The sequence below is a fragment of the Microtus pennsylvanicus genome, chromosome 7, assembly GCF_037038515.1.
Source record: "Microtus pennsylvanicus isolate mMicPen1 chromosome 7, mMicPen1.hap1, whole genome shotgun sequence".
NCBI lineage: Eukaryota > Metazoa > Chordata > Mammalia > Rodentia > Cricetidae > Microtus > Microtus pennsylvanicus.
This window is the reverse complement of record NC_134585.1, coordinates 24,916,886-24,988,120: the sequence shown is the minus strand read 5'-3', so window position 1 is coordinate 24,988,120 and position 71,235 is coordinate 24,916,886. Positions and strand designations below refer to the sequence as shown.

Sequence of the window (71,235 nt, the reverse complement as noted above, 5' to 3'; positions counted from 1 at the left end):
AAGAGATGGGAGAATATGAGGATAGTGAGGGGGAGTAAGGGGAGGGGACCTTGCTGGTAAAGAGAGTGAGGATCCAGAGCAGCCTTGGGGTAGCATAGTGCAGTGGGATGGCAAGGGAGAAGGGCCAGGAGACTGGCATGGGGCTTGGCAATGTATAGTGAGTAGTTGTGAACAGGGACTGTTTAAGAGCCTGGAGGCCAGCGTGGGCTTGTCTGCAACCACAGGTATATGTCAATGGAGATACATTAGTCCCTTCTGCCAGAGACAGGGGAAATGATTCCTTTTGGCAGAAGAAAACCATTTCATAAGTTCCTGGGGAATGCTGGTTTTTTTTTCTAACTGCCAGAAATCCCTCTATTGCCGAGTTTGAGTTGGTCCTAGACTCAATTTTGGACCAAGTCAGTGGGCCTGCTCTTTTTGTGGGGGAGGTGTTGGGGTGGGTACCCTTTGGGCCTGATAAGTATATATTCAAATTCACAGATGTCAGTACAAGTGAAATGAAAACCCAGAGGTGAAGTAAGTCAAGCCGGAAGAGGTTTGGGAAATGCCTGGTTAGCTGCCTGGGAGGGGAGGAGGCTGAAGGAATCAGCAAGCCAGACAGAGGTGGTTTGTGTGAGAAATGTCCCTCACAGGTTCATGGTCCTCAGTTGTTAGCACCCTTTAGGAATACTATGGAACCTTTGAGAGGTGTGGCCTTGCTAGAGGATGCATGTCACACAGGGAGGCTTTGAAGGTTTACAGCTTTGCCCCACTTCCTGCTCTCTTTCTGCTTCCTGTATGTGGATAGCAATGTGATCTCTCGACTTCCTGCCCCTGTTGCCAAGCCTTGTCCATCTCCATCCCTGTGACTTCCTCTGTAACTGTAGACCAAATAAACTCTTCCTTCTACAAGTTCCCTATTGTATCACAGCAACAAAAAGTAACCAAACGTCCACCTTGAGCAGCCAGCATTTCGACCTGAAACAGCCTGGCTGTCAGCTTCACTATAAACAGTGTGAACTCAAAACTCTCCTTAAACCAGGTCCTGTTGGCATTTGCCTTTAATCCCAGCAGTTGGTAGGCAGAGGCAGGTGGATCTCTCTGAGTTTGAGGCCAGCCTGATCTAGAGAGCGAGTTCTGGGACAGCCAGGGCTACACAAAGAAACCCTGTCTCAAAAACAAAAACAAAAACAAAAAACAAACAAAAACCAAAAATCAAACAACAGAAACCAACTCTCCCTAGTGTTTGGACCCAACTTGTCTTGCTTGTTAAGCAGAAGCCAGGGAACCCTGATTGTCAATGTTGAGAACAAGGGACAGAAGGCACTTCTGAATGCATAGATGGCCATTGTGATAGAAGTTAGCAATGCAATTCCATGAGGTAGTGTTGCCATGATGCCCTCTCTGATGAGGAACACAAGTGGAGGCAAAACAGAGATGAGAGCAACGGTTCTCGGCCTGCGGGTTGTGACCCTTTGTAGCTGGGGGGCGCCACAAGATGAGGAACTGTATCATTAAAGGGTCGCAACATTAGGAAGAGTTGAGAACCACTGGACTAGAGCATCACCACAAAGAATAAGCCACGAGATCTTTGCTTTCGCGTTGTTTCCTAGGACTAGCCATGGCAGGTTGTCTGGAGGACCTAGTGAGGAAACCCCACCTAAGAAACCTGAGGGGGTCAAGGCCAGACCCATGGTAGGTGAAGGTCTGAGCAGAAGAGTCAAACGTAGTAGGGCTACCAGGGCAGGACCCTTTTCAGGAAGTCTGTGTCCTATCAGATAGAACTCCCTGGTGGCCGCCACTGACATCTCTAAGCCAAGACAGGCCATTATTCTTGTGTTTTCTTTCCAAGACCAGGCAGCTGTGGGTCTGTACATGGCACCCCGGGAGTAGCAGTTGCTCCAACCTGGCATCCAGCCGCCTCCTACTTTGTCCCATTGCTGTTGGCGCTCTCCCATCCGTCAGAAGAACACACGCTCCCTTCTGAGATCCTGGTATTGTTAGTATAGACTTCTACAGGGGACAGAGGCTGGGAGATGCTAAGGGACCACACTGCTCATGGAGTTTACTGATGAGTGTTTTCCCTCCCAGGGAAAGTGGAAGGGAGCCTCTTTCTTTCAATTTGGCCACAAGGATGCACTTGTGCAGGAACAAAGGACACACTAAGGGCCAGCTTATTGTTTGGGAGTCAAGCCAACAAATACAGATTATCATTTAAAAGTCACTCCAGAAAGCATTCCATCTGGTTTAAACAAATAGACTTCGGCTCTCACATAAGCACTACATATGAAAAGACCAAGCATTCTGGAATGCATCAAGCAGTTTTCTCTATTTGGATCTGTTCTGTCTACCAATTTAATAATTAAAAGCCAACTTCTGCCTCCAGGAAGTCCAAATAACTGTCCAGGACATTTGTATATACAGCTATCTTGCTTTCCTGTGGGAACACAGCCCGCACTGCCATCTGCGCATGCTCACCCTGCACCCAGCAGAGTCCTGAGGTCATTCAGGAAGCTTGTGCCCGGTGGGCAGCAACAGAATGCACTCTAGTACTAAAGCACACACGAGACTCCAGGCAGCACACAGTGCCTGTCTGCGCTCTATGCACTACCATACAGTTCCTGAGCTTCAGGCAAGGGGCTGGAGGTTGAAACACACAAAGACACACAGACAGAGAGACATAAACACAGACCTCTAGTCACTGGTAAGAAGAACTTTATTCAATAGCACCATAGAGGTTTATATACCCATCAGTCAGGTGGGCCAACAGGTGAAAACCTTATCCTCTGATCCTCAAGGCCAAGGCAACACGCGCTCGTGAAGCAGAGCTGGTAAACAACTTTGACACAGCTTTCAGTGACTCAAATCAGAAGGAAAGAAAAGATCTCTAGCAGGGAAGAACAGCTGGAGGCCAGGACGCCAAATGGTCCCAACAACTCCAGGAGATTCCTTGGATTGCAGCTGCGGTGATTAGCCATTCGCAGCCCATCAGGGCAAGTTGTATATTGAAGGGGCAATGTGTAAAGATGCGGGTGGGGTCTGGTCCCTTCTAGTCATGGCCCTGTGTCTTCTGATACAGGGAAATAAGCTCTTGTGTTCTGCCAGTGAGCTGGACTTGCTGTGAAGGACCATTCTAAGAGTGGAGGAACATTCCCCAAAGTCCATACCTTCCAGCCTGAATACTGGAACAAACTCAAGATCAAATGACCTGGATCCAAAGAGATAGCTCAGGAGTACAGTGGCATCAGGCTATAACCAGGTAAAAAGCATCCCAAAGCTCCACTGGTCACTCTCCCCAGGGCAAGCTACTCCCTGTGGAGTACTGGTCTACCTCTCTCTCCGTCCAGGCTCACTGCTCACCTTTATACCTGCCTCACGTGGCCTGAGACTCCTGGGATCTGTAGTGATATTTCATTTGTGTTTTAATAAATAAAGCTTGCCTGAAGATCAGAGAGCAAAACAGCGACAATGGTCAGCCTTATAGACCAGGCAGCGGTGGCACACACCTTTAATCCCAGTAGCCACACTAGTTTGCCATAGAAGCCAGGCGGCAGTGGTGCACGCCTTTAATCCCAGCCCTAGAGAAGAATATAAAATGGGAGGACACAGCTCTCACACAGTCTCATTCTGAGATTCCTGGAGCCCAGATCACCATTTCGGTTGGAAGTTGAGGTAAGAACCAGTGGCTGGCTGCTTTGTTTTTCTGATCTTCAGGTTGAACCCCAATATCTGTCTCTGGGTTTTTATTATTCATGCTACAGGGTTCAATTTTTTTCCAAGACAAGAGTTTCTATGTTATATGAGAGCCGCTTGTTTGTTCCTGGCTGCTCAGCCCTAAAATAATCACACAAAAACCATATTATTTGGAATACTATTTGGCCAATAACTTAAGTGTATTTCTGGCTAACTCATATCTTAAACTAACCCATTTCCATTAATCTGGCTGTGGCTTACCGGGTAATGTTCTGGTGTCTGTCTCCAGCAGGGCTACATGGTTTCTTTCTACTCTGCCCTTTTTCTTCCAGCATACAGCCTAGCTTTCCCTGCCTAGTTCTGTTCTGTCCTGCCCTAAGCTCAAAGTAATCACAGAGGGGAATCCCACATCACCTCCCCTTTTCTGTTTAAATAAAAAGGAAGGTTTTAACTTTAACAAGTAAAACTGCATATAACAAAACAGGTATCAAGCAAGAATTACAGTTACAATATTTATATCTACTTTATCTTTTATCATAACTAAGGAAAACTGTAATTATATATTCTTCAACTCCACCAAAGACTCCAGGAGGATATAATATTACCTAAGTAAAGAGGAAGTGTATTGTAAGCAACTTCCAAAACTCTAGAATTGACAGAGACATCTCACTGCCTGAACAGTCACCCAGAGTTCTTCTGTATCATTGGGACATCCATGTTCAGCCTACATGCCCATAGTATCTGGCAGACTTTTCCATAAAGCAAGAAATTTCAAAGACAGTTCTGCAGTTTGTCAGTCACTTTTTTTCTGTGTCCTGCAGAATATCTGGCAGACTCTTTCATGAAGCAGGAACCCTGAAGGACTGTCTCACCTTTAGGCAAGTTCAGCAGTCATTTTTCTATGGGTCCTGCATGTCTAGTTCATACAGCATAACATCAAGCAATCCAGGCAAGAGAAGTTTCTTGCCCAAATGGCTAGCAAACTCCATAAGGAGCATTTTCAATGCCCATCATCCTCTTGAAGTAATTGGTGCTGCCAGGAGCAAATGCCATAAAAGTCCTAAGTTCTTAAAACATTTTAAATGTCATATTCTGTATTTGAATACATATTTGAAAGATTTGAAGAATACCTATCTAACTGAAATATATCTCTATATATTTAGAAAACCTAAGTAATACGACTACACATTTGATGGTTATCTATTAACCTATATTTCTTAATTATACATTATATTTTCAAATGAACTGTACAATTTGTATCAACAGCTCAAGAGCCACACCAATTCAAATCTCTATAGCACTATGCAGTCTTGGCTGTCCTGGAACTCACTGTGTAAACCAGGCTGGATTTTGAACTCTGAGATCTGCCTGCTTCTGCTTTCAGTGTGCTGGGACTAAAGGCATGCGCCACCATGTCCACCTTGACCCCTGGGTTCTTTCAGTGAGAGCCCTAGCCAAGACTGGAGGAAGAAATGATGCAGCGGGTTTCTGAAATCCCTGCTTCCTGCTGTGGGCTTGGAATAAGTGGAGAGATAATGTAACAAAGCTGTGTAAGCCTGTCCCTGCCCCCACTGCCTAGTTAACCCGCAATCCCGGGAAAGGCAAGGAAACCATGCCTCAGCCTAAGAACACCTGACAGATTCAGAGTGGAGACTTGGGTGTTCCACTTTTGCAAAACTGGTTTTAGTGTTTGGCGTACAATGGACCAGGCTAAATGGACCTGGATCTGTGGCAGAATCCTGTCCGCTGCACCCCTGCTGTGGTTGGAATAGGAATTGTCCCTATGCTCAGTTCTCAGCTGGTTGTGCAGTTTTGGGAGGTGACAGAGCTTTAGAAGCTGGGATGTACCTAGGGGAAGTAGGTCACGGAGGGAGATGGGCTGTCCTTAAAGTTGTACCTGGCCTCTGCCCCTGTCTTGCATCCTTCCCAGTCTATCGTAAGGAGAGCAGCCTCTGCCATCCATTCCTGACTCCACGATGCTCTGCTCTTGCATACACAGTTATGCACTGGATCATTTGAAACCCTGAGCCAAAATAAATTCTTCCTCTTAAGTCATTTCTATCGGATACTTTAGCAATGATGAAAGTGACTGAGACAGTCCTCAGAGGGCAGCAGCCTCTCCAGGGACCTCCCCTCTACTCTCAGTCCGGGATCTAGCATCTCCTGCAGCCGCCTGTGAACTCCAGCCACACCCGAGGACCTAGCCTGGACCTGCCTGGCTGTGCTGCTAATGCTCTGAGGGACTGTGACCGATTTAGTATAGCCCCCCTCTGCTCTAGCAACCTCCTCCTGTTCCAGTGACTGCAGGGAGGAGGCCCCTTCTGCACCGTGCACAGCTAGCTGGAACCCCTTTGCTCCCTAAGCACCAGTTTTGCTATGAGATGCAGCTGAGGATTTATCATGATGCGTTGTTGCCCTGAGCTCACTTTGACTTTTTCCTCTTCATGTTTGAGAAGCCGTCCCCATCTGCCCTCCACAGTGTATTTTTGTGTGTTTCTTTGCTGTGCTTTGTTCGGCTGTCAGACATATACTTTTCCCACTCTTTGCTTCCTGTCCCTCTCCTTCCTGGGGCAGACACGCTGCCTGACAGATGCCATAGTTTAACATCGGTTCCAGAAGGAGCCTTTGTGTTTGATTTCTGTCCCCAGCAAGGTGGTACTACTGACTGGTTGAGAAAATGTATAGTCAGCCTAGTGTGCTGGTACACACCTTCGATTCCAATACTCAGGAGGCAGAGGCAGACAGATCTCTGTGAGTTCGAGGCCAACATGGTCCCCATTGTGAGTTGCAGGCCAGCTATGGCTACATAGTGAGACTTTGTCTTAAAAGTAAACAAACCAACAAACAGTACCTTTAGAGTCAAAGGTATCAATATTTAATAGGAGCGAAATGAGAAGAGAAGCAGGAGGGTTAGAAGGATGGAGATAGCAGGGATGGTGTAGATAGAGCTGGTGCACAGAGAACAGGTCACAGAAGTCTGAGAGATACAGAGCCAGCAGCTCAGCAAGCAAAGTGTAAAAATTTCCAATTATGCAGAAAATTAAATGTGCAGTAAGACGGTATTGAGGGCGTGCTGACAGTCAGTACCGCTTCTTTGTTGGGGTGCTGTATTTCCCCCCACCTTCAGTTTTCTTTTTATCATCCCCAGGTGGCACCGATGGCTGCCAGTCCCAGTAAACCAAAGCCAGTTAAGTCCGCTTCCTGCCAGAATGGCCCAGTCCGGGTCCCTTACCCTTAGTTATAGACTCGCCTCTGATATTTTGGGGCTCATAGCTGAAGCTCTCTGTGACTGAGTCTCTGAGGGGGCCAGACCCATCCATTTATGCTTGCCTCTGTCTCTCTGGGAGGTCTCTTCCTGGTCAGCCTTCAGGAGGCCGAACCAAATTTGGCATGGCACGTGTCAGGATCCCTGAGTTTGTCTGGGCCATGGCTGTCATCTCCAGGGCCTCCACCACATCCTTCTCTGCTCCAGCGGTCTCACTCCTGTATCCACCCCCAGTTAGAGTCTCTGCGGCACAGCCTATCTCTCTGCCCGTCGAGGTGACAAGCTGCCCTTAACCTAGCAGGGGCTGGTATAGCTGGACACCGAGAGGAAAATCTCTTCTGTGTTCATTTCTCTTGTCTTTAGCTCTTTGTTTATAGGAATAGAGTCCACTGCTTATTTTGATTCTAACTCCTGTCTTTTATATCACCATCAGCAGAAGCAGATGTCAGTCTGCCATATTACCCAGAAGTGATAAACACTAATGATCACTTCTTAGTTACCCTAAAGGAAGGTCTTATAGGCTACATTTGCCATAGAAATGTAATATGTAAATATAACTGTTAGTTCTCTGGGTTTGGATGGCTCAGACTAAGTAAATAATTTCAAACAAGGAATGCATATTGAATGTATCTGTATTATTTATAGCAATGTAATTTATAGCTATAAAAATTCCCAAGAACCTGCTACATCTCTGAAGCTTAGTAATCCATTTAACAGAGTATGTGAACATTGGCATACTAAAATGGCAATTGTCTGACTATGGAGACAGCTGAATGAAACCGTGTTAAATGAATCTAGGCAAGCCTGCCGTGTTGTACCCTTCCTTAGAATCCAGGAGCTCCTTAAAAGACTGAGCAGAAACTTTCCGGTAAAATATTCTGATTGGGGAATATTAAGGTGTGTTGCTTTTGTTTATGCTGTGGAGCATTTGTTTAATGATGTAAGGATGTGTTGTTCCTGTTTATGCCGCATTTGTGCATCTCTGTGAAGCTGTGGTTCTCTGCCTGGCTAATCAGGAGCTGAACGGCCAGTAGCGAGACAGGAGCACGGACAGGTGGGGCTGGCAGGCAGAGAGGATAATTAGAAGGAGAAGCGAGGAAAGGGTGGAGCAAGAGAACGAGGAGAGGAGGACTTCTGAGGCCAGCCACCCAGTCGCCCAGCCAGCCAGCCAGCCAGCCAGCCACGGAGTAAGAGTGAAGGTAATATATATGGAAGTAAGAAAAGGAAAAAGCCCAGAGGCAAAAGGTAGTCGGGATAATTTAAGGGAAGCTGGCAAGAAATAAGCCAAGCTAAGGCTGGGTGGGTAGAAGAAAGAATAAGACTGCAGGAGTGGTTTGTTTGGGAGCAGGGTGGTGGACCCCTCAGAAAGAGTAAAAGATGGCACCACAGGCTCCTTTACACAGAAGGTGCCAGGCGTAGGGACTGCGCACCGGTTAGTAGCCTGGCAGTCATCTGGGGGCTGGCATCCCACCTAGGGCTTGTTGGGAGCGAAACTGCTAATCTGTTCACTGTCTCTGAGTCTGGGAGCTTGCGTTCACAGGGTTGGGAGTGGGGCAAGCAGAACTGAAGTGTAATTTGCCTCGCTGGAGATTCATACAATCTCTAAGGTGTGCACTCTGACAAAGGGTCAGAACTGGGAGCCCTGTGGACAAAGGCTTCGGGTAGACTGGGGAGCTTCTGAGAATACAACAGGTTTCCCGCAGGTAGCTGGGTAGTGAGGTCTGGCACCATGTACCTGGTCCAGGTCCGCAAAGCTGCGATGCTTAAGACCCCCAAGCTATACAGCCACTGCCCAGGCAAGTTGACCCCACCAGTCCTTACTGACCCCAAAGCCAGACCAAGAAATGACTGTGCTCTAAGACACTGTGTTTGATAGTGACACGGTCATAGCAGCTAACACACTGTTTAAAAGTAAATATGGAAAACGGTGCCCCGTGTTGTCTTACATAGTCCCCACATATGCCTGTCCCTGTTAGTGAACACCTCCCTGCTATATATTTATATACTTTATTTACGGATGGCCACAAGCCCACGGTCTCATCATACGCAGTACAGTGACCACGACAGTCAGTCCTCCATTCACAGAGCGTCACTCTTTCACAGTTCACACGGTACCAGTCTGGAGCCGCCTTTTTATTAACATGTTTATTGGGCTTATAAAAATATAATAAGTTATATAAACAGAATTACATAAAATATTCACAATTATGACTTCACGGGCTAAGGGCCTCAGACCTAGCCTGAGCGTTTACTAAATACCTTTAAGTGTTGAAAAATAATGATAGTCTCCAGACGAAGATGGCAGCATGGAGTTCCAGCCTTGGTCAGTGAGAAACGTGATGGTCTTGCCGATTCTGATCTCTACAGCGTAGGCAAAGCTCATTGAAGCAGACCCTTCCTGGATTTATTGCCAAATAAAGTAAAAGACAAGGGACGAGTTCCTATAAATCAGCAAGCTGGGAGTCAACGAAACAACATGGATGCTGGCTGTCCTCAAGCCTTTGAGATCTAATAGGTGAACTGAGAGGCCAGCCCACGCTGCCCACGGCAGCTGCCCATTCCTCACCAGAAAGACAGTCGGGAGGAGAGGAGCCTGCTGTCGTAGCCTCGCCCACTCATCACAGATGACCTTTACAGACTAATGAAGGGGAAGCTCAACATCATTACTAAAAACCGGGGGTAAAGGGCACGGCAGGATCTCGAAGAGGAATTAAGAGGATAATTACGCAGACTATTTAACTTGAAGGATACAGCAAATACCTTCTTTTAAAAAAAAATCACAAACGGACACAGTAAAATGATCATATTATATTAAATATTCAGGACCTAATTATGGTCCTCTCACAGTATGTTCTGTATTCCGTGGCGGGAAATTGCCGGATGGTTTCAAACGTACAACTGATTCCCACCCCGAAGGCTTCTGTTCAGTCCTATGACTTGTCATTTAAAAACAAAAAAACAAAGCAAACCCACCGCTTTCTCAACCAGAGGCTTTATTGCAACTTAACTATCACTGCAGCCAGCACTTCAGGAGGGAGCCCAGCATTCAGCTGGGCATTAACCCCCTGGCGGGAAAGCTCCCCTGAATTCCTTTTCTTGGCAGTTACCGGTGAAATAAGAGAATCTGCCAAGAACAATGCCCCTTTAGAAGCTTCCTCGCTGTAAATGCTCTGTCCTACAGTTGCCCTTACACGAGAATCCCTGATAGGAGTTCCTCCTTTTCTCTCTTTGTGTGGCTGCCCACGCTGAATCTACCCCACGGAGGCCCCCTCAGCCTTTCCTGTCCTGCCTCCATTTTCTTTTGCTCACCTGAGCCTTAACTTTCCTGACCACAGACATGAAGACCAAGCTCTCATTGGCAGAAGAGAAGCTCGGGCTGGGGGAGGAGATGACAGCCCCCTGGGATGACACCACCAGTCCTTCCGGCCCCAGCTCTGTACTGCACCCCAGGCTCTACCATCCCTCGCTGGCCCAGGATGCTGTCTGGACTCACACAAGCCTCATTTGTGAATTCCAGCTACTCCCGCAGTCTAGAATCGGGCACGGACAAACTCCTATGAAGTCGTCATCTCCTTTTCTAGAGAGAATGCACCCGTTTGAAGGACAACAATCTGACACACTGTTACAGCTCTGTCTGTGAGTGATGCTGGAGGCCAAATCTGCCCACACTTCCGTTGGGCTGGGCAGACATGCCTTGTGCGGCAGTGACATACCCCCAAGTTCTTCCGCTAGTGACTGCAAGGCTTGTATCGTTGTGGGCGACTGCAAACACAGGTCAAGCCACCCCTGAAGCCATAGAGCACCCCAACAGACTGCTCCGTCTGCAGCAATGGAGGAAGTGGGACGTCTGTACTTTGTACGTTTGTCTGTACTAGAACCTTCAAGCTATTCTCTTCATAAGGATGGTCCCATTTCTCAACTTCACGAGACGCTGTTACCATTCTCGGAATTATTGCTACATTTTCTTAGCATCCCTTCATTTAGCCTGTTTGATGTTCTGGTGATATGATTGTAGCATGCCCTCTGTCTCCCACCAAGCGTCCCCTGACAGACAGGATGGGGTTCTTCACCAGCATCATCCCCACATGTCCATCTGAGTGATCAGCAGGCTCCTTAGGTCCACCTAAGGAACACAGTGACCTACCAGGAAAAGCCTTGAGTTTCGGCAGTCCGATGGCATCACTCACAGCTTGCAGTGGCCTCATCAGATCCCCAGCGGGTCCCAGGGAGGACAGTTCAAGGCATACTCCTCAGGAAGCAGCTGGGGGCGGGGAGGCAGGGGCCACGACCCCAGCCCACTCCAGTATGTCTGCACACAAGGACTCCACCGCATCCAGCCGCTCGATCTGTACCAGCTTTGTGAGCAGCTCCGGGATGCTGTAGCCCGCGGTGCTGATGCGGTCAAAGAGCTGCATGCCGTCAGTCATGCCCCCGATCTCGTCCCGCTTCAGTCCAAAGCTCTCCGCAAGGTGGCGCCACGTTTTCACCACCGCTTTCTCAGAGTTGTACGTGGAGCTGAGCATCCGGCTTGTCTTCTCAAGGCAATCAAACGGCAACTCTGTGGGGCTGAGACCTAGGAGAGGGATGGGCACATGTCACAAACCGCAGTCGAGGGGAGCTCGGCATTAAACATCTTCCAAGTGTTGAAAGGAATTAACGTATGCTCTGAGTAGTCTCTTCCAGAAAATAGAAAAGAAGAAACTATTTCCCAATCTGACACCAAAATTTCTAACAAAATATTAACAGAGTTCAACAATAGAACAAAGCATTATGGACTATGAAAAGTAACATTTATTCTCGGGGTGTAAGTCTGGTTCCAGCTTTTAAAAGTGAACATGACTTTCTGGATCTAATCTACATGGGAAGTAGAAAAAGAGAAGATCTCCTGAGTAAATTGGGAGCATGGGGACCATAGGAGAGGGTAGGAGGGGAGGGGAGAAGAAGGGAGGAGAGCAGAGAAAAATATATAGCTCAATAAAAGCAATTTAAAAAAACTCAAGCAAATTAAAAAATACTAAATAAATGTTCTAACACATGCTTCTTGGTAAACACAGTTCATAGGGTTAAAATTTAAATGTGACACCATGCCAAAGCAGTGAAGACAGAGAAGAGAAGAAAGAGTGCACACAGGTTAGAAAGGAAGGAATAAAACCCCTTGTGTGCAGATATGACTGCCTGGGTAGAAATTTCCAAGGATACTCAAAAGCTCCCGTGACACTGACATACACAGCAACCCGGATGACTCTCTACTGAATTATGGAGAGACCAGCTAATCACTGAGTATGTGCTCCATGATTCAACTTACAATAGTATTTTAAAATGTATATCTTACATATATGGGTGTTTTGCCTACCAGTACGGTTGTGTACCATATGCATGCAGTACACACAGAGGCCAGAAGAGGGCGACATATCTTCTGGAAATGGAGTTACAGATGGCTGTAAGCCGCTATGTAGGTGTTGGGAATTGAATCCCAGTTCTCTGGAAGAGCAGCCAGGGTTCTTAACCACTGAGCATCTCTCCGGCCCCCAATTTGACTTTTATAAAAGTCTTAAAGTGACAATTACAGCAATAGAAAACAGAATAGTGGTTGATGGGGCTGCAGGTGTGGGTTTGGGGAGCAGGAGAAGCCCCTGTGGTGGTGGAAGGGGTCGCCATCTATTGGGTCAGCATCAACATGTTGATCATGGCTTTTATGGGGCTGTGAGATGTCAGCATCAGGAGAAGCTCACCCAGGCTTTGCTCTATTACCTCTTAGCACAAAATGTTAAGAACACCACAAGCCAGGTGTGGAGGCATATGCCTTTAATCCCAGCAGCCAGGAAGCAGAAGCAGGCAGATCTCTATGAGTTCTAGGACAGCCAGTGCTGTTACACAGAGAAGCTCTGTCTCGGCGGGAGGTGAGTGGAGGATGGAGAGGAGGAATACCACAATGAAAACCTTTAAAAGAACTGGAGGACTTCGGTGTCTGGGGTTCACCCCATATTAACCACATTGGCATCTTGGGGAATGCGGGGTGGCTCAAGAGGCAGAGGTAGCGAGTATTAAGGTCTTAATGTGATTCCAATGGTCTGGGGAGCCAAGCCATGCTGGCCCGAGGGCCTCAGCCTTGGCTGTGTCTTATTACTGTGGCATTAAGAAGGACTCGTGCCCGGGCTGCCAAGGAGCACCTGAGGGCACAGGCTTGAAGATTCCACCCCACAGGACCCACTGGAGGGCTCTTCTTATGGTTGAAGCTCTAAATCAATCCAAAAGCCACAGTCCCATGGGTTTGGTGTTTCAAAACTAAGACATTCTTTGGAACAGACAAGAGCTTCAAGGGGTGCTGGAATTTAACTCCCGGACCATATTCTTCTGGGCAGCCAACAGCACCCACCATGCCAAGCTTGATTAAGTAGGCTGACCAGGCATGTACTTATGGAGCCTTGCCATGTTTCTGAAGGCAGCCAAGAAGAATTCTTGGCCCTGGAGTTCCTGCTCAGTGGTTACTTCTAACCAGCCTGTCCCAGCTCAGGGCCTGCACTTCTCCCACATGGGACAGGAGTGACAGGCAGTATAGGACCCTCTCCAGGCAAACAGTTCAACCAGATCAGGGTATGCGGAGGGATGCCAGCAAGGCAGGAGGCAGGAAAGTCCCCTGACATCAGCGGTGAGGGGTTTATTTCCAGGCTGAAGAGAAGTTAATTTAGGGCTTGGGTTTTGTAGCATCTAGGAGGATTACAGACTGGACTGTCTATGGTTCTCACTCTCCTGCTTCTCACCTGCCCACTGCAGGCCGTTTGACCTTGTGTGGCTGCTCTGGAAGGAGGGAGGAGCCCTCCAAGGCCAGGCCAGTGTGCCTTGTGAAACAGCTTCTAGGCACAGCCACAGCCTGCATGGCGATGCTGCTGTCAATGACAGAAAACACTGGCTCCATAGTACACCTTCGGATGCCCCGACCATGCTAGCTTGTGACGGTATACTCGATATTGACACAGGGACAAATCTCACGCCCATGTGTTTCTTAGACTGTGTCCTCACTGACATTGACTAAGTGTCATCGGTCACGTCCATGATGACAATACCTATGTGGACATAAGCACAGTGGCGCTGCACCCGCGTGCATGCTGGGAGTCTCCTGTCCTGTGAGGAAAGCATTATGGGGTGCTTTAGCCTAAGCCAGGAACTAAACTCCCCTCCCCCCCCACATCACAGGTCGGTTCACTTGGCCATTCTGATGGGGGCCTGACCACCTCCATCAGATGTGGATGGCTGTCCCCAGTTGTCCACACAGGGGCCTGGCACTGGGGGCTATCATCTCAGGGAAGTGTACCCCGAATGGCTTTTTCGTCTTTTGCTTGTTTAAGATAGAGTCTCACCATATAGCAGGCCTGGAACTGCTATGTAGACCAGGCTGGCCTCAAATTCAGAGATCCGCCTGCCTCTGCCTCTTAAGTGCTGGGATTAAAGAATGGTCCTCTAGCCCTTACCTTCAACAACACCACACACGTTGGCATATACATCCAATATCTTCTTCCTTCGGCTTTGAATCTATAAAGAACAATGGAGAGAATGTTCATCTTTAGAAAGGGGAAAGATGGTAGCAAAGCCTCAAGTCTTCCCTTTGCACTGGCTTGGCCGTGATAACAGGCATATCTGGTGTGCCAAGGTGGAAGCAGCCCAAACATACCAGAAGGAAGAATGTCCCTAGGGTTTCCATGCAGATAGCCTCTGTGCTCAATAGGGTACTACTTGGGTTTAAAGGCACACCAGTGGTAGAGCTATCATCCTTGTGTTGAGAAGGTTGACAATGACGACCCCAGTTGGCCACCAGGGCAGCCATGCATGCAGTGGCTAACAGAACTACGGAATGCTCTCTTCAGGGCAGGGAGCTCAGGGCTAAGAGAGGCAATGAGTGGCCCTGGGTGAAGAGACCAGGCCTGTGGCAGGCAGCATGGTCTCTACTGTGCCTAGAGTGAAGTATCCTGCAGGGCCAGCCAGATCCAGGATCCCTGCAGGACCTTTCTCTATTACCAACAATGTTGCCACATGGTTTGGCTGGGCTGCCCGAGGCACAGACACAAAAAGGAATATATGCCAGGGCCCGAGGGCACACCCTGTGTCACGGGCATTCCAAAGTAGCTTTAGTGATAAAACCCTTGGGACAATTTGTACAAGTGAGTCTATTGCTATATAAGAGCAGTGTCTGTATGTCTATCTCTCTGTGTGTGTGTGCGCGCACGTGCGCTCATGCATATGTGTTTACATACAAAACATCATTTCTTATTTTTAAAACTTTTTAGGATATCAAAATCTGTGGTCGCTCAAGACTACTGTGTAAAAGGTCTATTTGCATAATACTATTCACATCGTCTCATACACTTTAAATCATCTTCAAATTATTTCTAATAACACATGAAGTGTGCAAATAGTTATTGCATTGTATGGTTTAGAGATTAATGACAATAAGAAGTGTGTATGGTTAGAACAGGCCCAGTTTTCTTTTTTATCTATACTTAGTTGACACATGGATTCAGAACCCACAAATACACACAGATTTTGTGTGTGTGTGTAACTACTTAGAAATGGACTGTATATTTTTGGAAAGTTTTTCTTTTCCTATTTTCTGACATTTGCAGTAATTTTTAAAAAACTTATTTGTCTATAAGCAATACAAATAATATTTAAAAATCTGTTGCTTTGGTCTTTGTTCTAGCTGGGACTTTTGGGAGAAATGGCATCCTAAGAAGCTTATTCAACATGAGGGATCCTGTCTGATGGCTGTAAATTACTGCACCGGTGTCCCCTGGAGCAGCCGCCAGAGCCTTACCCCAGCAGACTTGTTACTGGCTGCAGCCTTCTCCCTGGCCAGGTGAACTAGAGACAGCAGGCATAGCTCTGGCGACCCCTGCTTGTCCGGGGCAGGCTCCTCATCGCTGTCCACACTGCGGCTCAGCAACTGTTCATTCTCAGAGGAGGCATCATTCTCACTGCAGAGACAAGCGGGACGCCTGTTAGTGGAGTCTGGGAAACCAAGGCCCAGACAAGCTGCCTTGCACCGACCTTGTTTTCCAGGTATGGAGAGCATTGCACAATGTCTTGTTCCTTAAGCATTTCCTGCGTCTCCTGAGCTCTAGGTAAGGGGGCACGAGGTGAGAAAGGGACATCCTGTTCCCTGACAGACAAGCGATTCTGGTACAGTGTGGCCTTGTAGATGTTTGTGTGGGGTCCCAAGAAGCAGTGGGGTCTGAGAGGCTGTGGACACCATCGAGGGCTGCCCCGACATCTCTCCACGCTGCCTTACACCATGGATGCTTGGTGAAGCTTCACTGAGTGTGTTCTAAGTGCACCTTAATGCCAAGGAAAGCCCTCTTGACCAGTGACCTGGCCTCAGACGTGTGCCTTGTGGGAGCTATCGAGAGCCCAGAGGGTGGGCAGGGTGGGTGACCGCATGCATCCTGCCTCATGTGCTTGCACCCTGCTCACTGCTCAGCTCACACAGGACCTGGCACCTGTGGGCTGGAGCTTAGGCCCCCAAACCGTTCAAAATAAAAGCAAAACCGCATTCTTCCTGCAAAGCAGTTTGCTTACTTCCTTGGTTTAGCTCAAGACCTTTAGGAAAAGGGATTCTATTTGCCACACATTCTATCTGAGTGTTACTGCTAGCAGTAAAAATCACATGCAAACATAGCCCTGGAGTCAGAATAAAGGAAAAAAGGAAAGAAAAGAAAAAATAACAAGCCGCTATGAAACCATCTAATAGAGTCACTTTGTCATTATGCTTGCGGGCCCACGAGGGAGGTGGCTGGCCCATCCCCTTCACAAACTCTGGCAAGCAAATGAAAATGCATGATGGGATCTTCACGGATTACCTCATGGCATTTCCACAGATCACTACATAGCTCCCAAGTCCCACTTCCAAGACCCAAAAGCTGTTCGTAGGGACAAGAAGACTCATGACCTTGTCTTTAAAGCAAAACCTTAATATTTATACAGGCAAAGAGTATATATTTCCCCACGTATAGTCCTGCAAACATTTCCCTTGGAAGAAACTCAAGCCACGGGGCACATCCTTGCTTGTTCACCATGCCCTTTGTGCTACTTTTAGGAACAAAAAGACCTGGAAGGGACAAGCTGGGACCAAATGGGGTCACACCATACTCTGAGCCCTGTCTCAGCCTTGGCACCATGTATAGCACACAGGACAGGGCCTGGACTACAACTTCCCAGAGTCTGAACAATAACCAGTCAGAATGAAGGCACCGTGGGAACTAAGCCCTCTCCAGGGCCTTGAGTAGTTTCACACCTGTGAACTCCATCTACGGTGCAGAGATGCCTGCTTTGGGAGCCTTGAGAGCACTAGAGTTTTTCCAAATGGGTTAACGCACTAGGCTGGGCTTCCTCGGTGCCTGAAGTTTGTCCAGGCCGAGGAGTACTTATTCTCAAGTATGAAAGATAAGCAAGAATTCTTGTGTCATGGAAGATCCTGTCTTAGCTTAGGTCAGGAGGGAGGGTTCGGCATTCTGCTCTTTGGGCGATTGGCTTGGCAATGCTTAGGAACTCTGCGCCCTAGCTGCAAAGATTGGCACTGGGTGGATGGGCTCCTTCCCACACTTGTCTGTAAAGCCACAGAGCAGGGGCCATCAGAAAGGGGTTTTCAGGCTGCCTTGCTGGGAGCCAGTGCTGAAGAATTGCTGGACCAAGTTCAAATGACTATGGGGACAATAGGGAATGACTTCCCTCTTAGTTGATTTTAAGGTGGAGGGTGTTCTATAACCCACTGTTTGGTAAATGTGCTAAAATACCATCAGGTAAATATCTCCCCCAGAGGGTGTATGCACCAGGCCTTAATAGATGGTTGACAGCTTGGACTTTGGTTCCGGTTTTCTTGATCCCTAGTGCGCGATTTTGGTACGGTTATGGAAGTGGGGCTGACATCAACCTGTTTGTCTTAGGGATGCGGCAAGGCTAGTATTGGGCCTGGTGCAGGCGCTGTTGGCTTTAAGGCATTTTAAGCATTGCGGGCAGCTGTGAGAACCTGACCAGGATGTGTGTATCCTGGGATTCATGCCTTTCCTCGGAGAAAGATGGAGGGCCCAGGGCATCTGGGAGATTGGGGGAAGGGAGGGTGGGCAAACGAAGAGCAGATGTTACACCGTTCCCAGCATACACCAGCTGCTGGAGTTAGTGAAGAAACAGAAATTACGTGCTCGTTTAGATTGCCCCCTTCTGTTGGGACCCTCATCTCCCAGGCCAGGCACCAGCGACCCTGCTCCCTCGCTGGAGCTCGCCTGCCTGCTCCAGGATTTAGAAGGACCCAGCTGCTACTTCAGTCCTAGAAACTGGGACTGTTCCATCCAGCAGTGACTGTAGGCAAGTCCCCGTTCTATGTACCTCTTGGGGGTCTTGGTGGGTGTAGCCGTCAACTTCTGGAATTCGCCATTCTCAGGGAAGGTCACCACACTGTCTGTAGGAACGGAAGTTGGGGGTGAATGAGAGTCAGCGTGTGGCCCGGAACTGGAATCTCCCCTCTTATTTCCTTTTCCGTAGACACCCCTGGTGACTGGCTCACTGCCTGGGCACAGAACAGTGGGCACCCCCCCCCCCACACACACACACAACGCGCAAAGAGCACTGAAATCAGAGGTGGGGAGGCTGAGCTGTCAAGCTGGAGGCCAACGGTGGGGATACTCTGCCTTCATGCTCGATGTTGTTTATGGGGCAGCATGGGTCACGGTGTGTACAAACCTGGGGCCTCCTTTTTCTCCTCGTGTGTGCTAGCTGGGGCTTCTGGGCTTTTTCCCGGGGGGCTGCTACAGCAGGCTGCTCGAAGAGAGAGAAAAAAGTCGGCATATGAGCCCCCCTGGTTCTCTCAGGGAAGGCGGAGGAGTGTTGGGATGGGGGAAGGGCGCAGGGTGTCACCTGGAGCTGAAGGCTTAGTCTTCATGATGTAGAACATGATGATTAGAACGATGGCGATGGCCATGATGAAGATGGTCGACATGGCGATAATCAGGGCGGTGGCCAGGTGGCCCTGGCCCGAGAGTTCTGCATCAGGGAGAGGAGGAGAAATGCTTTTGGAGGTCCCTCCCCCATGCCCCAGCACCCACCAGAAGACCTGGTCGTAGGAATGCTTCCAGGGATCACACTTGGCCCAAGGACCTGGCCCTCCAAGTGTGCTTTGGCTGCTAGGCAGCTCCCACATTGTCAAGCAGGCTCACGTGTGTTGGACTGGGAAGACTAGGAGGCAAATCATGAAGCCATCCCTGGGGTGCTTACTCTTGGCTTTCCTACACTGAGATCCTGAGAGAAAGGTAGCAATGGGGATGAGAGGCCCATGAACAAGTGTCTGGAGACAGCATAGTTCAGGTTTAGGCACTCCCAAGCAAAAGGCCACTCCTCGGGCTAGAGATCGGATTCTTGGCTTGGTTTTCCTTGGCACCTTGTCCTCAGAGTCCCAGCAAGAGCCCCAGGGAAGCCAGGGCTGAACTGACCCGACAACTCCTGCTGTTTCCACTTCTGCCTGGCTGCTCCTTACTCCCGGAGCTGTTTGCTTGGCTCCCTAACTGCAGCTTTGGTATGTGGACTATCCAAAACTTTCCTCCAACTCTCCAAAGTAACCAAACAGGACACCTGGTTCCCATGAAGCAGGATCCAAATGACCTGTCACCCAGAAAGGCAGCGGCAGGCATCTGGTACCCTGGACCGTTTGAAGGAGGTACAGAGCTGAGAGCCCACTGAGGGTGTTCAGCCTCCTGATGTCATCGGGTACATCCTGTCACACTGCCAGATGTGGGAGACGGGGGATGCGTGTGTCCTAGTATTTGTGGTTGCCTGCTTTTCTCGGGTGCTGGGAGATGCGAGGTGGCCCTGAGCGGGAACATGCGATTCCATCATATCAGAGAAGCGACAAGACGGGGAGGGCTTCCATGCTCATTGCTGACAGATCCCCTCTCCCTCCTCACCCCTCCTCGTCCCCTCTTAGCTGAGTTCCAAAGAACCCCCAGCTGGGCACCCTCCTCACCTTTGTGAGCATGCTGGAAGGGGGACAAGGTGCTGCCCCCAGACGTGCTGGAGGAGTGAGCAGAAACCCCAGAGGTGGCTCCCACACCTGCAAGGAGAACACAAAACCTCAGAGATCTGACAAAGTACCATGTTCAAAGGCTGGAAAACAAGATACCGCAGTGAAGTGAACCAACCTGGGCTTCTGGGCTGTACTGCAGGGGAGGAGGGGCCAAGAGCACGTATTTTATTTCCTAGTGTGTTTAACGTTCCCAAAGAGTGTTCTGACATCTTAGAAATTCTGTTTTTTTAAAGGTGTGTGTGTGTGTATATGTATATGTATGTGTGTACTTGTGTATGTGTGTGTATGTGTATATTTGTGTGTATAAGTATGTATGTGTATGTATGCATGTGTGTGTACATGCATGTGTGTGTGTTGTGTGTGCAGCACATGTGTGCAGGTGCCTGTGAAGACCAGAAGAGGGCACTGGAACCCCTGGAGCTGGAGTAGCTAGTGCTTGCAATCCAACCAATGTGGGTGCAGTCCTCTGCAAGAGCAGCAAGCACTCTTAGCCATGATTAGCCACGAGCCATCTCTCCATCCATTGGGGTTCTTGTTTTTTTTTTTAATTATATTGCTTGAAGATATTTTATTAAGACTAAAAAACTTTCCATTACATTTATCAATAAATTCATCATAGGCCAAAGGAAAATAAATAAAAATCTGCATCTTTAAGGACACTTTGACTCCACAGTTTTGTAATCTGAATTTACATGTTTGCTCATTTTAAATGACTACGGTTTAGGCACACTCAATGATTATATAGTACCAGGAATGCCAGGCGTATAGATGCCAAGTTTCCACATGACTCAGGGAAACCGTGGTTTTTGTTTCAATTTTATCTCTTTCCATTTGGGCCTCTCTAACTGGGAGGTGGACACGGAGAACAGCATTACACGCGAAGTTCAATTTTAATTGTACAAACACTGAAACACAGGGTGTTTCTTCCCTAACAGCGGCTGCAGTGCCATCCCAGGAGCAGGCTGCCAAGAGCTAAGTACTGAGAGAGCTCTGCCCCATCCACTCAGTTTTCCTGTGACCGAGAGGAAGCCGTGCATGCTGTGAAAGACAGCACATGTCTGTGGAAGCATTTTAGAGGGAATACGGCTTGATTGATTTTGTTTTCATTTAGGGAGAGCAGAAATGTGTTTTCAATATCTTTTCTGGTCATAAAAGCAGCATATTCTTGTTGCTAAAAATCCGGAGAAACAAAACCCAAGGAGGAAGCAGCAGGAGCCCGCAGAGCGGCACACTTGTGTTCGCAGCTCTGACGTGCGTTCCTCTGGGATTTTCTCTAAGGTCCTGAGTGGTGGTGGCTCTGTGGCACTGGCATCATGCGAGCTAGGCAATCACTGCACCTCTGCATTGCACTCTGAACCAGAGATGAGTTTTAAATAGTTCCCACCAACCCATTTAAGAATGGGTGTGCTCTGCTCTCCTCTCTAGCCTAGGCTCATTGCTCTCCCTCCACAGGAAAAAAAAGTGTCACTAAATAAAACAAAATGAAAGGGTGGGTAGAGTAGTGTGTGCCTTTAATCCCAACACTCGGGAGAGGCAGGCAGATCTCTGTAAATTCAAGGTCAACCTGGTCCACAGAGCGCATTCCAGGTCAATCTAGACTACATAGAGAGACCCAGTTTCAATAATCCAAACACTGGGGTTGGGGGCAGTGCAAAGAAAAGAAAAACTGCCACTTAGCATGGAGAAAAATGGAAGCTGATTTGTTACCAGAAAAACCACAAGTCCTTGGTTTTTTTTTTTTTTTTCTGACAAATAACTTTCCTTAGGGCAAACTTGAGTTCTTCAATTGATAAAAAACAATCAGGATTGGACCATAGATAGCTCAGGAGTATTAGAGGCAGGACCCTTGCCCCTCAGCCCTAGAGTGGGGGAGGGAGCTATGTTTTCTTGTCTTTCTCTCTTGTCCTTGCTGCTTCTCAGTTCTGGAGAGGATCATAAAATAATCCCATGATTCTGAAAAGCCACCTACCTCCCTGAAGTCACATCCTTCCACCCACCCACCCCAGCCAGCTGAGAGATTGGCCTGCAGGGTGCCCTGGGGTCAGCCTACAGTGCTGTGGGACTTCTGTAAGGAATAAGCAGGGGCAGCAGTCTAACAGAGGTTCTGGGAGAAACTCAGGCCTGCTGTGTGTGAAGCCTCCTGCCATCCAGCCCGGGAGCAGGAACACAGTCACACAGCATGGAATGCGGCCGCCGAGTATACACCCTGTGGAGAGAGGCCAGGTGCCTCTGTCCTGGGCCTTGTACTTAGTTCAACAAATAGAGAGACGAAAGACGAACAGTGTGGACGTGCCAGAGGGCTTCACGGGCAGAGGGCAGGCTGGAGGTGGATTTCTGTGCATCAGAGAGGTGAAAAGGTATTCAGGGGTAGCTTGGCCCTCAGCATTAGACAGAAATAGAACTGTGGTGTGGGCCAGGAGGATAGTCACTTGATCAGGGAGGGTGAGATGTCTCTTTAACTTTCTGGAGGAAGACTGGAAGCCTTTCTGTAACCTTCAGGTTCCAAACTTAACGTTCTACTATTAAAGTTTATCTTTAGGGATAACTCTTAGGCGAGGGAGTCCCCAGGGGTGGTCTTGTCTACATAGCTACTTTCACCTGCTCACCTATCAAATGACAGACACTCAGGCTGTACCCCTTCCTGCTCACAGACCCCCACCAAGTTTTTTACAGGCTGGCAGCTGCTCCAGCCAGCAGAGGCAAGCTCCAGGGTCTTGCCATTTGTACTATGCTGGGAAACAGCCATCACGTGTCTTCAGGAGGACGGTCTTGACCCAGCTTTGAATAGAACCTAATTGCCTTTCTCTAAAGCAAATAGAACATTGAAAAGAAACTGATCTGATGGTTTGGTTAGGGGCTCAGGTGAGCTTAAGATATATGGGCAGAAGAAGAAAAAAAAAGCCACGGGCTGTATTTGTGGACACGAGCAATCTTTGTCTTTTTTTTTGGTCCCTTCTTTCCCTTCTTGCTAGAACTTGTCGACCAAGGCAGTAACAGGGCTGGGGACAGGGTGCAAACACACCCAGGTCTATGGTCTAGAAAGAAACAATAGAGGTAGCGTGGTTAGTACAGACTTATGAAATGCCCCTGTATCCGAGAGGGCTGGTTCCATGACATCGCCAAACATTGGTACAGGCTGCTACTTGTTACGGACATCTTCCAGAGCCACAGATGCTACCTGCTTGGGCCAGCTATGCCTTGCTGGACAGTCCCCAAACTGAACTCCAGTTGGCGTTAGCAGAGCATCCAGATTGTACAGGCTATAGGAGCTGCCAGGAACTCCCCAGCCAAAGGATGCTGTGCTGAGTGCATCTGAGAAGGGGGAAGTGGGGATGAGGTATGGCAGGAAGGTAGACCTCTTCTCTAAGCCGGGGGGGGGGGACTGGAGCCAAACACCTGCAGCCACCCTTAAAGAGAACCCTTTTGGTCTTCATGGCCTCCGCCCTACCCTTCCTATGTGATGGACCTCAGGGAACTTCCAGACTCTTCAGGGAGGCAGATACTTCCCTCTGGGATCCTGCAGCAGACTCTGGGGCCTATGGGTACAGAAGGAGCAGAATTACACAGATCCAGCCAGGCCCACAGGCCGTGCAGGTCCTGAAGGGCTGCACCCCACGGCCTGATGACAGGCTTCTCAGGGTCAGAACTGGCAAGAGAGTGGAGCTGCTCTTTCAGCAAAGAGAGAGCCGAAGGGACCCAGAGCAACTGAATGCATGGGTGTGTGGTTCGGTTGTTCTGAGTGACGGCTCTGTTTCAGGCAGGCGAAAGAAATGTACTCTGTGGAGAACAGCTGAAATCAGATTCAGTAGGACCTGCTCTGAGCACAGCAGTGACAAAAAAAAAAAAAAAAAAAAAACCCAAAACAACCACCTGCCTCTTATTTGGTCTCTTTTGCCCTCAATTCAGTGCCTTCTGCCTTCTAGGCGAGGGAGGCCTCAGAAAAGCAGAGCAAACCCTAGTCGTGAACATCCCTAGGCTGCCAGGCCGAACTCACACAGGTCTGCTCAAGCCCCTTGGCACCGTCATAGAGAGCGCTGGGGCAGCGCAGGCCCCAAAAGACCCCCTAGAAGCCGCAGTGAGTGTGGTTTGCTAATGGTCAGGAGGGCACCTGCAGGCCTTGCGGGGCAAATACAGGACACTGGCAATCACTTCGGGATGCTGTTCTTTCTTAGAGTGGTTGGAAAAAATCCCCAGAGGAAACAAACACCCGCTCTCTATCATCCCAAATCCTTGAAAAACACATAGCAGAATTATAGACGATAATATTAGGAACACACTGTATCATGTTGAATAAACCGTGTGTGATGTATGTTTGGGCAAGACCCATGGAGAGGGAGAGAGAGAGAGAGCCACAGACCTGGGTTATTGCTGCTCTTCAGGGCATACCATTATCAACATGGCTCTATAAACTATCCCCGCTTACAAGGTACTTGGGGGCGGAGCCTAGAAGATGCCTTAGCATCTGCATTGCCCATCAGGGAGGCATGGCCATGGTGCAAGTCCCCTGAGCAGCATGCTAGGACCCCTGCATGCATATTCTCCCATATCAGGCTGTACTCTGGTCTTATGCGGATTGACTCTGTACTCTCAAAATGTTTTGCAGCTAGGAATATCCCACCCTACCCTGTTCCCCTCGGGGACTTAGGGAGCTGGAAGCGCAAGGCTTAGTGGGGTTGTAGCTCTGTTCAAAGAGATGATGGTATATACGGGCCTTTGAAGTTGTTAATCCACACAATTTATAAAAGTGCCAGTATGCATTAGAATTTGCCTGGCATCCTTTACAGAGTGTAAACAGTTTGGATTTTAACGAGTGATTTGGTTCTTAGGGTTGTCAAGGAGGTGCCCCACAACCCTGGCGGTGGATCCTTGAGCCATGGGTGGGGTCATTGGTTCCTCACCAGCTGCTAAAAGGGAGAGGACTGGTTTGCTGGGAACACTATCTTTGCTTCTACTCAGGCCTCCTTTGGAAGACCCTGCCTCTTACCAGGTCCTCGGTGCTATGTGGCATGTTCTGGTGTGAACAGTGCTACATGGCATGTATGTTCTGGTGTGAACAGTGCTACATGGCATGTATGTTCTGGTGTGAACAGTGCCACGTGGCACGTTTGGGTGTGAACAGTGCCGCGTGGCATGTTCTGGTGTGAACAGTACTGCGTGGCATGTTCTGGTGTGAATAGTGGTATGTGGCATGTTTTGGTGTGAATAGTACTTTACAGAAGTGACTGGGTCCATGCTCCTAGAGGTCAGGGTTTCCTGTTTATGTTCTAAGGCTCACATGAGGAAGTCATGTGTGCCAAACAGAATCCACTACAGTGCTCTAAGCCACAGCCTGGGTGTCCCTCCCGTAAGAGACCACCCTATTCATGACTAAACTCAGGGGACTTAGCCACTGCTAGGTGATTAAACACACACACACACACACACACACACACACACACACACTGAGATGATAGATTGATTGATCGATCGATAGATGAATAGATAGATAGAGGTGACAGGGCTGGTCCTGCCACAACACAGTGCTTCTATTGCATTATGTCCTTGTCCTTCTAACCACTCTGTCCCAGACGAGCTGTTAGAAGTGCAGGGCCACTGTCGTGTGGCTGAGCCTGCTGCCCACTCTGCTGGGTGGGTTATCTCACTAGCCCCCGTGGGGGGTATTTCCCCACACATAGTCCATTCAGTCCCACCTGTCCTCACAGAGATCATGTGACACAGATCTTAGAGGAAATGGATGTAAAGATAATGAGATCACTTTCTTCGGGGTGGGAATTCACATGGAAGTCAAGCGGGACGCACACCTTTCTCCAGCCCTGAGATTCTGCCTCCAAACTCTGACCAATTGTCCTTACAGCACAGGCCCCTCAACTTAGCTGTCCGGGATATCTGCATTCTCAGGACAACGTGGGAGAAAGGAAATTATAGACAGAGCTCCTTGCTCAAGTACATCTTGCTCCTTGGTTTACTGAGAAAACAAACCAAAGGGCTTTCGTGTGCCTTCGGTCTAACTTGGATTTACCAGTGCACCATGGCACCAGGTGGCAAAAGAGGCCAAAGCCTGAAACTCTCCCGGTGGGATATTCCTGGCAAGAGGGCAGGGGGCTTTGCTGCAAGGCCTTGGGAAGAGATTGCTGGGTGCCAGTTTAGGGAAGGCTGCCGGCTGTATCTTGTTTTGTGTTTCCAGATTCAATGCACACATTCTGTCTCCCCAGTGTGTGTGGCTATTGTCTCAATTACACGGCAGAGAAAGCAGAAACTAAAGCAACTCCAAGGATCCCATGGTCTCCACGCTTTGATGGAGACGATGGTCAGCCTGGAGGCAGGACTGACCTGGGACCCAGCATCTTGGCCATCCGGAACAGGAACATTTAATTCTACTTCATAAGTAAATGTGCGTCACTTTCTCATTCCTCCCGAGGGCCTTTGATGGACGCACTCTATGACATGCTTATGGGAGCACTTGGTGAGCCTTAATCCACCCTGGTTTGTGAAAGTCTGTTTGGTGGATGCCTCCACTTAGTATAGCTCGGCAGGGACAGAGACAGCTCCATGAGGCTGGATAAATACTCTAACAAAGGCAGAAAGGGTCTGGAGCCAGAGCCTTTAACCTATGCCCAAATGTCATACTTAATGAAAATGTGTTTGGGGACCACTCAGACCCCTTGCGTCAGAGGCAGACCCAGAAACATGAGCTACTATCTCAAGCAGTTCATACACTAAGAGTCGAACTCCTCTGCCCAGTGCTCAGAGAAGCAGACAGTTCTCTGAGAAGGCCAGAGCAGGCTCATTCATGCGGGGTAAGGAGAGCGGTGGGCACCCTGACCCCCGTCCTTCCCACAGAGGAGACCCTCATGCTGATTCAGGCCTGCAGCTAGGCTGGCTGTCCTGCACCTGGCCATCTGCCCGCTCTCGCTCTCCTGGGCATGTAGCTGCGTCACCAGGTGCCCCAGGGTCCTTGACTCAGAGTACCAAGAATGACAACTTGGTTCAGCAAGGCCGAGCAAATCCACCCTTTAGGAAGGGGTGCAGCCTAGGCCACCAGCCAGGGATGTCAAGATCCCAACAAAGACGAGGTTTGGCCAAGTCCCTGGCTTTCCTGGGGCGGGGCTGTGGACAACAATACCGAGTGTATGGGTCTCCTAATTTTACGGGGGCCATCTTTACTGGTAGTCTTTCCGGTCACAGTGCATCCTGGGTAACACAGTCTCCAGACTGAGGCCAGGATAGAGAAGGGCAGAGTTGGAGCCTGTTCTAGTTCTGAGGAAGAATCCGACCAGTCTACCACATCTGTCATTGACAAGTTCTGGGCTGGGAAACAAATGCCTGGAGATTGGCTTGAAAGGATTCCAGCGGGAGCTGGACCGGGGTATAGAAACCTACAACGAAGCCTTCCTGGGAAATAGCTGTCAGTTAAGCAATTAAAGACTAGAGGGATGGAAGGGAATTCTGTGTGTTTTGTTGCTTAACCCCTAGGAGTCAGGGACTTTGTCTGCTTTCTGCTAGGTTGGATGCACATGGTTAGTTAGCTCTTCTGGCTGGCGAGGCAATTAGGGAAGGCCATCTGTGTGAGGCCCGCAAGGAGAGCTGCTTTCCTCCCAGGTTCCGCAGACTAAGAATCTTTAGTGGTGCGGCCCTGATCTCTCCCATTCAGTTGAGAACCTCCGCGCAGAGTTATCTGGCATTTAATCCACGGAGATGCCCCGACAGAAGACATATTAGCAATGGCAGCTGACTTCACCTCAGGTCAGGCTGGCAGCCAGGAGCCGCGGGGCCTCCTCCAATTTGTAAATGAATTAGCATATGACAGGTAGGAAGTTCAGTTTTAAACACATGCAAATCTATTCCAGTTTCTAAACTACTTGGAATACAGAGAAGGGCCTGGCCCTCTGAGTCCCCCAAAGGCTAGCATCCCTGCCTCTAGGCACCCTCCTGCCCAGTCCACTCCTCTCCTGGCCTCACCAGAAGGGAGGTGACACTCTTCCGTTCCTGTCACCTGACCTTTTAAGGAGGAAGTCCCTATTACACTCTCCAGGAAAGTACTATCGTGACCTGAGGGTTCCAGGCATCGGCTTCCCTTCCTATGGAGCATGGGTAGATGAGGCTAGCCTCCATCCAGCCTTCCTTCATCCAGCCTCCATCCATCCAGTATGACGGGGTCCCCAAACACCTTTTTAGTAGGGTTGATGTTCGGATGCAGGTTAAGGGCCCCAACTTCAGAACATATCAACATTTAATAGACCATGTCTCAAAAATCCAAGAAACCATACATTCCAGTGCTCTGAAACGGGGGGAGGACCCTTCTCCATAAACGGAAGAGCAATTCTTAAGAGACTAGGAAAGCAGCAGCCCATGGAGGATGATAATCTCACGAGGCTGACAGCTGTAATTTTTGGGAGCTATTTCAACTCTTGATCGCTTACGGATATTTCTACATTTCCCATGGCCTCGTGTAATTTTATATATACAGGAAAGCTTAAAATTGTCTAGCACTTTACAGTTCTTTCCAAATACCTTTGTATCTGCAGTCTCTTTAGCTTTTTTAATGGTCACACACATTAGCTCAGTAGACAGGTCTTGGGACCTCTCTCTTCATGACAGAAGGGACAACCAAGTGACTCCTTAGAGGAGCTGCTGACTGACCAGCATGATGGCCTTAATGTCGATTTATACCTTTGTTGTGTTGGTCTTTCAAGAAAAATTTAATTTTTATTAATTTGTGTGTGTGTGTATGTGTGATAGGTACCCATAGAGGCTAGGAGAAGGCATCAGATCCCCTGAGCTGGATGGTTGTTAGCCCCTGAGCTGGGTGGCTGTTAGCCCCTGAGCTGGATGGTTGTTAGCCCCTGAGCTGGATGGTTGTTAGCCCCTGAGCTGGGTGGCTGTTAGCCCCTGAGCTGGATGGTTGTTAGCCCCTGAGCTGGGTGGTTGTTAGCCCCTGAGCTGGGTGGTTGTTAGCCCCTGAGCTGGGTGCTGGGAACTGAACTGCAGTCCTCTGCAAGAGAAACAAATGCTGCTGCTGGCCGAGCTGCCTCCCTGTCCAGCTGCTTCTGTGCTAATCTTATCTAGGTGTTGGGCCTGGCTTCATTCTATACCAGTAGTAAAGGACCTCAGAGCCAGGCAAATGGGGCCCTGTGGTGATGGACTGTGTAATGGTCTGTCCTGTCCCTTTAAGAGACAACCCCCCCCCAAGGCTGGCCTTCCAGTATGAGCCCTTTTCTTTTCCATCTCTCTCCCAAAGAGGTAGCTGCTGCCATGGCTCCTCCCCCCTTTCTGGTTCTCTCTCTCTCTCTCTCTCTCTCTCTCTCTCTCTCTCTCCCTCTCTCCCTCTCTCCCTCTCTCCTCTTCTCCCTTTTTCCCTCTCCCCTTCCCTCACCCACTAAATAAATATCCAACCTCACTCTGCATGGTATGCCTATCTGTCTGTCTGTCTGTCACCTGCCACACGGCTCCCTGCCTGGGACTGGCTGCCTTCAAGGCCCGCTGCAGTCTCAAGACCCACTGCCTGCCGCCACTCGGAGACCTGCAGTATTTTACTTTTACCATTACAGACTGTTAGAATTATTTTTTTAACATTCTTAGAGACAGGAACTTGTGCAGGACCTGACAGTCGGAGTTAATAATATCCCACGAGGGCACTCAGGACCTAAAACTGTGATCCTACTGTGTGCTCAGCCTGTTTCTGCTTTAAAGAGAACAATGGAACAACTTGACATGTCCTTACTATGTCTTGGACTTCCCGTGTAGTCAGCATTTACCACCTAAGACGATGCACAGCGGTAATCTTCAATTTTGTATCCTTTCGTGCTCCTTCCCCAAGAGTAGTGCATGTGTGTGTGTGCTTATGTAGGCTATGGAGAACAACCTTATAAAACATATCCGCCATCAATGCTGGCCACCGCATGGCTATGGGCTGATGAGTCTGTGTGCAGTGACATTTGCAGGAGTGTGTGTTATGTGGGACAGTCGGGGTCACTGGCAGTCAGTGACGTCACCCTTTGTAAAGCCCTGTCAAGGATTTCTGTCCCGTTTCCCTCATCCCATTCCTGTGTGGATTCCTTCCCCTTTTCTGTGCTGTTCAATACAAGAGAGAACAAAGCCCTTTGTTAGGGACACAGACAGTCACGCACATAGGCACGGGACAGACATTCACAAGACGGCCTTTGGGCAGGCACAGACTCAAACTCACACAACAGACCGACCGAAGATGATGGAAGACATAGGGAGAGAAACAGAATTCTGATCCAGGCTTGCTCTTGGTAAGACCGCTCCAAGGGGAAGAACATCAACTTCTTTCATTTTATGATGCAACCACACACATTTGGAACACCGTGAGACCATCGCTAATGCGTTTCAATGAGACAGTGGTTCTATGGAAGGGGAAACACTCACATTCCTTGGTGTTGGGAGGGGCCAAGAGGCAGGAGTAGCACACCATGCCGTAGATGTTCCTCGGTCTGTTTTCCAGCATGTAGTAGCTGAGGAGACAAGATGAGACAGAGTAAAGGTGTTTGCGTGAGAGGAACCGCACAGACACAACCTGGATGTCACCAGGCCATGGCTGAAGCTGGGTATGAAGTAGCTTGGTGGGAACTGAGGGCCCGAGAGGCCAACAGCCCTCCCTGAGTTTCTTGGGGGAATGTTTAGCATGTCCTGAAGTAGAATAGTCTTTTTCCAGTACTGGGATGATTTGGGGCCTGACTTCACATGGCTTCCTCTCTTCGTTTCTTTCTTGAAGGGTCTGTTTAGTGTGTGTGTGTGTGTGTTTGTGTGTGTAATTTGTACCTCCCATAAAAGCTTTCAGCAGCAGTACCTGTGTGCCACCACCTGGGGGCACTGGTGAGCTCCCAGTCCCTCTCCCCTCTCAGAACTCAGAACCTGATGGGGCTGCTGGCAAAATGCCTGCTTGTCCCTGGGGCCCTTGGGACCCCTCAACTGCCTGCGTGGGTGACAGTGCCAGAGACAGGAAACGACTAGAGGGGTCATACAGGTCAATGTCGGTGGCCTTGAAGATGACCCAGAGAGGAACCAGGTCCTGATACCCTTAATGGCCCGGGCTAAAGACACCTGTGTAACTATTGCATTTGTTTGTGGTCGCATTCAGAGTAAAGGGTGACTTACTCAGAGTGATGCTACCTCAAGCCCCTTTTCACCCAAGCAATGCTCCTACTACTACCTATGCCCCACCCTTTAAAGGATCCGGCCCTCAGCAGTACCCAATCCCCTCCCAGTAGCGGCATGGGAGGGGAATGGCCTGGGAGGGGAATTCTTTGACATTTTGGCTCATTTCTTGTGAGCCATTACCATAAATGAACATTGTGTGGTGATCATGAGGCCGTTGACCACACTGTGGGGAGTCTAATGAAATAAAGGGAGCCTGTGTGCGGGCTGCACTGCTTCTCTTTCTGAGAACCCCAAGATGAAAAGCCCTCTCTGCTGGTGGATCCACCTGCAGCTGTTTCCCAACCTCTTTCTTATTAGCCCCCCCTGACGACTGTGGGTGGTGCAGATGGGGCCGGAGGGCGGGCTGGGAGACTCTGGACCCCAGCCCGCCTGAGCTTGGACCATTACCAGTAACACCAGGGTTGTGATTGCTTGCCCTTCCTCAACGCCTTTTATCTTCAGATCCCTGTGTATCTTGTAAACATTAATTAACCAATCTCAAAAACACCCTTCGGAGAAGCCACAACAGTTTAACTGTCAAGCCTTCTGGAAATAGCTCCCCAAAGCGCCCTCTGGTCCCCTTAGAAGCCATCTTTGTCAGTGAAGCAAGGAACCTCATAGGGACCAGTGGTGGAGAGTGGTTATTAATCACTCCGCAGGGGCAGGTGGCCTCAAGGTGCTCCGGTCAGCTCTGTTTTCAGCGGTCTGACATCTGGCTCCCAGGCCACACCGTTTTCTTCTCCTGTCCTGCCAAGACCGGGTGCCGGAGGCCAGTGAGGGCAAACCTCTTGCCAGGGACGAAAGGAGGACAATTGTTGAGGAAGAGCGGCCAGACGGGGTAACAAGTGGCGTTATAGTCCGCTCTGCAGTTCCAAGTACCGAACTGGAGAAAAGCTCCAAAGGTATTTGGGGGTGTCACCCATCCCCCCTTTAAAGTGGCAGAGCCACTTCTGGTTATGTTTGGATGTCGGGCTCCATCCCAGGTAAGGCTCCAAAGTCACACACATAGAAGGGGTAGGGATCACAGGGGCTTTAAGACCTGTTACGTATTGAAGACCTGGGTTTAGCAGGGAGGGGGCTGCTGGCTGGCCTGTCTGGGGTTCCCATCTGTGGTGAGGTAGCCTTTCTTTGGATGTAGGTAGGCACTTCCTGCTGTAGGCTGACACCTCCCATCTGAATTTCTCTCTCTGTTTCTCCCAGGGGCTCCTGTTTCCAGCTCCACACTCCCGCCCGGGGCCCTGACTGTACGCTTGACTAAGCCTTACAAAGTAACTTAATGAAGGGACAGGCCTGAAAAACTGTAAAAGAAAAAAAATTACTGTTTGTTTTCATCTTACATGTATGAATCTTTGGTTTACACGTTTTGTTTGTGTATCACGTGGATGCTTGCTGTCGCTGGAGGTCAGAAGAAGTCCTATTCCCCAAAACTGGAGTGTAGACAGTTTGCCATGGAGGTACTGGGAGTCAAATCCAGCTCCTTTGGAAGGGCAGCCAGTGCTCCTAACTGCTGAGTCATAGCTCAAGGTTGACGGAAACTCCTTAGAAGCTGCACGGCCCACCCGGCACACACGTGTCAAATGCCTTCGGATAAGAAGTCTCCTTGTTCTAGCATGTACTGCTGTAAGAATATTTAGCGTGTGTCTTGTTACGCATGTGTTCCTGGGTGTATGTGCACGTCTGCATGTGGAGCACTCTTCCTTATGTGGGCAAACAGAGACCAGAGGTCAATGTCTGGTACCTTAGCTGCTTTGCTCTCTGCCTTACTGGTAAAGATAGGGTCTCTCACTGAGCCTGTAGCTCACTGATTCAACTAGGCAGACTGGCTAGTTGGGGCCCAGGTACCCTCCTGGCTCTGCGATCATGTTGCCGCTTCTGACTTTTCTGTGGATGTTGGTGATCTAGATTCAGATCTTCATGCCTGCACTGACAGAGCCATCCTTCCAGCCCCAGAGACCATTTTTTAAATGTTAGGCTCTTCTTTCAGGACTAACCTAAACTAACCTCAAAGTTTGTACCTGTCGTTCTGCATACGGCTAAACAAGAGCAGAGGATGCTAGCCTCTCTTCTGCCCTCTGACAGCTTCTTCTGTCTGGAGTAAAGTGTTCATTCAGGCATGTGTGGCCCAGTTACCGTCAAGACCACATCTTTGTGCCAAGATGCAAGCCCTTACTCTTTGATCCATATTTTGATTTTTCTCTAAAAATGCTCTCAGAGTTACCGTGAGGTTGTGTTCTGATAAGCTCATTGTGAGAGAAACTGTTCTAGAAAATGTTTTCAGGACGCTCAGCCCCACACTAGCTGGCGGAGCTGCTCGCAGCGTGCTCAGAACACGCACGTTTTGCCTATGACTGGGCTGCAGCATCGAGCACAAAGCCCACTTTGTAATAAAGCTCGTCTCATGCAGCGCTCTAGAAAGGAAAGGCAGTGACACATGGGGGGGGGGTGCTCATCACTAACTGAGTTAATCCGAATGGAAGTGATGACTAGGGACATCATAATGGAGAAGCATGCTAAGCTGAGCCTTTGTCAGCCGGGGACAGCCTCAATCAATCCCTCCTTCTATCTTCTGTTCTTCCTGGCCCAAGTTGTCTAGCTCGGGGCAAACTTCAGTTGAAACAAGGATGCAAGAGTCTTTTATTCAGACTGCCCTCCTCTGATTGCTTCTCCAGCAGGTTCCCCTTTCCTGGGACCAAAGCTTGCGGTGGAGGCTCTGGGTCATGAGATGTCATGACCTGCAGCAATCTGTGCTCTACAGAGTCCTGTCTCCAGCCTGCCCAGCCATGGGCTGCACTAAGCCTCTTGTGGAAAGGTGGTGGTTGGTGTAGAGCTGGCTGCAGAAGCTACCCATGGGCCAGGGGATGGCAAAGCGAGGGAGGTTATGAAATCTAACCCCTTCCCTCCTGCCTCGTCCTCTCCCTCTCGTCTCCCACACAGACCTTTCCCAACAGGAAAGCCCCATGAGCTGCTATTGTTCGGCGAGCGTCTGGGCCACATGTGTGTGCAGAACCGAAGACTGGCAGCCAGCACCTGCCAAACCACAGGGAGGGGAGAGGGCCAACCCGCAGCCTTAAAAAGACAAACACCAGGTAAATCTACATCCTGGCTCACAACCACAGGGGTTCATGGAGCTAACCGGTCCAGCCTGCCAAAAGGCCCCATAGTCCTCTGTGACAGTATGAGAGCCTCATTTTGTTCTGGAAGTTTAGGACATGCAACAGGAAGTGGGGCCTGTCCCTGTGGAGCCTGAGATCCAGAGAGAAGGGGAAGTCGTTCTAAGAGGGCCTTGGGGACTAGGGGCAAAGTGGAGGCTTTTCTGTTCAGTGGCTCCAGGGTCAGGACTGACTGACTTGGCAGATAGATCTCACTGCAAGGCCAAGAGGGAACTAATGAGCCAATCTCCACATTTATGGAGTGATACGCAGCACACTGAGATGGTGTGGACATGGCCCCTCCCTCACTTACCGGGTGCTCTAGTCTCAATGGTGAAGGTAAAGTTACTGCTCCGTGGAACAGAGAGAGAAGTACTCAAGACCTCAGAGCCCGAAACACGCTTCTGGAACCCATGCAACCCCACTCCAGTCTACATAACGGGCATCTGCCAGAAGTCTTCTAGAGGCAGCGGCTCACAACTATTATCTAATGTCCTCGGAGATTAGATACTTTCTGGTGAATATTGGGAGCAGGCAAATGGCTCTTAAGTCAGATCTCCAGTGCCGGCTGGCATCTGCCTTTGAGCAGTGCGGCCACAGCACGGTGCCAGGCTTGTCTCTTTTAGCTAGAAAGCCTCTTCTTCGTGGCTCTAATGGGCAGTGATGCTGGCTGCATACAGTCACATGGGACAGAGCAACCGCTTGCATGGACCACTGATTGTGGCACCGTCACAAGGCTCTCCTCTAGCCACCTGAGATCCAGGTGTCTGGTCAGGGAGCTTCACCTCACAGGGACCCATCCTCCCTGCACTCTGAAGCCGCCTGCCTTGGGGATGCCATATGCACAGCCCAAGCGATGCTCAGCACTTCCCTGTTCCACCTCTCCATCCGCCCACTGGGGAGAGTTTGGTCTGGATGTCTCGCAGCACTGTGTCCTACGCATCCGACCTCCACCTGTCTGTCCATCCCCACCAAATGCCTCTTCCTCCTGTACGCTGCTTCTGTCCACACAGGAGGGCAGATACCAATGAGTCCGTTCCGTACTGTGCCTCCATCTAGCTTCTGGGCAGCACTTTGACTCTTGCCGTCCCCAGTGCCTCTGCCCTAGTTCCCCCTGCTCTCCGTATTCTTGCTCCCTAGGTTCCAGGCTCGTCACTGCTCAGCCATCTCCCTTGTTGCTATCAAAAGGATCCTGCTGACATTGAGTCCTGTCGCATCCTTCCCTAACTTGGCAGTCTGAAGGGTCAAGTCTTCCTCACTGGTTGCTAGAACACCTCTATCTGGCTCTACCTGCCTCTAGAGTCTCTGCATCTGGCATGAGCTCCTCACTGAGGCCATGGGAACCAAAGGACCAGACCTTCTCAGATGCTTGCTGCTTTCAGGGAAAATAACGCAGAAATAAGTAATGCAGCTTTTACGTGGCTGTAGACAGGGCTTGCACAGAGGTCCTTTCCCTCTTAGGGAAGCGGGGATGGGATGTGTGTGTCTGACACAGTGGACCCTCAGACACTCTGTGTTTGTGTACCACACTTTTGAACCAAGAAAAAAAACACTGAAGTCAATTAATAAAGGAATCAATCAAAATGAAATTCTAAGAATGTGTAAGCTATTAGAAACTAATTCTGTCTACCATCAGATCTCACTGAATTCCCCTCACTCAGGGGCAAACCCAGGGTCTACATCAACCAGTCCCCTCAATGGTGCCTATACAGTTATGTGGGGATACGGCTATTCTGGTTCTAATGCTGCTGTTCCTTTTGGAGGGAGTTCCACAACACAGTAACCGCAACAACTATGTGAGTAGAAAATTTACTTTCCCCTCATCTTTTGAAAGGGAATCGCCCACCACCCTCCCCATTTCTACCCCCCTGCTTTCTGCATGTCGAAGGATAAGGTTGCATGACGAGGTTCTACTGTCTCATAGATTCACACTTTGTGTGAGGGACCGGAGCATTGGATTACCTAGCAAATATTTGGATACCTGAGTCTGTGACTCGGGAGGTGGCCCGAAGCTGAAGACAGAACCCTGGGAAACTGGGGTAGAAGTCTGTCACCAGCAGAGGGACAGCTGGGGATGGGAACTGTAAAATAATTGCTTCTACAATAAAACGGAACTCTCTCTCTCTCTCTCTCTCTCTCTCTCTCTCTCTCTCTCTCTCTCTCTGTGTGTGTGTGTGTGTGTGTGGTGATGAAGAGCAAATTCACAGCTCACTGATGCTTATGCTGGAGGTGTCTTTCTGACGTTTCTGTACCTCCTTCTCATAAGGTACTGCTCACCTCTGGCATTACCTGGACTCCCCCCACCCCACCGCAGACCTGCTACATCATAGCCATCGGCACCATCACCGTCACGACCACCATCTCTTGTCACCTCCTCCACCCACACCTGTATCGCCACTACCACCACCACTTCCATCCCCTCCCCCACCTGTCCCACCATGTTTTTCCTCTCCTTCTGCAGTCTTGCAAAACGTGATGTTTTGTGGCCACTAGGGGGAGGCAGCCGCAACAGCTGTGGCTTAGTCTTGCTTGGGTGTCCAGATAGGAATTTTCTGATTCCGGGCAGAATTTGCTCATGCATTTTATCAGAAAACAGAAAGATTTCTTAGCTTTTTGTCTGTCGGACCAGCTGTAGTCTCACGCGGCTTTTGGAGGGGGAAGACCTACGTACCACCACGGTGTGGAAAGCGCAGACATCAGAGGGCTTCCCAGAATGCCACAACCAGTACCTTCCTGGGAAGGTTAGATTTTATCCCCCTTTGAAATGCTTTCTATGTACTGTTTCATTGTGTTTGGCTGCTTTGTTTTACATAGGCAGTCAGCACCTGAAGGCTGCCTGTCCGTGAGCAGACAGGACTTATCACTCCCAGGTGACGAAGGGTGGGAAAGACACTTTGGGAAGGCCCCTTGTGCCTGCGGGGTTCTGCTCACAGGGCCCTGGCTCCTCCCCACACTTACCCAGGGAGACACGGGCCACACTCAGCATCATTTTCCATGTCCCCCGGTGTCAGCACCGTGGCCCGGAAGAAGCCCTCACAGTCCTTGTGGCGCCTGCATATCTGGTAACCTCCTTTGGAAAACTTCTCTGCAGGGCAAGGCACACAGCCGTAGTCGTCGTCTTTGGTGCCGTATCCGCAGGACTGGCCGGGGAGGCAGAGGATATGAGAATACAAGTGACTACAGAGGCTGGCACAGTGACATGCTGGCCGTGTCCACCCTTGGCTGCCCATCCTACAGTAATTGTAAGGTCCTGTGTTCCTCGGGTCTTTCTCTAAGCTTGCTCCTGTCCACCTTCGGATGGCTTAGTGACAGTGTCCAGATGAGGTCCTTTAAAGAGGTTCAGTGGCTTCCCAGAGTGTCCTTCACTATAGGACAAACCCAGAAGCCTGAGTTTTCTCAGAACTCTGCAAGAACCCCAGATGCTGCTGCCCCTGACGTTTCTCTGGTGTTTCGAAGAGCATGCGAGCTTAGCTGTACTACAGAATGGGAACCCAGAACTCAGAATGGAGGTACTATTCCCGGAGAGCATTTCGGTCTGCTTCCAATTCAGACAATCAGCCCAACAGGGCAGGACAGGACACTTTTTTCTAAGAATTTAGAGCCAGGCGGTGGTGACGCACACCTTTAATCCCAGCACTTGGAAGGCAGAGGCAGAAGGATCTCTGTGACTTTGAGGCCAACCTGGTCTACAGAGTGAGTTCCAGGACAGCTAGGACTGTTACCTAGAGAAACCCTGTCTTGAAACCCAGCCCCTACCAAAAAAAAAATTCAGAGTTCCTGATAAATATGCTGCAGGGTACACTGGGTTCTGCAGCTCATACCACTCAACCCTGGTGAATGTACCTTGGTGACCTCTTGGTGACCTCAGTGACAGTTTAGGAGGATGGTGCTGTCAGTACACCCCTACCTCCCGAGAGCTCAAGGACTTAGGCTGGTCTGCTGTGGGATGCCTTTCTATACGCTGTGAATATGTGTTGCTCTCATTGGTTGATAAATAAAGCTGTTTTGGCCTATGACAAGGCAGGATACAGTCAGGTGGGAAATCTAAGCAAAGATACAGGAGAAGGGCGGAGCTGGGACATGCCATCCAGCTGCCCAGGGAACAACATGCCAGCAGACAGTCACGCCACATGGCAATACTTAGATGACTAGAAATGGGTTAATTTAGATGTAAAAGATGTTAATTTAGTTAGGAATAAGCCCGAGCCATCAGCCAAACATTTATAATTAATATTAAGCCTCTGAGGGGTTACTCAGGAACTGGTGGGTGGGAGAGAAACCTTCATCACACTGGTTCTTACCATGTAGGGCTCCTCTCCCGGTCTGCAGGGAGGACATTGGTGACACAGCCCGGTAGTCTGGTTGTGATATTCATTCTCGCCACAGTTGGAGTCCTCTGCCTTGGCTGAGCACATCAGGGACACCTGCCACAGAAAAGGTGTTTGGCCTCCACACCTCCTCAAGCTGCAGTTGTTATGTGGGGACAGTCCCCAGAGAGCCTGACATTGGCCATTCCTGTCTCCACCCCCATCCACAGCCATCCTTACAATGGCTTACTTCTGATCCTGCTGTCCAAATTCATCCTCTTCCCACATCCAAGAGAAGTCTTGGATTCTCTTAAGGTCATGAAGAAGGCACCCCTTCTCTTGAATGTCTAGATCTCTGGGTGCTACAGGGGCTGGTCCTTTGGTCTCATGGTGTCTCAAACCCCACTGCCAGGCAGGACTCAAGAGGGCAGGAACTTTCTGATCTTTTTTTTTAGCTATGGGCTATCACATAGACTAACACGTCACTGCTAAGCACTGAGAGACATTTCTATCTACAAGTCCAGTGAAGCGAGTGCCAGGAAAATGGTCCAATTAGAACTGGGGGTACCATCATCCTTATTCCCCCATGCCTCATTCTGACAGCTGGGGGGAGGAGGCTGGAGGAGCTCTGAAGCCGAGGTGCAGGAGGCTCAGGGCAGTCTGAGGTGGGACAGCTAGCGAAGGTTCTGGCCTGAGGGAATACTCCTTGCTCTGCAGGGGCTGAAGTAAGTATGCAGTGGGAGAGGCACTCAGAACAACTTACCACCAGCACCGGGAGCCAGGACACCCACTTGCAGTCCCCCATATGGGCCATGATCTCCTGGAAGTGTACCTAAAAGACATACTGCATCAGCATCAGGTGGTCCACCTGTCTTCATCTCCACTGCATCTCAGCGGATGAAGGTAGTTCCAGCAGACACCATGGGGAATGGCACACCCCAAAGAATAGAGTCTATAGGTGGTGCACACCAGGCAGGCAGATCTTGTGAGTTCAAGGCCAGCCTGGGCTGCAAGAACTAGTTCCAGGACAGGCTCCAAAGCTATACAGAGAAACCCTGTCTCAAAAAAACCAAAAAAAAAAAAAAAGAGAGAGAGAGAGAGAGAATAGTCTATTCTCAATCTGTGGGTCACGACCCTTTTGGGGGTCGAATATCAGATATCCTACATACCAGCTATTTACATTATGATTCATAGCAGTAACAAAATTACAGTGATGAAATAGCAACGAAATAATTTTGGGGACCACCACAATATGAGAAAGTGTCGCAGCACTGGGAAGGTTGAGAACCACTGGAATAGACAGACTCTAGGCTAAGCTTCAGGCTGATGACCCTGAAGCCAGCTCAATACCCTCTGCAGCATCACACGATGCCCTAGAGAGAACCCCTAGAGGGAAGGCTGAGCAAATGTGGCCTGGCGATATGCTGGGGGTTGGCAGAAGTCAGCCAGGGCCAGGGAGGCCTGGAGCACTTGGGTGTTCAGAATTTACACCCTGATCCCAGATTTTCGGTCCTGCTCAGTCTGTGTTCTAGAAGTAGAGTGCACATTTAGGAGAGAAACATCCAAGGTGTAAGCAGACAGAGAAGAGGCAGGTAGGGCCCGTATCTGATGAGCTAGGAGCTGTTTCCTTCCTGAGCAGTCCTGTCCAATCTCCTGCTTCCTCATGGAGCAGAACTGTCCACACTGTTTAAGAAAAGTTGATGGGATCTAGGCAGGGTTCTGAAATGTCACTCTTATTCAACACCACAATAAACAACAGAATTCCAGGCGGGGGTGTAGCGCCGTGGTTAAGTACCCCCTCCCACGCCTGCATGTGTGAACGCCTGGGCTTGGCCTCTAGCCCTAGAACAAGAATATAGGTGCTTCAGTTCCACGCAGTTAACTGCCCACGGTTGAGGGACGAAGACCTCGCTGGCTGTGGCTGAGACACTGTCTGTATGCACAAGAGTTGGGTCTTTGTGACATCTAGCCTTACAGCAGAGACTGTGTTTGGCGGGAAGTAAGAGAGTAGAGGCGGCCATGGACCAAGGATGAGAGTGGATGGTTTAGCTCTGCTCCAAACTTCGTGACTAGAAAAAGACCCCAGGGCTGTTTATTTCACTCCGGGGAGAAGTGTGTTCCCAAGAGTTGTCTGAAGATGGGCGTTCTGCAATAGTCTGAGGAGACCCGGCCAGGGTCACTGGCAAGGTCTTGAGGGACAGGGTCTGGATCGTCTATGGGCTCAGGTACCTCAAGTTTGCCCTCACACATCACTGCTGTGTACTGGGTGGCCTGACAGAAATGGCCGGGCTTCTAGGCTCTTTTGCACCTTGGTCCCGTAAGGCAAGATGAAAGTGCTCAGGTTGCCCTCAATTGTGAACTTGTTGGGTGTTTTCCTTCTGGCAAGAAGCAAGCTGGGGCAGGCATTAGGGGAGGCAGAGAGACCCAGCCTAGAGGCTGAGAGGATGGCTCGAGCCCTAATGGGTGAGGTGAAGTTGAGGCAGCAGAGGCCAGAAAGGGAACTTTGTCCTCACGCACACTCCTGCCTCAGGTCCGAAGCTCTGACCTTGCTTCGGGACAGTGGGTTTAGCTGGGATGCCTTTCCATCGTGACTGTGGATAGGGCCAGAGGCTCTGGGTACTGGAGGCCTTCCAAGAGGCATATTAATGGTTTCTAATTTAATTGATGTCTAATTATAGCAGATTCTTGGGAGCTTCCCTGAAACACGGGAAAGTGCTGGGCCTCCACACTTTGGTGTTAGCCTAGAGCATTTACGGATAGGCTCATTAAAGATGCGCCCAATAAAAGTAGGGTCAAAGGGAAAGCAAATAGACAAAGGTAAACAAAAAGCTAAACGCATCTTTAGTGCTTTGCCCACACTTATCCTGGAAGGTGTAAGGTCTGGGTGGGAAGGGATGGCCCTGTGGTCAGTGCTCTCCTGAACCTCAGGAGTACAGACGGATGTCAGCCCAGCTGAGAGGAAACGGGGCTCAGCTATGACCTCCCACCACTTTGGGGAGCCCCAGTTCCTCACACTGATAGAGGTGCAAGAGCTAGGAGCCAAGAAAGCTGCCTTCAACCTCGGAGGATCACGACTGGGTTGCTGGTAGTAACAGCATCTCTTCCCATCTACCTGCAAGCAAGGCTGATGCTTAACTTGCATAACTGGTCACGTGATCAATGACCCAGACCAGGGTCTTGCAAAACTGCACCCACTGGTAAACAAATCGCCAGTCCTCATCAGGCTGTCCACATAGCCCATTGGAATCCAGCAGCACTGGCCTGTTATCTGACATCTAGAACATTTTTCATAATCCAGCAGAGACCCCGAGCCAGGGCAGACCACACCAGCCATGTCTGCTGTCAGTTTTGGGCAGGAGGGGCTACCACCTCCTCCTTAGGTGTTCCCCTTCTTTCGTACCCCCTGTACTTCTCTGCTTTCTGCCGTTCCCACCTCTACACAGTCTCCACCTGGAGTGACAACGTCACAGTGTGGGAATGCCAGCTCCTGAACTTGTGTGGCAAACCTCAGACTTCATTTTTTATCGCCTCTACTCGAAGTGGGCTCAATTCCTATCTTTATGCTCTAGGTCAGGAAATGGAAGTACCACGGGGTTAAGAACCTGCCTGAGATGTGACTATCCCTTGTTTCAAGTCCCTACATTTTATTTGTGGCACTGGGCTGGAGCAGTTGGACCTATTTCATGATTGTCTCTGTGGCATCTATAGGCTGGGTCTGCACAGCCCCTGTGCAGGAACCCATGGGTGCTGGAGAAGAAGAGATCAGGCACCCCTGACCTTGAACTCAATCCCCTGTTCCTGGCCCGCAGTCTGACTTGGTAATTTCAGCACAGGGCCTCCCTGTGGCTCCTTTCTCTTTGGCACTCCATCGCCACCATTGAATGGTGTGACCTTAGAGACCCTGGGCCAAAGAGGGTCTTCTGGGCACAAATGCACCTGGAACAAAGTCCTCATGGTCCTTCCAAGACTCTCCTGTCTGCCTCTTCTTCTCTCTAGATGGAGGTAGAAAATCTAAACAAAGCCCCTCATTTGCCTAAACCTAGGAACATCATGGCTGCGCACTGTAGGTGGCTGGAACCGAGGACTGAAGTTCATAATTAACTCGTGGCCCAGACAAGTAGTTGGGCCTTCTGTCAAGAAACTCTCTCCCCATAAGGCCTAAATCCCACTGACAAGCAGTACTTAAAACTGCTATGTGCTTGGCAGGGGACAGAAAGTTTAGGTGGCTCTGGAGACATGTGTGGTTCGTCAAGCTGGAGTCCTCAGTAGAGACTGGTCGTCTCTTGACTGCTGCTTTATCCTTCAAAATATTTCTGAACTGTTCCACCTTGACCATACTCTGGGATACAGGATGGGGCCAATTCCTTTTCTCCAGGCAGTATTTCAGGGGTCAGGAGGTCATCTACAGCTTGGAGACTAGAGGTCCATGATGCGGCTGCAGTCGAGAAGCCCTGTTGATTCACAAGACACGTTTCTTCCTTCAGTAACATTCCTGATGCTGACCAGGGAACTCTTGGGGCAGAGCTGGGAAAATGCACATCCTCAGCTCGCAGCAGCCCATGCCCTGCCTTTCCTCAGAAGCTCATGTCCCATTCTTGTGGAGAGTGAGACGGGACGGACCTACCTAAGTCTTGCAGGGGCAGGGAAAGTTAGCTTGCGAAGGGTAACCTAGGACAAGCAGAGGCATTTTGGAAGCCTCAGTGTGAGGGACTGGGGTGGGGTCTCTTAGGAGCCGCTGACTGGAAAGCTGAGAGAATTCGATGAAGGCAGAGGGTTGCAGCGAGCTGTGGAAAGGGTCTCTGGGTCAGCGGCTTTGTCTGGACCACCTTGAAGGAGGAGAGGCTAGCTATGGGCTTATTTCCTCCAAAGAGGGTACCACCTTGGGTACATTCTATCCCACATCTATCAGCTTCAACAATGTAGCCCCGCGGGGAGAGCAAACCCACAGAGTCACTTTTCTCTGTGTGTGGGCCAAGGTTGCCTCTGTCCTCCATCTTTTCCTGTTCTACCCACTCGAGTACCTGAATTAGGCAACACCATGTTTTCCCCCCCTTGTCCTCACCAGGTTGCAGGGACTAGAATCAGAGGTCTGGTCATCCCTGCATCCCCCCGAACCCTGTGATACCCTTAGGGGGCCATGATGGGAAAGAGATGAGGCCAGCAGCGGCCTCCTCTGTGGAGCGAGGCCAGGTGCTGGCAATCAGCCTTGTGTGGGAGGCAGCTGCAGGGCTAGGTCCTCTCCCTCCCACCGTTCCGCCCCCCCCCCACCTCCTTCTGCAGGAGGAGCCTGAGGGGAGGCTGCTGGTGGCCTCCTCAGGGTCTTTGAGATTCTCTGATCTCCCAACGGGCCCCAGTTCTCTCTAACAAAGATAGATGCTCATTCCCACCAGGAGCTGGATTCTTCATCACAGCGGCGAACAGCACTTCCGCTCGGTGATTGATGACACAGGGGGCGCCGCTAATTACTGCTCAGTGGCACAGGGATGAACTCATCCCCCTTTCGTGTTTCTGGAAAATCTGCTTCACTTCCTCTCCTAGCCCCTCAGGGGCAGGGTCTCCCTCGCGCTTGGTGTGACTGTACCTCTGGCAGAGGTATTCAATGACCGTTTCAAACCAGGAGCCCCCCCCCCCCCATTTCTTCTGTTTCCTCCTGGGACCCACAGCAAGTGAGGCCACCTATGGCTCTGCTAGAAAAGGACCCGCATGGCCACATGGGTAGGGACACGTAGCCCAGAGCAGAAACTTGGTGGTCTTATCAAGCAGAGGGACAGAGAACGAAGCTGAGGCACAAACTCTTGAGCACAGAGCACTGGGTAGGTGAAGGGGCACCGAGTAGGTGGAGGAGCACCGAGTAATTAGAGGGGCACCGGGTAGGTGGAGGGGCGCCGGGTAGGTGTCGGGGCACGGGGTAGGTGGCAGGGTACCGGGTAGGTGGAGGAGCACCGAGTAATTAGAGGGGCACCGGGTAGGTGGAGGGGCGCCGGGTAGGTGGGGCACCGAGAAGTTCAAGCCCTATCACACAGGCGTAGAGAACCAGGCACCATCATTTATTACTGCACCCAGAGGTCTTCACACAAAAAGTTCTTGGTGATCTCAGAGCTGCGGGTTCTGCTGCCTCTCAGAGGCTGGGGGCATGTCTATGTGCTCTCTCAGGGGACACCTGTACTTGGAAACACACAAGTACATGTACATAGATAATAATGGATGCATTCTGAAGAAATATGCCTTGTGCGGGAAATTGACGGCTCGTGCCCAGACCTAGATGGTACAGTCTGGCACAGCAGGCTATGTTGTAGCCTACTGCTCCTAGGGCCACGATGGAGAGAGCAACTGGATGGTGTCCAAGCCTGGTGTCAGCGGAATGCAAAACGCTGCTTCTCAGTGAGCTATATTTCTCTAATTGGAAGATTTATGTTATTTAATTGTGTGGATGGGCAGGGTAGATGAGCCCGAGCGTGGATGCTCACAGACCCCGTAAAGATCATCGAATCCTCCAGGTGCCAGAGTTACAGGCAGCTATGAGCCACTAGACATGGGTGCCGGGACCTGAACCTGGCTCCTCTCTCTGTAAGAGCAGCACACACATTTAATAGTCAAGCCATCTCCCCAGCCATTAACCTGTTCTTTAGTAAGTAAAGGCTGTGCCCTCTAGAAGAACAATTAGAAGCTAATATAGTAAATGCATAAGCAAACAGTAGCTCGTTATCATCAGCAAATGGGAGGTGTCGAAGATAATTTTACTATGTGTTTTTTCTCACGCAGCTGGCACCACAGTAGGTTTGTGTACACCAGGGTCACCACAAACACACGAGGAATGTGTTCTGCTACAAGGCTTGCGTGGCTGCAATGCCACCAGGCCACAGGAAGTTCTCATCTCCATTATGATCTCACGGAATAAGTGCTATATGTGCAGTTTGTTGTTGGTCGTTAGTGTTGCTGCTTGGCTCGCCCATTTCCCTCCCTCCCTCCCTCCTCTCCCTCTCTTTCTGCGTGTGAGCACGCAGGGCTTCTCTCTCACACCCTGCGTCTCCACCAGCCCATGTGTTCATCACAAAGCAACGGAGTGCCTCCTCTAGACAAGACGAAGCAAACAGGCCAACGCTGTCCTTGTTCTGGGAGCATCTCACCATTTGGCAGAAACCACAAAAGGCTAACACAGCTCAGCAAGATAAACACTGAGGAAAAGGAGTGATGGATTTAGTGGGAACATGGGTGGGGGGGGAGTGGGGAATTGATCCACTTAGGAGGTCAGGAAGACTGTCCCTTGAAAGACAAATGGCTAGGCATTAGCTGAGTCACAGTGGGTAGGTAGAGGAAAACCAAGAAGAGGGCGGGCCACAGCCGGCATGTCCCATTCAGCCATGGGAAGTCCTACTATGTCCTCTCCAGGGTCACCACTCTGTTTCCTTCTCTTGGCAGCAGGTAAATGAATGATTTCCTTACTGTGTTCTCACTAAATCTAGGGCATCTTGTTTTATGTCATACTTGTGACAAGTCCCATCAGCTCTTCCTCCATTTTTTTGCTCTCACAGGCTTCCGATGTTTGGAAAGCAATGTCTCTGCCTACCTTGCCACCATGACACCAGCTCTCTCTCTCAGAGGCTCTCCTAGGGAGCAAGAAACTGGCTGGCAGCTGGGTGGTGGTGGCGCACATCTTTAATCCCAGCACTTGGGAGGCAGAGGCAGGCGGATCTCTGTGAGCTGGAGGCTAGCCTGGTCTACAACAGCTAGTTCTAGGACAGGCCCCCCAGAGAATGTACACGTGGTCTCCAGATTTCACGTGGTCTCCCCTTCCCTCTCTTCCCCTCGCCATGCTTTCCCGGTGCCATCCGGGAGCACTGCACTAAATACGGGCGTCTTTTATTTGATCAAATTTGGTCTGATTGGAATTATGTGCGTTGGCAAAGAGGCTCATTTCTTAAGAAAAACCTAACAGTGACCTCTTTTGTTGAGCAGAGTAACTGAGTATCATCACATGGTAAGATTTAGTGTCTTACTGAGAAGGACTATTAATAAATGGGACCTCTGAAACTGAGAAGCATCTGTAAAGCAAAGGGCATGGTCAACAAGACAAAACGACAGCCTACAGAGTGGGAAAAGGTCTTCACCAACCCCACACCAGACAGAGGGCTGATCTCCAAAATATACAAAGAACTCAAGAAATTGGTCATCAAAAGAACAAATAATCCAATAAAAAATTGGGGTGCAGACCTAAACAAAGAACTCTCAACAGATGAATCTAAAATGGCTGAAAGACACTTAAGGAAATGCTCAACATCCTTAGCCATCAGAGAAATGCAAATCAAAACAACTCTGAGATTCCATCTTACTCCTGTAAAAATGGCCAAGATCAAAAACACTGATGACAACTTATGCTGGAGAGGTTTTTGGGTAAACGGAACACCCCTCCATTGCTGGTGGGAGTGAAAACTGGTACAGCCCCTTTGGATATCAGTATGGCGATTTCTTAGAGAATTAGGAAACAACCTACCTCAAGATCCAGCAATACCACTTTTGGGTATATATCAAAAGGATGCTCAATCATACCACAACGACATGTGCTCAACTATGTTCGAGCAGCATTGTTTGTCATAGCCAGAATATGGAAACAACCTAAATGCCCCTTGACTGAAGAATGGAAAAGGAAAATGTGGTACATTTACACAATGGAGTACTACACATCAGAAAAAAAATAATGACATCTTGAAATTTGTGGACAAATGGATAGATCTGGAAAATACATATTTAGTGAAGTAACCCAAACCCAGAAAGACAAATATCATATATACTCACTCATAAGTGGCTTTTAGACATAAAGCAAAGAAAACCGGCCTGCAATTCACAATCCCAGAGAATCTAGACAATAGTGAGGACCCTAAGAGAGACATACATGGATCTGATCTATATGGGAAGTAGAAAAAGACATGATCTCCTGAGTAAATTGGGAGCATAGAAGACGAAGGGAGAGGAAGAGAGGGAAGGGGAGAAAAAGATATAGCTCAATAAAATTAATAAAAAAAGATTTAGTGTCTTGTTATTTTCTACTGCTAAGTCATGCTCCGTCATACTAATAAACAAGAGCATTTTTTTTTCTCATTTGCTTTCTTTTTATTAAGACAACAGCAGTCAGAGAGAACTTTCTTGGGCACTACCAGGCGTCTGTGTGATGCGGAGCGCACAGGCTCTGTTGTTGGCAGATTCTCATATGCATCTTTGCACCACTCAGTACTGCCACAGAGGCAGTTGCCACTCCCTACACATCTGGCAGAGTCTATGCAGGAGACTGATCATTCTCTGCAAGTACCAATAGCAGGACTGCCTTGGGAAGCCAAGGCACCGTGCAGGTCCTACAGGACGACGTGTGTGTGTGTGTGTGTGTGTGTGTGTGTGTTTGCGCGCGCGCGTGCGTGACACAAGCCCAGAGCTCCTTTCGTTCCAGAGCTTTGGGAGCAGAATTCCCAGAGCCAAAGAGCAAGGCAGCTCAGGTTGGGCTCTGGAGGGCCTGAGGCAAAAATCAGCAAAGGGGCAGGCTCAGCGTGCTGTGGGCGTGGCTTCAACAGTTACATCCCTGTCGTCTACGACCCTGTGAAACCATGGAAACGAGGAGCAGTGTGCCCACTGTCTACTTTCCTGCTCACGTTCCTAGTGTGGCCGGAGAGGCCAGGGTCCTCCCTCACCTCCCAACCACACTATGACCGGCGAACATTTCTGAAACTTTTTGCTTCCAGTACATTCCTGCTTTCTTTCAATATCAGTTCAGCTTAACTTCCTGGTACAATCAAAGCATCCCCACTTCCCATAGAGGGTTCGCTCTTGAAGAACCTAGGGGGATAATGTGGTACCATCAGGGCCATTGCACCCACAACCCCCCGCCCCACCACCACCACCACCAGGGCCCCAGGCTCCACATTTAAGTGGATAGGATTTGGTTTGTTTGTCTTTCGTAAGTAGATGCACCCCTAATTCTGGGGCTAGGCCACACCTTCTGCCCCCACTGACAGAAATAACCCAGCACAGGTGCTGTTTTACACAGATAACCCGGATGGAGCAGACTATAAATAGCCATTATGTGTCCCCTTCAGTGAGTACTTTGTTTTTCTATCTTAAATTCGAGTCTGAACATGAAGTAAGGAACTTGAAGATTTGGATCCTTCCTGTCAAAACCAGAGTCTTGCTCCACCGGTTTGAAAGAGTGTTCTCTGTGCAAGTACGGTGTCAGGAAGGACTCAGGGAGTCCTCAATACCTTGCAGGCTCAGCCCAGACCCCATAGACGGATCTGCTTTGTATCCTCAGGGCCTCTGCTGGATGGAGCGTAAAACAGGGTCTGTTCACATCCTTCTAGGCCTGGGAATCAGTGGGGTTGAGGTAAAACCTGTTTCTGGCGTCATTCATTCTTCATACAACCAACCCACTCGCTAACAGAGGTAGATTATAATGCAATTACCCTCTATACTCTTTCCCACCCCAGACCTTTCTTCGAGGCAGAGGAGCTGAAGTCAATGTTGAAGTATTAAGTATACTTTTGAGAAAAGGACTGGAAGGGGCTGGGATTGGAGCTCGGTGGAGAGTGCCCAGTATGCACCAGGCACTGATTTAAAAAAAAGCAATGTAGAAATTGTTCCTGCTCACACAGACTGTAACTTGCCTGGAAGATCCAGAACCGGCATGGCACTGACAATCACTTAGGTTTGGGTAAATGTGCTACTAATGTCGCCCTGGCTTCTACACAAAACTTTCGGATCCAAGAGTGGCCTTTAACGCAGTGATAGACCAGGCTGAAGAGCGCTGAAGTTCCGGTGCACTATGGTTGATGACAATTAGTCGATCATAAAGAGAGCTAGTAGTTAAACGTTCCCAATAGAAGGAAATGATAAGTGCCTGGCACGGTGGATTTGCCCACCATCCTGCTCTTTGACAGACATACTTAAATACCACTCTGTACTCCACAAATCTGTATAATTATTATGTGCTAATTAGAACTTAAAAAAAGAAGATCGTGGCTTTTCATTGACCTGGTGTGTTGAATGAGAAGAACCCAAGCGCTTGCCGGGGTGTGTCTTGCTTGCAGGCTGGTGTCTGTATACCCTTGGAGAGATAGCTCCAGTCAGCTGTCTTAGGGGTGCTGCTGGGCAGGGTCAAGATGGACCCACAAAGTCGCTGTCCCTCAGTGACCTCACTTCTCAAGTGGTGTCAAAAGGGGAGGCCTTTAGCCGGGCGGTGGTGGCGCACACCTTTAATCCCAGCACTCGGGAGGCAGAGGCAGGCGGATCTCTGTGAGTTCGAGACCAGCCTGGTCTACAGAGCTAGTTCCAGGACAGGCTCCAAAGCCACAGAGAAATCCTGTCTCGAAAAACCAAAAAAAAAAAAAAAAGAAAAAGAAAAAGGGGAGGCCTTTCATGCAAGTGATTTGGGAAGACTGTTGGATCAGCAGTGTGTACATGGAACCCAAAGAACAGGATTTTCTTTCAAAAGTCCCCTTAGTTCAGCTCAGACAGTGTTGGTGGGAGCTTCTATGTTGTGCCTAACCTAATGGATTGTTATTCACGTGCCAGGGGGATGGATGACAGGTCCCTTTCCTGCTCTAGGAAGGACCTGGGACATTCGCGCCCTTGGTACAGTGGGGGATAGGAGTTCCCTGCTACTATGTCGACTTAGCTCTGCAGTGTTAAGGGTCAGAGCTGGGACTGGGGGCAGAAAGGCCATCAGAGCAGTGTCAAGAGCAGATCAGTCCAGGGACAGGAGAGTTCCTGTCACACAGAGCAAAAAGCTGTGCCACAGGGCCAGTTCCAGATGCTCTAGATATGGCCGAGACAGCTACCGACCCTAGAGCCTGCCCAGACTTACTGTGAGCTCTTCATTGCTGCCTGTGTGGATGACAGCCTTGGGGAGGGGTAGCATCTCTGCTTGATAGACGTGGGGACAGCGGCACAATGAGGGTAACAGTTCTCTGATTGTCCTGGTACACTAGTTTGGTGATTTTATTTATTTATCTATTTTTTTTTGGATTTTTGAGACAGGGTTTCTCCGTAGCTTTTTGGTTCCTGTCCTGGAACTAGCTCTTGTAGACCAGGCTGGCCTCGAACTCACAGAGATCCGCCTGCCTCTTCCTCCTGAGTGCTGGGATTAAAGGCGTGCGCCACCACCGCCCGGCTAGTTTGGTGATTTTAAAAAATGAGTCTGCTTTCCATTTGTGCTGTGTGAAGCTTTTGACCATAGGAGCTGTGACTGTAGTGCGGGGAAGTGGCTGCATGGCAGCCTCACCTTCTGGTGGCAGAGGGTGGGGTCTCCTGGGGACCATGGATCAAACCAGGCATCACGGGTGTGGCTAAGCCGTCCTCCAGAGGCTCTGGGAGAGGCTGGTGGGGCTCTGCCAAGGAATGAAGCGGCTAGGCATAGAGAACGGTTTATTAGGTGCTCCGCGTGCGCTTCAGTGCCGTCATGGTTGGAATGTCGTGGTTTATTTATCCCTACACCAAGAGCCCTCCAATGATGCCAAAGCATTTAGAACTGAGCTATACTGGTACTACAATAAAATTAAAGTTTAAAAGCCCGAGACGTACTAACTCGTTAAAATCCTGGAAAGGGTTGCTTTAGGACCTCTAGGGAGCTGGGTGAAAAGTTAGTGGAATGAATAAATTTGCTTTATTCGAGCATCATAAACATCAGCTACCTAGATAGAATTCCAGAAAAAAAATGCTTGGAAAATAACACAGCTACATTTTTTTTTAAAAAATGAGACATATTTATTTCAAAGATCATGGGTGCCAAATGGATTTAAAATCATGGTCTGTGCATACAGCAGGCTGTAAGGAAGGAAACCCTGTCCTGTGCTGTGTGGCTTAAGGACAAAGGCTGTATAGTTCCATTTAGTAAGGAGCCAGAGCCTCTAAACTCACAAAGACAGAGAGTCCCAGGTCCTACAGTGTGTGTGACTCTCAGTCCCATGCTCCCTTCAGACCCTGCCTGAAATAAAAGACAGTTCAACCAAACTAGAGATTCCCGACTTGGGTCTGTCCCACTGCACTTCTCAGCCTTGCTGCTGGAAGCGCTAATCCTCAAGCATGAGGAATCAGCCATTTGGGAGGGCTGCCAAGTGTTCTGTGTCTTTGAGGACACACGGCCCTCTTGGCAGTCCTCCATTCCGGGTAAGATGTGCTTCGGGTGCACCACCCGCCATGGCCATCCCGCCCTCCCTCGCTTCAGCGAGGCAGGCTCCTCGGAATCACCCAGATCCCTGCCAGCACCTGCAGTCAGGGCTGTTCTCTGGGATGGTGTCGCACCTGGGACAACAGACACAGGAGCATGTCCGCATCAGCCCAGGTCCTGCCCCAAGCGGGGGGCTCTGAGAAGCCCGTGGATTCATCCGGAGCCACCTGTCTTTCCTACACAGCACAGTTTCTGCCTTACGCTTCTCCAACGCACAAGCGAGATGGCTTTGGCGGTTACCAGTCTCCAAAGGGAACAGCTTTGAGGCTGACTTCTTGACGTTTCCTTCACGGATGCTGCATTCCTTTAAGAAGCAGCGAAAGTCTTTCCTGGAGAAACTCCAAGGGCTTTGCTTGCATACACAACTACCCGTGTAGCGTCTACTGCAAGTTCATGATAGCTACTTCTGGGTGGGAGAATTAGGATTTCTCCCCCTTTCTTCTTCATATTTCATTACCCTGTCTGATTTTCAAGCTTTTTAGCATGGACTATTTTTAATAAAAGCAGTAAAATAGTTATTTTAAGAAGAAATAGCATTCACACACATACATACACACTATGGAGAGAGAGACAGAGAGAGACACACACAATGAAGCATAATTAATAAAACCTCAGAGACAGATATTAGGGTTCAACCTGAAGACCAGAAAAGCAAAGCAGCCAGTCATTGGCTCTTACCTCGACCTCAATCTGAAAATGGTGATCTTGCCTCCAGGAAACCTCACAGAGAGACAGTGACATTTTTTTTTTTTCAGTCACTGGTAGAATGTGGCCTGGCTGTCTTATGCTCATTGTATGGCTATGTTTGGTAGGGATGGGCCAGCAGTATTTTGAATATCTATGTGGGGAAGGGTCAGATTAATGCAGGAGACGCCGTGACTGTTTAATCCTCGTGTTCCAAGGCCATGTGACTGAGAGGTGGGGCAGGGCATGTTTTTTTTTTCCTTCATGACACAGAGGGACCAAGTCTGTCCTGTGGATGTAACACTGACCATTTGACATCCTCCCTGGGTTGAGAAGTCAAGGTTGTGCTGTCTAGCTTTATTTGACACAACCTAGAGCCATTTGGAAGGAGGGACTCTCAATTGAGAAAATGCCTCCAACAGATTGGTCTGTGGCAAGTCTATAGTACATTTTCTTAATTAGTGAGTGATGGGGAGGGCCCAGCACATTGTGGGTGGTGCTGTCCCTGGGCTGGTGGTCCTGGGTTCTACAAGAAATCAGGCTGAGCAAAGTATGGGGAGCAAGCCAAGTAAGCAGCACCCCTCCATGGCCTCTGTGTCAGCTCCTGCCTCCAGGTTCCTGCCCTCTTTGAGTTTCTGTTCTGACCTCTTTCGATGATGGGCTATGATGTGGAAGTGTAAGCCAAATAACCCTTTCCTCTCCAGTTTACTTTTGGTCATGGAGTTTCGTCACAGCCACAGTTAACCTTAACTAAGGCAATGGCTTTGGAACTGATGGCCAGGGTTTCAGGGGATGAAGAAACAACAAACACACGAAAAGCTGCCTTTGGTAGGCCATGCACTTGAAGATGCATCAGCAGCCCAGAAACTCAGCTGTTTATTATATACAGCTGAACGAGGAGTTGGGTTTATTATATACAGCTGAATGAGGAGTTGGGTTTATTATATACAGTCGAAGGTGGGTTAGGTTATTCCAGTAGGGGGTTCCCTGTAAGAGATCAGTCTCAGGCTGCTGTCATCCATGAGGAGGAAACTGTGCTTGATACTTTCTGCACACATTGTCAACAACCTTACTTAACCAGAGGAAGGGCTTGTCATGCCTATAGGTCCTTGACATGGCCATGATCATGCTAACAATACACATTCACTCGGGATTTCATCTGCTTCCCACACTCTCTACTGGCACTGCTCTCAGCCCTGTCTGGGTCCTCGTTTCCATGGAGATCCCCAGGACACAGACCTGGTACTGAAGATGGAAGCACAGGCAGAGGGGAAGTAAGGCTGCAGTTTGTCTCAGCAAAGGATGTTGCTACAGGGTTGTCCCGGGGGCTCACGCCTTTATGCCCTCGTAGGGGCGGAAACTGTGTGTGGCTGATATATTTAGGGAGGCTGTCATTGGAGGAGCTACCAGCTAAGGGCTCGGCTGTAACTTGTGTTATGTCTTACCAAATCCACAGATCTGGAAGGACAGATGCTGTGTTCTGGGGCTCTCTAGGCAGCACATTGGTTATAGCCTATCTATTTCTGGGTGCTTGATCTCCAGGCTGAGAAATACCTACCCAAGTATTTCTCAGTATCCTGAGGAGAGAGGTTGGTGGCAACTGTGCATTGAATCATCTCAGTGCCCATCTTCTGCTCCACCTAGCTTGGTGGAAGCCTACTCCAATGACCAACCTCCAGGAGAGGTTCCAGAAAGACCCTGACTTTAGTAGATTGTCACCAAGAGCTGAACTGACAGCTATTTCTGATACCTCAGCAACTAGGTATAAGATCACATAAGGCCAGCATGTCATTCATGATTTTTGTACTGGCACATGGTAGACTTCAAGAAAATTGAAAGCAATTCAAAACAGCGCATAGCTTGTTGAAAGGGAGAGGTTAGTCACATTAAAATTCGAATATGTATTTGAAAGTCATTGTTTAAAATCCTTCTTCTAGTCTGGCTTATGAGCTTGCATAGGTATGGGCATCTGGGCAGTAGCAATGTGGTTTAAAGGAGTGTGCTGTAGCAGGATGGGCAAAACCCTTCACCCGGACCTCCAAGTTCTCCATACGGATGTGCACTGAGGATATTGTGCTAAATATATCTAGAGGCTCTTGCATTCCACCAGACCATGAGTGCCTGTTAGGGCTATATCATATAGTGAAGATCTTTGTGAAACGTTATTGAGAGAAATGTCCACAGGATCACCTTGTTCTTGCATAGCTCTGCGCTTTTTAATTCAGCAGTCTACTGTACTGAGACTGGCGGAGTGCAGAGATGAAGATGGCTAGACACACGAGCAGGAGACCAGGACTGAGGGCATTGTCACATGGATGCAGAAGTGCCAGCTGCTTTCCTGTGGTACTATTCAGTTGGAAGAGGAGTAAAGGAGGGATCACATTGCCAGCTGAGTCCACTGAAGAGCACCTCCTGGATAAAGGCATTTGATGCCATCTTAAGGACTTGGGGAAAGGGAGAGGGTTTTAGATGTGGTCATGATGCTTAGAAAGATGACAAGGTGGTTATGGGTAGTTTGTTCATGGGTGTGATAGGTAGCTTTTGCCAGCTTGTCACAAACTAGAGTCACCTGGGAAGGGGCAACTTCAGCTGAGGCATTTCCTTTGTCACAGTGGCCAGTAGGTCACTCTGGGGCCGTTTTTTTGATTCATGATTGATGTGAGCAGCCCAGCCCACGGCAGGCAGTGCCACCTCTGGGCAGGTGGTCCTGAATTGTGTAAGAAAGCAGACTGAGCAAGCCGTGGGCTGCAACCAGTAAGCAGTGCTCTGTCACGGCTTCTGCTTCAGTTCCTGCCTCTGGGATCCTGCCTGGAGTCCCTACCTAACTTCCCTCTGCCATGAATCATTACCTGAAAGTATAAAATGAAATAAATCTTTTCTTCCCAACATTGTTTTTGGGCTCAGTGTTTATCACAGCATCAGAAAAATAAACTAGAATGTGGGGGAGGCGGGATCTCGGTGAGGTCCTGGGAGGTAGAGGTAGAAGGCAGTTTGAGGGTTAGCTGCAAAATGGCTTTGAATATATAGACTCTGTCTCCAGTGAGTAGGTAAGGCAGGGGATGGTGGATTTCTGAGCAATGGAATGTCATGATAAAAACTGTATTAGTCCTCTTTCTAAAATAATTTCAATTGATCTAACTTCACCTTACTGCTCCTTTACAGCCTTCACAGTGTTAGGCCCCTTTGCCTTTTAGTTGTAGAATTTTCTTAAAAAAAAAAAAAAAACCAAAAAAAAAAAAAACAAAACCCCAAAAAAAACTCCCTTTTTTTTTTTGCTGAAATTCTCCATCTACTCACTGATTGTGCTAAGCTTTTCCTTTAAATCCTTAAGTATATTAAAATTAGTTGTTCTTGAGTCTTTGTTACTTCCAACAATGGCTACCTTGAAATCGTTTCTATCACCTATTTTCTAAAATTATTATTATTATGGGTCATATTTTTCTACTTCTTCATGTAGCTGTAATGAATACTATTATACATAGTACACAATATTATAATAATATGCTATAGGGGATCTAAAGACAAGAGTTTTACTTTGGCAGCTGTTAAGTTACTGGAAGGTTCTGTTGAGCCTGTTGGGCTTGACTTTCTTTACCAGGCCTGGACTATTGAGGTTCCTGCCTTTATCCTTAATGGATTGTTTTTATTCCTTTTCCTGTGGCATGACTTTTCTGAGGCCTCAGTTGACACGCCTCCTCCAACAAGGCCACACCTCCAATCCTTCCCAAACGGTTCCACCAAGTATTCAAATACATGGGCCAATGGGGGCCATTCTCAGGCAAACCACCACAGATACATGACAGAGTGTTTGTGCTTGGCTTCCCAGTGCCACAAGAAAACAAGCAACAAAAGTCCTCGTTGGTCACTTAGTAGCCATGTGCTCTTGAAGATGACCTGTGTGTAATGGTTGTCTCACAGGAAACATCTCTAGAGCCTATCCCAGAGTGTCTGGCACATATGAGTGCCAAGAAATGCTCAGTGTTATAATTATTGTTCCAAATTTTGGAAAATCTGGAAATAAAAGAAATAGCTAAAAAGGAACTAAAATCACACCACTTCCATTATGCACTGTGTTTGTTTGTTCACTTGCTTGAACACCTCTTAAGGAAAGAGTAGGATCGCTTCGTTCACAGCGCTGTGGTTTGCCTTTTCATTCCCTAGAGCAGAGCTTCTCAACCTTCCTAAGGTGGCAACCCTCTCATAGGGTTCCTCACGTTGTGGTGGCCTCCTCCCCAGCCATAAAATTAGCTTTGTTGCTACTTCATAACTATAATTTTGCTACTGTTATGAATTGTACTATAAATAATATGCAGGACATCTCATATGTTACCCCCATGAAAGGGTCATTCGACCCCTCCAAAGGACTCATGACCCACAGGTTGAGAACCACTGCCCTAGCGTTTAAGTAGTATTACATGCCATTGTTTTTCATGGTTCACAGAATTGAACTTCGTGAACCACAAATCTATTGAATTCTTTAATATTTGGCCTTCAGATTGGCTCCAATTTTCGCTGTTATCAATACTGTTGCAATGAGCATCTTTGCGTCTGTCTGATGGAATCCTTCCTGCAGATTATGAAAGGAGGAATTATGACGCTGAAGGGCACACGATGAAGACTTGAGATGTGAGGGTGACACCCTTGGGCAGCGTTTAAGACTCGGAAGTGAATTGAGTCATCCGAATAGGCAGGTTCTGATAGCTATCTGTCTGTTTCCGGGTCGCCCGGAACCATGAACCCAGACACTTTGGTGACTGGTTGAGTAGAATCTCCCTGGACTGCTTCATTGTAGTCAGCCACCTTCATCTGCGCTCTCTCTTGCGTCATCAGAACGTGCTAAAAAAAAATCCTGACATATTATTCCCTCTGCTTTTTCTCCCCCACCCTGGACTTCTGAAATTGAGATTTCACATTTGTGAGGCCCAGCAGGGGTTGTAGCTTATTAACTAACTGCGCATGCGCCTGCCGTTCCTTGACTCTCAATTTCCTCCGCGTCTGAACTCTGTCTCCATGCGACCCTTTGGTGGGCTCTAGGTGGCTGCTTTCCATTAGCTCTCTGACAGGGCAAAGCCCATAGGGCGCGGTTTGAAAGCAGAGCCAATCCCTTTGAACTCTCCCCGGGAAAGCCACAGGTCTGAGTCACCGGGTTAGGAAGTCACCTGGGTAAGGCAGGTATCCACTGAGTTCATCTGACTCACTGTGTTGATTCTAATGACTGCCTTCAGAGGGCTAAGACTGTTCCAAGCAGGGAGCAGCCAGGGTCCTCTGGCCTGCCCATTCTTGGCCTCTTCCGGCCACTGAAGCAACGTTTCTCAGCCTCTGATCTGCAGCCACACACCTGGATAAACTTAGGTTAAGCGGTAGAATCCTTAGGTCCTTCCAGCTGCAGTTGAGATGTAATTGCCCAGACGTTTGCGAACCATTTGATGTCCAAACTCTCTCTGTCACCAGGGCCTTCCAGGTAAGGCTGGCGGAGGGAGAGAGGCCTGAAGATCCTTGCCTTTTAATGTATCCCAGGTATTCTGAAGGGGTATTTGTTTCCCCCTCTGCTTCTCTAATTGCTGCAGCTGTTGCCCGGCCTCATCTGCATTAAGCTAAATATTATGTCTTTGTAACATTTTTTGATCTTCATTAATTATAGCTCAGGAAAGCTGACAAAGGCAACCTGCCTCTTTAATATAAACAAGATTAATTGCACGGTTCCTGCAGAAAATGAACTACTACCAGTTTAACAAAAAATGTTTGTCTTTAAGCAGCCTTTGGATAAAAAAAAAAAAATTAAAACTGTTACAGGAAGTTCCGAAGCTGCCAAATTACCATGCCCGCAAGCCTCGCCCTCATTATCAGACTAAATGAACGCACACACCCCTATACTTTCATCCTGCTCCAGGCCCAAGGACAAGAAAGGCGGGATTGAAGAAAAAAAAGGGGGGGGGAGTCTTTATTCAAAGAAGTGTCTCTGAAGTCTGGAATGCACCCTGGTGTTTGAAGCCGAGATTTATACCTGACACCTTTCCCTAAGCTCATTGTTGGGACTCGCCTGTTTTCACATCAACCGCAGACTGCTGCTGGAAGGTGCTTCAGCTCCTAACGACCATAATCTAAGATAAATACACAGGGATTGCGACTACTTTCATTAGCAATCATGAGCTAGTCGCTTCTCCAGTGGGAAGGCCTGCAACAGGCAAATGGACTGAGCTGAGAGGCTCCAAGGGCTGCTGAGGGCAGAGGGCAGAAGGAGACCGGTGGGGGCAGAGGACTGCTGGAGGCTACGGTGACAGCTCCTCCTTGTAAAACCACAAAGCCAAGAGCCAGGGCTGCAGTTCCCAGGCTTGGTTCCGCCCTGAGGTCTCTGCAGGGCTAGGTAGTCCGGAAGACCTGTCAGTCCAAGAGTAGGATTCTGGTTGTTTGGGCCACTGTAGCCCTAGGGGACTCCAAAGGATGGATGGGGGCGTGTGGGCTGTCCAGGAAAAGGCACAGAGTCGGAGCAGGGTGGCAACGTAGACGTGGAGGCTATGGGAGGCCCAGTAGCATTATGTCACCCTCCTTTGATGAGTCCTCTTGAAGTGGCTTCATAGCTGGTGGCAGAGGTAACTGGAGTCCCCACCCATGAAGAAGAGATGCCATGCTTGCTCCTAAGGTCATGCCTGGGATGTGGGCTGCAGCCAGGGAAACATTTGTGCCAACTCAAGTTCTCTGTGGCTTCCCATGAATTCCTGACTTCAAGAACATGCTGGAATAGTGCCTAATGGTGTGTCTGTGTGTGCATGGGGGAGGGGCTTGTGATACAGGGGAAGGCAAATGTCAGGGATGCTGTCAAGGCTGCTGCCAGGTCAAGCTTGGGACCATGGCTGCTGGAACACACTGGGTCTCAGTCCCGGAGACTTGCTTAGTTTGGTGGCTAAAGAGATGGACTAGCAGGGAAGATTTGTTTCCGGAGACAGTGAGACTCAGGGGAAAGAATCCGAGCTTGCCAGCCTGTGTGAAGTAGGAGACACTGAGAGCCAGGTGCCTGCAGGCAAGGCAGGGTGGGGTGCTGTGGTACCCTCAGCTAGCACCAGAGTCTCAAGAGGTGGGCGGGATGGGAGGGAGCCAGATTCTGCTAGGGTCTAACCATGAGACTATCCTATGAATTCTTTATTATCTGGCAATTTGGGATCCTGCTTTGTTTATCTGTAGTATGCCAAAATTATTCAGGGTTTTCAGATTTCAAAGAGGCCTGGTTCCCGTGGCAGTCACATGGCTCAGGAGCAGTGGCAGCTACATACCTCAGGGGCCTCTGGCCAAGGCAGCCTAGATGGCAGTTTATGGTGGTTTGGATAAGAATGGCCCTCCATGGGCTCATCTATTTGAAAGCTTAGTCACCAGGGAGTGGAACTCTTTCATCGGATTAGAAGGATTAGGAGGCGTGGCCTTGTTGGAGGAAGTGCATCACTGTGCAGAGGCTTTGACAGTTCAAAAGCCCATGCCAGGCCCAGTCTCTCTGCCTGCAGGTCAGGATGTAGCTCTCAACTACGTCTCCTTTTCCAGTACCATGCCTGCTGCCAAGCTCCTGCAATGCCTGGGTGTAACCCCATAGTTGGCCAGCCTTTCCCTCAGGGACAACTCACAAGGATCAAGTATGTATAGGGCAGCACCGGCCAACAAGAAGAAGCCATGTCTGTCCCAGCATTGACCTATTGGACAAATCTGTTGCCACAGCAACCAGAACCATATATCACACACATATACATTTAGCTGCAGGAAACATAAGGGTCTCTAATCCAATGCTTATTTCATGAGAGTCTGTCTCCATTCTATCCCATTTCACAACACTGGACTATTAAAGAAAATGCTAGTCTTGACCCACCCCCTGGAGGCCATGATGCACTAATCAGGGGTCACTAGTGGTCTGAATGTCCTCCAGTGAGGGCACAGGTGTTAGGTGCCCGTTGACACACCCATCACACTGATATTATACAATAGCTAACAACCAGGATGGAGGGCAACTGGGCATCTGATGGAGAATAGGGTTTGGCACGTATGTGGTTCTGGCTTCCGAACTCTAGCACTGCAAACCAAAGGTAATTGTGGATTAGGACAATTGTCTAAATTCATTCAACTACTAGTGAGTATATATGGCCACCATTTGCTGGAGTGGTTCTCATGTTTGCCTATGTACAACATCACATACACACTTCCTATACACACTTCTTATACACAGTACCAGGCTGTACTTGCTGATGCTGTGTTAAAAACACAAATCTGGAGCTCTTCCTTCTTCAATGGTTTAATTAAAAAAATCTACAAACAAGAGATCCAGGGACAATATATGTGTTGTGAGCTTGTGAAAGAGCTTCCCTGAGAGGAGAGTGGTATCTACGGTGGTTTGTTGGCTCTGTAATGGATCTCAGGATGACAACCAACCAAATGTAACAAAATCCTGTGGGCCCGTGTGCTCCAGTGAAGGCTGTTCACTGTCCCTTGAATGTCCTACATCAGAAAACTCAAGACCACAGGACCCTGATCCTCATAATTTAGATCATCTGACCAAGCAAACGAGACAATTCCAATTTCAGTATTGCAAAGTATATTATAAGGTTTTATAGTATCCAATCCTATCGTGTGGCAAATGTAAGATTTCTTGTGTGAGCATAAATATAACAAATAAACCTCAAGTTTAGTAAAACTGAAGTTCACAGGAGCCATAAGAAAAGTAAATTCCATTCACTTCTAAAGATCCTTCGTTGGTATTCTAAAAATTTAGTAAAGTCAAATTATAGAAATTCTAAGAAAGCTTTTTTTTTTTTAGATTAACTTTTAATCCTGCGGTCATTGTAGATTTGCTTGCAGCCATCCCATATTACACCAGCATCACCTATCACCATCGCCCAGTTTGCCCCACTGGGCTCCCCTGGGAAGTCACGGTGTGACAGTACTGCATACAATCCCACGAGAGCACCAATATTCCCGAGCTACCTCACAGTCACAACCGGGCTTCTCAAGGATTTCATTTCATAAAATGTAGGAGAACGAGCACCTCATTCAGCACATGACAACCCTGGGCATCCCACAGGATGCTAGGACCAAACGGGTCTTGTGGGAAACCCTGCCAGGGAGGATCCTTTTTCTCTGAGGTTGTGAATGGGGATGGGCGCTCAAAAATGGAGGGCTGGTGCGAAGCGGCCCAAGCCCGCAGAAGGAGATCAGCAGCGGACAGGGAGGTGAATCGAGCCCGGTTCAGCCCAAGCTCAGCGCAATCCCCGTAACTCAGCGCAATCCTCGTAGCTCAGCGCAACATCATCCTCAGCCCCGGTCCATGTCCGTCTTCGCGCAACCTCAACCAAACCCCAGCTCAACCTAGCACAATGTCTGGCGCGCACATACAGTCCCTGCTCCAGTTCAACATTAGCCCCTGCCTCCCAACTCAACCCCCTCCATACCTCGGTGCTACTCAATTCCAGCTGAGGCCAATCATTTCCCCAATGGGTTTTCCTCAGCCAGTAGTTGAGACCTATTAGGGATATGGGAAAACTGCACTCAGACTAGCACGCTCAAGATACCGAGTTCCTCGTGTATGAAACTCTAAGTATATACAAGCAGGCACGGAGAGGCTGGTGGCTACCTCAATGAATGGCTTAGAAGGAGGCCTTTCAGATGCTTCCCCTGCCCCAACCAAGACCTCGAATTAAAAATATCTAGTTGTCTTCATAAGCCTGCTCTCAAGATATTCCTGGAGAAGTGGAGCCTCTGAGAGACCTGGATTTTCCTGAGTTCCTACTGCTAAACGGTGCTGGAATCCAATGAGACCAATCCTTGTTCTATGATGCTCAAGACAATTGTACTCATGGTAAGCAGGGATGGAGAGGAGCTGACGTGGAACTGTGTTCCTTTAAGCTGAAGAGACACAATAGGAAAGAGAAAGGATATTCGGACTGAGGAAAAAGTGGAGCTTTTGGAAGAGAAAAACCCCTGGAAACCAAAGAAGTTCAGCTTTGGACAAAGAAGGGCTGTTGTTTAATAACCAAGTCAGAGAGCAATCGGAAACTACAACTAACGAACTAATTCTAGAAAGAACAAATGCCAGGGGACATCGGCAGGAGGGCTCCCACAGCCCCAGATCCTGATCTAGGCTAGCCGCTCACATCATGAAGGCTGTGGCCCTTCCTTCCTAGTCAGCCAGAGAATTACCTGAACGGGTATGGCAGAGCCTGCCTCTAATCCCAGCTACCAAGGACACAAAGTGGGGAGGATTTCCTGGGCTAAAAAGGTGTGTTCAAGGCAGGACTTGGTCACTTAGTGAGACTGTCTCAAAATAAGAAGTCAAGAGAGAGATGGGATATCTCAGTGGTAGAGCACTTGCCTGGTGTTGCGAGGTTCTAGGTTCAACACCCAGTGCAGCGAGACAAACAAGCAGGCAAAATGCCTTACTCCGAGCACTTCAGACAAAATCTTTTGGGGACACTCAACAAGTCAGATGTCACGACAAAAATAAAACTGTCCAGTAACAACGCATTTACCATATGGATCAACTCATCCCCATTAGTTTAATTAGGTCCTATAAGGTTCAGTTTAATACTGAGAAATAAAAGTGTCAATAGTCTAAAACCTTTCCTTCAGTACTACAACACACCTATCTCCCCAGGACTTCCTAGAAACATACTTTAATTAATATCACCCCAATTTAAAACATTTTGCCAAGTCAGAAAATGTGCACGCGGGCGTGTGGATGAGGAGTGGTCCCGGATAGCATACATCACGTTTGTTTTCCAAATCCACTATGAGAAAGAGATTGCCAACAAGAAAATGCTTAGGAGAACCTCACTCCTTTGAGGATTTTTTCTTCTGCATCGCACAGGCTTCAGGGGAACATGGGTCTTTCCCCATACCTTTGGGCATCTGTGTGCTTTTCCTACTTCTATGGGGGTGGGGGGGAATGACGGCTGTGGGAGGCTTCTGGCCTCCATGGGTGTTAGGTTGGCATTTGATGCTGGGGAGGTGTGGCATTTGGCCAGGGAAAAGAGGGGAGCAGAGTTTTTTTTTTTTTTATCACATCACAGAGGAAACCCAAGATGGAGACCTTTCATGTCTAAAGACCCCTCCCCTACCTACTTCAGACTCATTTGCCCAGATTTCCCTTCTATAACCAACCCTGCAGGCGAAGATGCATTTCCTGCAAACTGGAAAAACCAGGTCCTCTCAGCCTCGGATCAGTGCTAATTAAATTCAGTTGTAAAATTCAGGTCCAATTTCCTTATCTTTGAGTGACATCTTCTACCCCAACTGGGGCTCTTAATGTGCACCATGAAAACATTTGACATCATCATATCCTTGGATCTCCTGCAGTTTCTGATAAGAAAGCTATTAGCACATTCAGGTGTTTTCATCAGCCTGACTTTGAAGCGATCCTCTCCTCTTTGTTCCCTTCTCCATCCTTGTCCTGCCGCGGATTAAATTTCAAACACCCAAAGGTTTATTAGCATGGCATTTTATTTTCTGTTGTTGTTACTGTTAACATGAAAACTCCTCCTTGATGCTTTGAGGTATGCACTCAGTTGCAACTACTGCAAATTTTGAATTTGGATCCTCTTTCATGACGCTGGGCATGGGCATGGCACTGAGCTTGCCTTCCTGCCAGTCCTAAGGTCACAGGGATCCTCTAGAGCTGCCCAGGGTGGGTAATGTGCTGGGAGCATGTGCTCTTAACCACTGAGCCATCTCTCTGGCCTCCATTCAATGCATTTTGACTGGATATTTTTGGCTTATGATGGGTTTATCAGGACAGAACCCCACTGTAATTTGAGAAACAGCTGTGTCTTTGAATCAGATAATCTGCAGTGAATGCTTGGAGGCTGGGTGAAGATTTTAGTATTTACTAATGTCACTGCAGGCCGTTGGGAAGGGCAGGGCATCAGGCAAGCACGGAGCACAGAGTGTGGAGCACAGAACACAAAGGATGGGGCAGGGAGCACAAAGCATAGAGCAGGGAGCATGGAGAACATACAGCAAGGAGAAAGGAGCAAGGGTTAGCACTCTAAAAGCCTCGGGTGGACTGAGAAGCTCTGAACAGGAGCTGACTGGTAACACTCATGGAAGCTTTTGGTAAGAATTCACAAACCAAACCCACTGGTATCTACCACTTCAAGATGGCCGGGGAACTGACCTGCAGAGGTTACCTTCCATCCCCAAAGTTCACCCTTTTCCATCCCAAAAACCCGAATTGCTTCAATGGTTGTGTTTTCCCTGAGGCTCCACCCCACGTGCCCACAGTCTCCGTCCCCCGGAGAGACTTCAGTCCTTCAGTTGTTCTGATTAAAGAACACTTCTGCTCTGGAGGTGGCTGTCTTTCTGTCACCCTGCCTCCAGCAATCTCCATCTACCAGGGAGCACAGAGCGGAGCTGGCCTGAGCCTTCTCAGGATGGCCCCTCCTGGAACACAGAAATCCCATTAACATGAAGTCTCCCAGGGACACGGTGCAGCGAAGTGGAGTCAGAGCCTGCCTGGAACGTGGGTCTCAGTCATACAGGGTACATTCTTCCAGAGGTGCTGCTGGAGGCTTGCAAGGAGAAAAAGCATCTTTGTTCTGAATACCAGGGGTAACGGGTTCCAAGGCACTGAGCTCATGCATGCGATTGGAAGCTTCCTGGTTCCTGAACATGGGGTACTAGGGCTACGGCGGCTGGTTTTCAGGAGGAGGAACTTTAGCTCTGTCGGCTCCATGGTAAAGGCTGCTGCTACCATGGATGCGAGTCCATTAGCTCTGAGAGGGGGGTCCATGGTGATTGGAGTGGGAAACCCTGGAGAGGGCTCTGGGTGCATGTAGGACCCCTGTCGTCAGCTGAACAGACAAATAAGAGAACAGACCCACTAACAACAAATCAAAGCAGAAGGGCAGGCAAAAGACGATTTGCTCCAGACCACCAGCCAGCCCGGTGCTTCCTAGATCCAGCCTCTGCGATAACCGCTGAGGGGTTTATATTTCACAGAGACGAACAGAAAAGAGAGAGAGGATATCAAAGGCTAGAATTTTCTTTTACTTCAATGGCTGTGTTTTCCCCGAGGCTCCTGTGACTGAACTGTGGAAAAGATGGTTTGAGGGCTCATAGGCCGAGCAAAGGGGCAGGGGGGGGGGGGGCTGGTGCTCTGCGGGTCTTTCAAGTCAGGGTTCCCCAGCTCCACTCTGGTCTTTCATCCCCCCACCCCACCCCCCTTTTTTTTAAAGCAGGACGTTTACAACAGCGCGGTGTGCACCAGTGACTTCCTGCTTTTTCTGCCCGGATGAGGTGGTTGTAAAACTTGAAACGAATAGGGTTATCTGTGCATGAGGGGGAGTGTGCCTTTGTAGAGAAATTTAGGATGGATTTGATCCTTTAATTGCTTCAATCTTACTTCACAGCCCGATTGTTCTCCCCTCTCTTCCCAGAGCTTCCAATAACGCAACCTATCCGGGAAAACCAGACAGTGCGTTTCTGTTTGTTTGAGGGTTTCATGGGTGGATATATACATTTTTTTTAAAGGAAGGTAAGAATCTGGCAAGATAAATTGTCTCTTCATGTAACAATGTTATTGAGAACAGTGACTTCACAGAGACAAAAGATGGAAAAACCTAGAGATTAGCAAGTCTAAGTAACCCATCAACTTCAGCTTTGTGGAGACAGGAGTCCAGCCACCAATCCAGGAGCAGAGCTGCTCAAAGCAGGGGACCCCTGCCATCTCCAGGGAAGCATCAGAACTGAGAGAGGAAGTGTTGCTAAGCACTGACCATCCGGGCACTCACGACTGTCCCCAGAGCTCCTGAGTGCTACCATGGCAATGTCTGCCTGGCATGGAGTTGGACTCTTTCGCTTGACTGTCACCCTTGCATTTAACCGCAGCAATCGAAGGGTAGCTTTGATCTTACTGTCACTGCTGGGGGACCTTTGTGGTGTGTGAGTAGCTGCCCCAGCATCAGCTGAGAGCCTGGAAGGAGTGCAGAATGTGGGCAGACCTCAGACCCACTCCCTCCAAATCCACCTCTAAATTAAATTTATAGGTGGCTCAAATGCACACTGAAACATGAGATGGAATGAAGGAGCACACATCGCAAAGCCTTCTACTTCTCTATTTCTATCTTCTTTCTCCCTCCCCATCTTCTCCACTATCCTTCTCTCCCTTCTTTGCATTAGACATCCTTAACAGCACACACTCGCATGCACACATGCATGCATGCATGCACAAGCTTGCACACAAAATTCATTGGGAGCTGGAGAGATGCTTCATTGGTTAAGAGCACGTACTACTCTTGCAGATAGCTACAGCTTGATTGCCAGCACCCACATTAGGTGGGTTACAAGCACCCACAACTCCAGCTGTGGGAGGGGCAATGCCTCTGGACCTCTGTGGGCACCTGCACTCGTGTGCACATACCCCCCCACACAGACACACACACACAGACACACACACACACACATAATTAAAAATAATAACAATAAACTTTAAAAATTCTATGGAAAAAGGCATTGTAGCTATGTGATAGCTATTAAATTCCCCCGTTATCATGTGATGTACATTCTAAGTCTACACAAATAAGCAGAGAATTGCCTGAGGATGGGATGAAATGAACCACCATGCTCATTTGTAATTTTAAAGCCTATCTCTTATTGCAGCTTTGCAAGACAGGGTGAAACCTAATGACAGTGTGAGGCATCTGTCCCCTGAAGGCCTCCATGAGGAGCTTTCTGGGCTGTCCTAGAGCCTAGGAAGGCCCAGTGGCTTGTTGGGAGTTGAAGCATGGGGGTCCAGCAGATACCCTCAGTCGTGGAAGCCAGCCTTAGGGTGAGCAATTTCTCATATGGCTACCAGGGCAGAAATGAGCAGACATCTTCCACAGCACTGTGTGAACAGAATCTATCCTTTCTTTTTCACCCTGATCTAAAGTTTGACACCAAAGAAATAAAAAACTGGGCGGGGGTGGGGGCGGGGGTCCAGAGAAAACTGCAGAGATGGCCAATGGCCATGATCATGTATCATTGTATAAATGTATGAAATCATCAAAGAATAAATAAAAAAAACAGCAACAAAGTAAAACCCCAAACCCAAATCCAAACAAACAGAAAAACCCACCCAGCACTGGCACAGAAGACACCTGGAGGGAGACAGGTTTTCATGGGACTAACTTGGGAAAGAGTTTTGAGACAGGATTGAGCTGAGCTTTCTGTGGTTTCTGCTTTGGCGATGGGAGAGTGTCTGATGCTAAGGGGTCTCCTATCAGGGCCAGCAGGGATGCGACTACAGGGTCTCCTTTACTCCTCAGCATTTCTGCTCCTAGAGGGTGGGAGTTATCCTTGGACTTTCTGCACCTCTTGGTAGATGTCGAGAAATTCACTCTTCAGTTGGGCATTTTGGAAGCATGACACCAACTAGGAGTTGGTCAGAAATGCAAATTTCAGGTTCTCCCCACCCTTGCGGTGCCAGCATCTGCATTGTACCAAGAGTCCAGGTTTACCTGTGAGCACATTTAAGTTGGAAGGTTGGATTGGCAACTTCGCCTGCAGTGGCATCAAGGTGGGAGGCTGAGTTCTACCATCAATTGTCTTAGGGTTTCTGTTGCTGTGCTGAAACACCATGACCAAAACCAAGTTGGGGATGGAAGGGTTTATTTGGCTTTCACTTCCTGATCACTGTTGATCAATGAAGGAAATCAGGTCAGGAACTCAAATAAGGCAGGATCCTGGAGGCAGGCCGTGATGCAGAGGCCATGGAGGGGTGCTGCTTACTGGCTTTCTTCTCATGGCTTGCTTAGAATTTCTTATAGAATCCAGAACCACCAGTCCATGGATGGCATCGTCCACAATCACTAATTAAGAAAATGCCCTACAGCTGGATCACATGGAGGCTTTTTCTCAGTTGAGGCTCCCTCCTTTCAGATAACTAGTTTGCGTCAAGTTGACATAAAACCATCAAGCACATCTACCTTGGACCAATTAAAACTGAATTTCTCTGGGTATAGGGAGCGTCTCTATTTCTAAAGAATCCGCAGGCATTCTAGAAGAGAGCTAGACACACAGCGAGAATCAAGGAGGTGTTGCATGAACAAACATAGCCACGGAATGAGTTATAGGACCTGGGAGCTGAGGCATAGCCTTTTTTTTAAAATCGATCTCAACAGCACTCTGGTTTTATAAAAGAAACTGAGGCCCTGAGTCCTCAACCACTTGTTCAAGGGGACACAGAAGTCAAGGGCCAGTTAGGGAGAAACAAGGCATTATGTTTTAAACTAAATACTCCAGTTCTTTGACACTGTCTTCAAAAAGGTGGAACTAAAGTTTTTGCTTCAAGTATAGCCCCTAGAACTCCCTTCCTCTGGATTTTAATAACGTGGAGAGACTGTGTATACTCAACAGTCATAGAAGATATAGCGGCTTTCGGCTAGCTCTCTGTGTTCCATGGTCAATATTTACCTGGGTAGCCCGTGGGGAAACTCACGAACAAGGACCCAGGGTGTTGATCCAATAATAGCCACATGGCTGTACCTTTCTGGCTGTGGATCTTTGGCTCCAGCTCAGACCGCAGACAGATGCTGACTGCAACCTCAGGAAAGCCCTGGGTCAGAGCCACCATCTGGACCTCTCCCAGTTCCTGGCCCTCAAAGGCCAGTGAGAAAGTCACGATGCTGCCCTAAGCTTCTAGGATCATTTATCACAACTGCGGATGACTAAGGCACCTTCTTGATGTCTGTCATTTCATCTATACACCCCATGGGGGAGAGACATCCACACGGTACCCACTTGTAGGCTACAGAACTTAAGCAGGCATTCTGCCCACAGTGCTGGAGAAGCTAATGATTTCAGCAAGGACTGTGGATAAAAACACAGACAGGCATTGGCACAGCGCGAGTCCCAACCCACAGCCAGGCAGCCATGCTGGGGTCCCCATTCCTCTCTCAGCCCTGCAGGCATCCAATCAGTCCCTCTGGCTGGCTTTTGTGCCAACATTCCAGCCACTGCCCTCTCACCCCTGCCAACTGTGAGAGCCCACGGGCAGAGTGGGTTCAGAAGCGTGTGCAGCCTTAGGTTGGGGCAGGATGTCACGCCTGCCGCCAAGCATTGGCAAACCAGTGACCGAGCGAGGTAACTGGGTTTTCCCCGACTCTGCTTGCCTTGGCTGTGGGTGTGCTACAGGGAGAATCTATCTGGCTATTTGAACATAAAACAAACCACCTTTACCTGATATGTTAGTCACCAAACAATGGCTCAGAAAATAGATGGGACTCTCGCACTGAGGAGTGGAGAGACCAGAAGATGAGATCTCCTCTTCTTTCTTCTCCTTTCCTTTCCTCTCATCCCCTTCCCCACACTTTTTTTTTCCTTCCCTAGGTCTATACATGCTAAGAACCTATGGTCTTATATACACTAAGCAAATTTTCTGCCAGTGAACTATGTCCCTAGCCCTTTTTCTAGTTCTTATTTTGATACCGTGTCTTGCTAAGTTGCTGAGGCTGTAGCCCAGGCTGGCCTTGAACTTGCTTCCTCGTGTCTCAGCTCCTAAGTAGCTGGGATGTGCTCCTAGGCCTCAGGTAAGCAGATGGCTGCAGAAGGAAGGAAGCTCATTCATTCCCATTCAAGCCTTCGAGACAGGGCCACAACCAAAGCCCTGGCAATGAGTTGAGTCACAGGACTGGGGTCTGGGTGCTCAGCGGCTTGGCAAGGGACCCGGAAGGAAAGTCCTCAGAGAAGTCTACATGGTGGTCAAAGAGACATGAGGAATTGGTACCCAACAGGCGTAGGGCGGCCTGAGGAGCGGGCCTGGCAACACAGGGCAGGCTGACTTTGTGCTGACAGGACTTCTCAGGCTGCCGACCTGAACTAGAGAGCAAAGTCACAGCTGTCCTCCTCTGTGAGGAGTTCTGTAGGTATAGCCTGGGCTGGAGAATTCCTATTTGACCAAGGTTTTTACTGAAGGAAGTTGTAGATTTGTAGAAACGTGCTGATGTTAGCCTGAGAGTCCTCACACGCCTCAAAGCTTTTCTCTTGTTAGGCTCACGCTGTCGTCTATGGTCCATCTTAGGAGCTGACACTGATACCTCGCGGCCAATTACAACCATCTTTATCTGTATCTCCTCACTGTTGACCCGTCCTCCCTTTCTAGATGCTGACATAGGACGCACCAACGGTTGTCAAGCTGTGGTCGTTGGCATTTCTATACCCTGCTCCCCTCTCCCCCTGTTTGGGACAATTAGGGATCATGTTTGTGGAGGTGTGTGTGCTATGCCAGGCAAGTCAGCAAGTGTGAACTACTGGCATTGGTGGCCACACTCGTCTATGAATTCCACTCCAGTTTTTCTAGAATGGGTTAAACTAAAGTGAACCGGGGCGATCTGGCCACCGGCTGGGAGGACTCCTGATGTTGACACTGCACAGGGTCCTTGCAAACAAATCAGGACAAAAGGAGTCGACTCTTCTGGCAGCTGATTTAGTGAGAGCAGTGATTGCTTCCTGTGTGACAGTCACCCGTGCCGCACAGGGGCGGAGGTGACACCGGCGAGGTTAGAGACCGAGGCCTTGGTGTGGTCTGCCTGGCGTGGTGCTTACGGCTGGATGAAGGGAGGGCTTCACACCAGCTTGGCTTCCTCAGAAGAACCCAGAACTTTGTCAGCAGCTGACGAATGCTCCACAATAGGTTTTCGGAAGTGTGGGGCTCCCGGGGATTTTAAGGGGTTTGAGCATCCTCCCCGCAAAGGCTGGGGTTGACAGCGTGACAGATACTTTGT

General features: G+C 49.1%; 1 protein-coding gene across 1 annotated transcript; it reads right to left on the bottom strand.

Moving 5' to 3' along the window:
- Window positions 1–11,187: 11,187 nt before the first annotated feature.
- Window positions 11,188–39,430, bottom strand: Edar (ectodysplasin A receptor). Its single transcript, XM_075978866.1, has 11 exons — window positions 39,380–39,430; window positions 38,611–38,733; window positions 37,268–37,449; window positions 30,390–30,475; window positions 19,941–20,027; window positions 18,839–18,964; window positions 18,665–18,739; window positions 18,311–18,383; window positions 15,747–15,906; window positions 14,407–14,467; window positions 11,188–11,510 (listed from the first exon to the last, which is right to left on the bottom strand). The coding sequence occupies exons 1-11, from the start codon at window positions 39,428–39,430 to the stop codon at window positions 11,188–11,190; spliced, it is 1,347 nt and encodes a 448-aa protein (XP_075834981.1).
- Window positions 39,431–71,235: the final 31,805 nt, after the last annotated feature.

What these genes read in the sequence shown, in the direction of transcription:
- Edar (XM_075978866.1), bottom strand. Translation starts at nt 39,430, where the DNA reads ATGGCCCATATGGGGGACTGCAAGTGGGTGTCCTGGCTCCCGGTGCTG. An exon ending in CGGGAGAGGAGCCCTACATG is followed by an intron (nt 37,450 to 38,610) that starts GTAAGAACCAGT and finishes CTCCCCGGCCAG; the next exon opens with TCCTGCGGATACGGCACCAA. An exon ending in CGTGTGTGGTGTTGTTGAAG is followed by an intron (nt 11,511 to 14,406) that starts GTAAGGGCTAGA and finishes TCCCTCTCCTAG; the next exon opens with GTCTCAGCCCCACAGAGTTG.